Raw genomic sequence first — 72,089 nt, forward strand, 5'->3', positions numbered from 1 at the left:
TGCTTAAAAGCAAAATTGACCATTATTCGTAAAAAATGAAGAATCATTTGAAACCCTATCTGAAATATAATATATTGCATTTTTATCAGTGAATAAAGGAGGAAGCTGTTATGTATTTAAACACAAATCTGCCAGGCGGAGAGGGGAATTTTTCAACTCAGATCCGAGTTGAAATATAAATATATAGTTGAAATATAAATATATAAATAGAAACGAGCGGAGTATTAATCTACACGAACACATTTCTCGGGCTACCAAAATGAGGCTCAGATCCAGCCCGAACTAAGTATTACAAATCCAAAACCAAAGACAAGAATTTAGGTTTCAGCAGGGTATCGCATGGTCCAAGGATGTGTGTATATTTTGGGTTTTGGATTTGTGTTTGTGTTTTTTATATTTGGATTTGTGTATATGGTGAAAAAAAGTGATAATCCAGTAATTTGATTAAATACCTTGGTTATAGTGAAAGCAAGGTGAGTAGAAAAAAAACTAAATGTTATGAATCTAAATATTAACACTATGCTCAGCAGTGTAGGCTTAAGGCTGAATTTTGACTGTTGGACTACTCCTGAAATTTTGGCCAAAAATGAAATTTTCCTTGAATATTATATTTAGTTCACGATAAAAGGCACTAGTTATAGCAATTTAATTTCAAATGAACCCTTAAACGACTCTCTGTGATGTTTCAGCGCCCACTAGTTTGCAACGAAAAAACAGAGAATAGAAAAGGAAATATGTAACTGGTTCCCATGTGAAAAAGTTTTTCCTTGTTACTCAATATGGTGGACTGTAATTATCCTAAATGAGGGTATTGGCTATGGAGATTCCAATGTTGTAGTTTTATTTTAATCCGAGGCCTATAGGCGCCATTTAGACCAAATCTTGGGGTGGGCATAAACTCCATCCCCCCCGACTCACTTCGTGTCGCGTAATCATCTAGGAAATGGGCATTTGACAGGACTCGAGAATTTTATTATGTATCTTACCTACTTTCAAAGTTTACAATAATTAATAGCAAATAGTGGAATTACCCCAAGGGTCGTCAAGTAATTACGCTCTTTGGTTAATAGGTGTGCAGTAATTTCAAATCAATTGGACAGAATGGATTATGTTGGACATAATGGATTATTATGGCCGGCAAAGGGCCCTTTGTGGTGGAAACTTGGGCCCCCTGGAAAATCTGGGGTGTGCATTTGCCCACCCCTGACCCCCCCCCCCAAATGGCGCCTCTGCCGAGGCCGTTTTTGTAAAATAAAGGCTAGTAACCGAAACTTCCATAAATGTGTTTTCGCAATTAACTCTTGCCATTATCATTAATCGAAATAATAATTACAATTCCTGAATAAGCATCAAATGACAATTCTTCCTCACTTTATGTTTTTTTTTCTTATTTTAAGTGTTTTTAAATTTTCGGTTACTATGGGATAGACTTTGTTTGTTGCAAGGTTGCTACGGGGGCAAAAATGGTGGACATTTGCCTTTCTCAACAAGTTCCCAAGATTCTATCAATGTAGCAAGGTAGTCGTTGATGGAGAGGTAGTGTAATGTTTTCTTGTTCGAATGGCTAACCTCTCTCCCCTAATATGAAGCTAACATGACTCTACTACCACTAAAACTTTACTTATTCAGTCTGTTCCCTTTCAAAATAATTTTGGAAAAATATTTTCATTTACGGCAAAATGTATTATTTGATTTAAGCATGTTATACAAAAGGCAGTAATACAAAAGACGGTATAAAACAAAATATATATTTAACAGGGGGTTAGTGGCGTAGACAGGGCCGTATCCAGGATTTTTTTAGGGGAAGGGGATTACAAAACTTCAAAAAAGGTGTAAAAAACTGTTTATATTCATTTTTGTAACGTTTTAACAAGTCGGATAAAAATTTCGGGGGGGGGGGTAAATCCCCCTGGATAGGGTCTTGGCCGTAAATATATTTTGGGCTTTTGACTGTTGCTCAGAAGCATCTACTCTGGAAAAAGATTTTGATTGCAAAAGCTTTAATATCTTTCTGCTCCTGTAAGTGACAAAAAACGGATCTGACTAATTTTGGCAGAAAGAGAGCAAAAGACTTGCTTTTCCAACGGAAATAGTTTTTATTTTTTTTTAAACTTCATATAACCCTTTTTGAAATACTACTGTAACTTCGTCGTCTTATTCCATTTCCTGATTATAAATAATGTATGAATCTTTCAGTCTAAAATGTATTACAGTGATTTAATTACTTGATTATCATGGCTTTTCACTTTCTTCTAGATAGTTTAGTCAATTAAGCAGTGCAACGGAATGGATAATCACTCTTATACCTGTTTTAAAATGTTCTTCCTTGACCTTAATGCTCCCTCTGATAACCTTGTTCAACTTAAGTAATACGTCTCAGAAGCAAATCGATAACCTTGTATAATCAATGTCAGATATTCTGCCTGCTTTAATTAAAATAAAGTAAAATAAAATTATCATTATTTTAATGTTTTACGTGAGAACAAAAAAAGAAACATTCATATGAGAATGTATATTAGAAAGACAGAAGGGGCCTCTAGCTTACCTCTGCTGAACAGTAGTTGAACATTATCGACACTTTGGGATAATGCACATTAAATTTTAATGAAAATTGAATTTCTTCCGTCCTGAACGCAAAACTGGTTTCTTACGATTAAAAAATGTCTTTCTAAAATAGTTTTAGATTTAAGGGTATGGCATAGGGAACTCACAGGTATGGCTTAAGCGCGTCTATCCCTAAATATTGCCTTCTCCTTTTTTTTCGTTGTTTACGTATTTTTTTCATTTTTCTTTTTGTTACTATAATTTTATTTTTGTTTTGGTTGTAAGGGAATTAAATTAATTAATTTGGCTAACATAGTTCATAGAAAGTAGCACAATGAAAAAAACAACAACAAAGTAATAGACTAGTTCAATATTGAAAAAGCACTCGGTCAAATAAGCCAATTTGGGGAGGAGCATTCTCGATATTTCGGGAACTTAGTGGAAAGCGGCCAGAAAGCTTTGAATAGACAAAGGTGGAAGAGGAGCGTGTGCGGCTGTGTTGACCTCGAGCAACTTGATGCAGTAATGAACTGTTGTCAGTAGAAATGTTATTAGAAGTGTTCAAGCCATTTGGTATGGTGTAATTTAAGTAAACCTGGCTTCCCACGAAATCTCAATCGTTGCCTCAAACATAATGTCAATAATTATCATATTATTTGCATATTCTATGCTAAATTAAAGCAGCCTCTCCCCTCTCCCATCCAAGATGTCTTTTGATTTTTCTTGCTTGCCTTTCGTACCAAGTGTGATAAAAAAAAGTAGCTCCTTCAACTTTTTTTCATAAGATATTTATCAAGTCAAGGAGCTAGATGTGACCTATGCGCTACAGTTAGACCAACCCCGAAGCACCCAGATTTCTTTATTCCCTATAATAGTTAAAAGTGTTTTCAACATCAGCAACTATACCATTTCAGTCCTACCGTAAAACTGAGGTGTACAAACCTAAGCCGTTTCTCTTAATATTCATAAACCTATACAAATGAGACCCATGAGCCACGACAAGGCCACACCTAATGTCGACAAATACGATTCTCCTTAATAATATTTACAAGGCAATTTTGACATTAGCAACTATGTGATTTAGGTAGTAACCAAATACTGAGGTGGTCTAGCCTAAACCATAACTGCTAAAAAAATGTCCAACCTATTCAGCTAGTTTGGAACAAAGCAATTCACGTGTTAGGCTCTTATGAACCAGGTCGTAGACTTTCCTTCAAACAGAAACCAAAGACAGAGTTTCTACTCGTAAAAAATGTTGAAACTCGTAAAACTAAATAACTATATTTTGCTTCATTCTGTCCAATTTAATCAGAATGAAGAAAAATAGTTTCCAAGACTAAAATGACTTTGAGCCACTGTCAGACCGAGGATTTTGGTGAATTTTTGTCCTAGAATTTATGCAACATTTATGTTTCAAGATGACCTTATCTTACTCGACAGATTTGCTGAGCAAATATAAAGTGCACAAAATTCCACAACAACTCCGCCTGAGTCGATGGGGTGGTCACCCTCTGGCGGGGTGGTGGTGATAAATCCATAAAAATATCAGTAAATGCTACACAAATTAAACAGCATTCAAGGCAAGGGACAAGGTTCCTCCAAATTCACATTGCTTTGAGCCCGTCCTTAATTCTTTAATTGCGGTGTTCCTTAGAAAGAAGAAACATTTTATACATAATGTCTGACAATTTAGATGAGATTGTTCATTAGCAATGTTTAAACTCAATCCTTTTTTACGGTTCAGAAAGCTGGCACTTGAATCAACAATTAAAGAAAATATTACTGGGATTCGGGAACTTTTCCCTGTGTCACATCTCAAGCCTTCACTGGACAAAGCGAGTCACGAACACGATCAAGGGAGAGCTTACGTCGGAATCATTAATCGTAGACGTGATAAAATACCGCAAGTGGAGGTACCTAGATGACACCATCTGAATGCCTGAGACTCGGCTTCCTGAAGCGGTTCTCCAAGGGCAGCTAGTCGGCTTCAGACAATGAGGCCTACCAAGAAATACCCTCATGTAGCTACACCACCGACCTCCAAAATTTTCAAGCATCTTTGAAACTTGGATGGGAAGACCTGTGGGCAAGGGCACACCTGAGGCTGGACTGGCACGTCTTCTTGGACGCTCCAAGCGCCTCTGGAGGATCAAGAGGAACTAAAGTCTGACAATAAAATGTTTGTGTTCCCTCCAAACTTTAGCGTAATAAGAGCAAATAAATAACTCTAAGTTTTTGTTATTATTATCATTTACATCGAGTTGTCATTATTTTCGTATCTAAAATTTAACTGAGCAAAGATTGCGTTTGGCAAAATATTTAAAATAGTAGAGATAAATATTTCAATATAAATAGAAAAGATAAATATTTCCGTCTTGAGTTATGACAACTAGGAGTATCTTAATTCTACTTTCCATTTAGAAGTTTGAGAAATCATTCTTAACTAATGCCTCCTTTCTAACCTCTAAAAAGCAGTTAAACTACACTTCCATCAATATAACTTCAGTTGTTGGTTATTATTTTAATTTTCAAGCAAAAAATTACTCTTTACTCATACCTGCTTCAACGTCTTAACAATAAAAAATAACTAAATACGTCTCTCTACTTCTAAACTTCGATTATTTTTATTTTGTTTCTAATATTTTTTCTGCATTCAAATGTAAAAAAAAATACCATTTACCCACACATCCTTTCCAACTTTTCACAAGTATCAACAATTAAATAAATCTTTCTATTTGTACCCGTTGACAAATTAATTTGCAAAAATTAGTCAATTTAATTAAAAATTGATTAATTTTGCGTCTACCAATTTTTATTAATTTATTGATTTTCATCCCCATACTAAGGAGCAAAAATTAATGATTTTCCAAATTTTAATAAACATTAGCAGTCAAACGTCTCTTTCCATTTGAACTATACAAATACTATTCTTTTTATCCTTAGTATTGATATTCTATTTTTATTGATGCCGCCAAAAATTTTACTATTTATTCATACCACCTTCCAAAGTTTTATTGTTACGAAAAATCAAATCTTTCCATATCTACCCCCCCCCCTATTGCTCTTATTTTATGCTCTTTGTTGCAATTTCCACATTTAAAAGCAAAACGTATTACTATTTACTCATACCTCCTTTCCCATATTAACTGGTAAAAGAAACCAAATACCCCCTTTCCTCCCAAACCAAACCCAAACCAATTATTATTATTTATTATTTTCATCCCCATACTAAGAAACAAAAAATAATTATTTATACCGTATTTCATCCTAAGCTTTTCATAATAAGTGGCATTTAAAAACCTGACAGAAAGTAGTTTTAAAAATCATCTAAAAGTAGCTCTGTTACTTTTGCTTATTGTTACTTAAAATTATATATTTAATATGTTATTATTTATTTATACATCCTTCCTATCCTTGTCTAAGCAGGCGAATTACATACCCCTTTCTACATCTATTCTTTGGTTACTTTTACTTATTGTTATTTAGAATTATATATTCAACATATTATTATTTGTTTATACCTCCTTCCCATCCTTATTTAAGCAGGCGAATTATATACCTCTTTCTGTTTCTATTTTTTAGTTACTTTTGCTTATTGTTACTTAGAATTATATATTCAACATATTATTATTTATTTATACCTCCTTCCCATCCTTATTTAAGCAGACGAATTTTATACCCCTTTCTGCTTCTATTTTTTACTTACTTTAGTTACTTTTGCTCATTGTTACTTAGAATTATATATTATTATTTATTTATACCTTCTTCCCATCCTTATCTAAGAAAGCGAATTACACACCTCTTTCTGTTTCTATTCTTCAGTTACTTTTGCTTATTGTTACTTAGAATTATATATTCAGTATATTATTATTTATTTATACCTCCTTCCCATCCTTACTTAAGCAGGCGAATTACATACTCCTTTCTGCTTCTACTCTTTAATTACTTTTGCTTATTGTTACTTAGAATTATACATTGAATATATTGTTATTTATTTATACCTCCTTCCCATCCTTATTTAGTCAAGCGAATTACATATTTATTTATACCTCCTTCCCATCCTTATTTAAGCAGGCAAATTACCTACCCCTTTCTGCTTCTATTCTTTAATTACTTTTGCTTATTGTTACTTAGAATTATATATTGAATATATTATTATTTATTTATACCTCCTTGCCATTCTTATTTAAACAGGCGAATTACATACCCCTTTCTGCTTCTATTTTTTAGTTACTTTTGCTTATTGTTACTTAGAATTATATATTCAATATATCATTATTTATTTACACCTCCATCCCATTATTATTTAAGCAGGCGAATTACATACCTCTTTCTGCTTCTGTTCTTTAGTTACTAGGCTGAGGAAATGGCCTAGAAGCGCAAGAACTCCCAAATTTTCTGTGCAGAATTTTGGCATCCACGTTGTTCTGTTTATATGTGGTTCCTCCAGTTTTGCATCAGTTCGGTTTGTGGTTCCTCACGGTGAAGTTAGTTGCGGCCGGTTTTTACTCTTCTTTTTCTTCCCTAAAAGAATAAGAAAATTGTAGGAGCAGAGGAAATCAAGTAAGAAATATATTTGTACTGTTAATGACAAATTTAGGAGCAATCATTTAAGCTGATTCTTGCCTAATTTTTGTAGAAATTGAAAGGGAGTGACTCTGGGAGTTGGAACGTGGTTTGGATACTGTGTTTATGCATACTGTGGTTATTCTTAGGAATATATATGCAGACGAGGATAGATAAGCCCGTATGATTTCTTCTAAGAAATTTAGGTATTTTCTTAAAGTTAGTTGTGGCAGTTTCTTATACCCCTAAAACTGGCTTTATTCACCTAGTGGTTATCAGCATAACGGCAATTAAAAAATGAGGAAGTGATTTACAAAATAAAAAAAAATCCATAAGGAAATAAGTTGCAAAGACAACTACAAACAAATTTTATCATATAATCCTTTTGGCATGGAATGGCATATATGTTCCAAATAAGTTATTTGAGAGGTTAACAGAAAACAAAATATGCCGATTAAAACACTATTTTGGAATTAATATTTGTCAAAATCACTGACCCCCATCCCTCCCCTTTGCTTTATGTCTTATTAGGACCCTTATTACATCCCAAGCCTTATTGCATTATCATGTTCCAGCTTCTCCTCCTTATGGGGCATCTTGTAGCCCTAGGCTATATACGAAGCTTCCCAGGATTTTTTTAATCCGATTTTATTTTGCATTATCGACCCAATGGTGTCAATTTGGGAGAGTAGTATTATCCCTCCCCTAGATACCCCCATAGAATTTGAAAAATACCTTTTCTGGCATTTTCATTGAAAAACTCTTTTCTGATATTTTAACTGAAAAAAATGACTACCCCTAGAGTATAAGAAATACACCCTCCCATGGATTTTGAGAATACACCCCCTCCCTATGCAATATTTCCTTGCACTGGTACCGCTGTATAACCCAACTGTTGATGAGAAACAATTACTACAAAAAAATTGGCAAAAGTTCTGTATACTGCCTAAAGTCGTATCTGGCCTCATTGGGAGGAGGGAGGTGCAGTTGTCGTGATCATTATATTTGGAATCAGTGTTGATTGGGTAATCGAATGGTACTATTCTTTTGTTATTAGCCCAAGTGTGCTACCAAAAAGAGAATATTTTATATACTACGTGGAAGAGTGTGGAAGCCCAAGTTGGCTACGATAAAAAGTCGAACAAGCAGAAAACATAATAATCAGGTTATCTAATAAAATATAATAAGCAGAAAGTATAATAATCAGGTTATATAATAATCATTATAATAAGCAGAAAACATAATAATCAGGTTATATAATAATCAATATAACAAGCAGAAAATAAAATAATCAATACATATTTCTAGTGCAAGAGGGGTAAATACAGGTAGTGTTGTGTCTAATAATATCTACCACGATTATTTTTAATCTTATCGTTGTAGTTGATTATATTTAGCAATTAGGATATGCGTGAGTTTATTTTTTATTAGCTTGATTATGACACTCCTGATAATCCATGGGATGCTGTTTCTTACGTTTGTTTTCTTTTCTTTTCCCTTCTTCTTCTTTTCTCTTCTTACCTTATAATTATATTCTTGATGATTGAATGAATACTGTCACCCGTTACGGGCAGTGCTCTCTTAGGGTGTAGTTAGTTTATAGTGTGTGATTTGTTTTTTTTTTTTTTGTTAATAAACGAATTGAATTAAACGAATTGAGATACATTGTCATTTCAAATGTCAAATAGATAGTTTTAATCTTGTCTTGTTTGGAATTCACAATTAAATGGACAAGATCAATTTTTAACTTATTATGTTCGCACCAATGTTCTTTAAAATTAAGGGTCAGTATCATAAAAAAATGGCCGCTGAATTCTAAATAGTCTTTTTAAAAGCTTCTTTCTCTTGAAAATATGTTTTTTCACTTAATTTTTTCCTTTGTCTATTTTCTATAGACTTGTCTAATTTGGCTTTTACGAACCTCGTGCTAAATCCTGGGTATGTTTGAGTATTCAAAATGTTAACTTAATTAATAGTAACATGATGCCAGAATTAACTTTCAATGTGTACAAAGGAGAAATAAAGAGAAAATAGATAGATGTACGTACTCGAAAGTCTAAAAGATACCCCGCCCCGCAAAAAGTGACTTTATTTCCAATAAGAGACTATTTCCAATTATTTCTTATAACTCCATATAACTCACTCATACTTTGCCTTTCTTCTTCCTTTTACAAAGAGCCGTAACCAAGGGAGATACACGGTTTGAAGCCCCCCCTCCTAAAAATTTTCGTTCGACTGTTACAAAAGTAACCCCCCCCCCCAACGCACAATTTCTTTTTTCGTAACCAGTGTGTCAAGCTTTTGATTATTCATTCCTCAATCCCATTGGAATAGTGGAACTTTGTTTTATCTCCAGTGCTCCTTTTGTTCGATTATTCTAGGGTAGTTCACAGTGACACAAGTTGGGTGAACCCCCTCAAAATACTGAGTTGAAATGATTTTCCTACATGTTCGTATATTTTAAATATAATTGGCCACTTTGCTCAAGTTTTTGGCCTCCTCTGAAACCTTGCCCCACCCCTGAAATGATTTGTTGTGTACGTGTCTGGAGGCTAATACTTTAACTAGATTTAGAATCATCTACACCTTATACAACATAACAATAATTGATTTAACTTGACTTTTAATTCAAACAACTTTTACTAAACTTAATTTTGATTTTTATTTATTTAATTTAAAATAGGAGCGATTAATTGAATTTAGTAAAACAAGTTTTGTTGAATATGATTGGTCTTCAATCAGCTGATATCCTAGTTGTCCTATACCTAACAACTACAAAACCTAGTGACCATAAGCACCAACTTTACAGGGGGGGGGGGGGGACACTACAGCTACTTCCTAGGACAGGGTTTTGTATGGCTACTATGCTCTGCCTCCCCCTCCCTACCGGCAAAAAAACTTGAATTTGTTGTTCATCGTCTGTAATTATTAATTATAGCGCATTGATGGAGTTAAAAATGGTGACTTCGGAAAAAATTTAGATCCGGAACCTATGATTGGGATAATTCCGAGCTGATCAAAGCATAAAAATATTTAAAATTATTAAATATAATTATTTTTACAATCAGGTTACTTATATTACATAGTCTTTTTAGATAAAATCCCAGAAGCCAAACTAAATCACGACCGACTTTTTTTTTTAGCGGCTACCACCCTCAGCCCTCCCTTGTCAGTAAAATAACCCTGAAAAGAGTTTTCATGTTAGATAATATCCATATTCAGCCCTATCCGATCTGATGGTTAAAAATGATTATTTCAGAAAAATGAGAACCCCGGCAGAAATAGAGTCCTCACATCAGATTTAGTTCCTAGCTATTGCTGAATGATGATGTCGTGCTAGAAGTTGGGCTAAAGTACAACTTTACTTCCTAAATTTCGAAATCCCATCATACTATTATTCGTCCTAATGATCTTATGATTGTTAAAATGTTACGAATTGAGGGCCAAATTGACAATAAAATCGAATCAATTCAAATTCGCTAAAGGGATTATATTCATCAAGGGACCAAAGTGCGCAAACCCAACTTGCAAAATGCAACGTTGTCAGTAAATGTAAGTAAATAAAACCAATAAATTCAAAATTATGCAGTTGGGATGAACAGTCGTTTTCGAAGTCTTGCACTGTGACCACTGTGAGCCAAAGTCTGTGAGCCAAAGTGCACCACTGTGAGTCAAAGTGCCACTGTGACCACTGTGAGCCAAAGTGCACCACTGTGAGCCAAAGTGCCACTGTGACCACTGTGAGCCAAAGTGCCACTGTGACCACTGTGAGCCAAAGTCTTGCACTGCGACTGCACTAATGTAGCATCGATTTTGCAAGCAATATGCCAACATGCTCTTGAAATCTCGATGTATATTTTCTACGTATGAAGTCGTAGTGAAAAATAGTCATATTGGGGACTAGAGTGGCTCTGGGATTCAAGGATCATGGATACCACTCCGCGAGACTAAAGGGAGTGAAGGTGAGCTTGCCCCAATAGAGCATGGCTTGAGGTGTGCAAGGGTGCAATTGCATTGGCCTTGTTTGAGGGAGAATTTGAAACAGTCGTTTTCGCTTTAGAATAAGTGTACAAGCGTTAATGCCTTTAGTTACCAGCACTGGAAATACCATTGATTAACGAAATAGTCTTTTAATGAGTGGCATCGGCTGTGGTTATTTTACAATATGTGACATTTTAAGGAAAACTCCCATTTACATTCCACCCCCTTGAAAAAAGCAAGCTTAGTCGATTAGTTGATTCTTATTTCAGTTACCTCTTTCGGCTCCTGAGACATTCAAAAGTCTTTCATTTTTCCCCAAATTGCGTTATATCCTCTTTTCTCACTTGCAGAAACGGACAGAAATCGGAGCTTTTATTACCATAGTTCTTCTTTCCGTCTCTTGGGTGCCTAAAGAAAAAAAAACCTTTTACAAAAACTTTTAGAGCCCTGGGGGACATCCCACTGTCCCTAAAAGATGCAAAAAAAAATGGCTATTGTGACAAGGGCACCAATAATTGATCAAATGCATAAGTTAATTTAAAAAAGAAGAAAACAGTGGAATGAGGGCGCCAGAAAATTCTTGGGGGGACTCCCCCTGGATCCGCTCTTGTATTAATTAGCTTAATCTTATTTTAGTTACCTTATTTGGCTCTGAATGTATATACGGAAGTTTTATTTTTTTGTAAAAAATTTTTCAACCTTTTTTTTGTCTCTAACAGAAATTAAAAGAAATGGGAGCTTATATGATCATAATTATCCTGGGCGCCAAGTCAAAATTTAAATTAAAAAAAACATACCTTTTGACAAACAACCCCTTCTATCACGATAATTTATAACCCACAATTTATTACCATAGTTCTTCTTTCCGTCTCTTGGGTGCCTAAAGAAAAAAAAACCTTTTACAAAAACTTTTAGAGCCCTGGGGGACATCCTACTGTCCCTAAAAGACGAAAAAGTGCGACATTTTTAGCACCGTTAAAATATAACATTTTTCCGATCAAAAAGACTGCCGATTCTTTCAAAGCTGTCTTCTCCAAAGTAAACAAAATTAAAAAAAAATATAGCCTCCCCCCTCCCGTGCTGCAATATGAGTTCAGGACAGGCAAATAACCAAAGCGGAGACCACCTCTTAGACTTATTTAACGATGTATTTCCATTTCCATGAAATAGACTTCGAAAAAAATAATCCAATTTCCCTACTCCGGCAAAACTGTCACACAAACACATATCATTAAGAGCAGTAACATACTTTAATTACTTAGCAAGTCACAAGCCAAAAGTTAATTAGCTAATCAAAAGTTAAATAAAATTAATAAAAAGTTAAATATAATTAGGGCATAGACCACTTGGACTGTATTCATGGAGAAAACCTCTCAACAGTATCAATAATTTTTGGATCGAGCATTGATGTGCCCCCTTTCACAAATCGTGAAAAACATGCAGTGCGTGCCACGTATGACAGAAATGTGCCACGCGTGACGGAAATCCTCCACATGTCTTGGAGCTAGCAACACCCTGAAATGTACGCCAGATAGCAAATAGTGAATACTATCCTTTGAGGACTATTTAAGTTAGTTGTTAGACTGGAAAGACAGGACTTGAAATATGTGTAAAAATAAGAGCCAATAAATTAAAATTTCTTCTGGAAGCATATAGTTGCACCGCATTATTGAAATTTAATGAACGCATGTACAATGTATTCGTTTTTTTTTTTTATATATTTGTCTAATTTTTTTTTGTGGTTTTACCGTTTTTTCTTCTTTTTTTACAATGAAACTTTTAAAACGATCAACAACTTTAACAATGAAAATCTCCCGTTGCCAGGAGCGTTATTCTTGTTGCACAATTTCTTAAAGTCAGCAAAAGACGCCCCCAGTCCCCTTCTTAAATGAGTTCCAGTCAGTAATGTTACTTCTTGTCAAGACAGGTTTTATTTATCGATGTAGATGTTATTTTTTGCCTGTGTACGAGTATCTGTAAGTTTTAGTTTTATTCGTTGTCTGTGGCTTTAAATGACATTTGCAAGCTTGTGAGTACATACATGTCAGGAAGAGGAATTTTCTAGCACTTGGAGAAAGAAGGACATATTTAGGAAGAATGAGGGTGGTATTTGCTGATGCCTCATGTATAGAGGAACTGGCAAGGATCTATGTCACCTTGTGACTGTTTGTCCCTAACTACAGGATATGAAAAAAAAAATGATTTTCTAATGATCCGGTGCCAATGAGTAGTTAGTTTCGAACAGAGATGGTTTTAGGGGGAGCAGAGGGGGGACTTGCCCCAGGTGCAGAAATATTAGGGGGCGCAAAAATTTCTGATCGTTAACCTTACCGTTGAAATCATTTTGTAATTTTTGAAATTTCATTTTTATTAAAATAAAGTACAGGGTGCAGTTAATATATGAAAATGATTAACTAATTATTACTAGTTAATAAAAATTTATTGAAAATTAAAAACAATAAAATAATAATAATTGAAATAATTCATAATAACTAAATAATTTAAATAATAAATTGAAAACAATTAAAAAATAACTTGTTAATTGATTAATAAGCTGAAAACAATTTTGTTAATAAAGGAAAATTTTGTTAAAAATTGGCATGAAAATTCTGTGGGGGACAGGGAAAGAGGCAGGAGAAGGGGGCTAATCAAGATATAGCCCCAGGCACAAGAGAGGACAAACCGCCACTGAGTTTCAATAATGGGATCAAATGATTGTGGGGGGACAATAAAAACCATAGCAAAACATATTAAATTGTAAATTATCCATGGCGAAATATTTGCAAGGGAGGGGCGGAAGTTGAGTGCTTAATATATTGTGGAATGTTAGTGGTTATTATTTTTTTGTATACGTTATTGAAATGTTCATTTATGCATTAAGTATACTATTTTGTTTGTTGCCAAGGGCCTGTGGCTTTTTTGCAATAAATCTATTTATTCCTCTGTATATATTGGTTTTTCTTATTTTTTTCGAATGTGTGGGTTTAAATGGCTTTACTAAGTTTATGACAACAAATGCTCTTTTTTACACGTGTTGCAAAACATACGATTGGTCAGCTATAAATTGCCGTAATAAATCATAATTTCTCTTAGACCAATGGTGTCAAATGGGGAGAGGGAGACTTATGCTCTCTAGATTTTTTTTCTCACCTATCCCCTTGTTTTGAAAAATACCTTTTCAGGATGTTTCATTGAAAATTTCCTTATTTGGCATTAACTCGGAAAAAAATTGAAAAAATTCACCTTCCTCATAGATTCTGAAAAAAAATTCACCGCGCCCCTGATTTTCGAGAATTAAGAGTACTGATTGAAACCAATTAGTCGCAATATCGATACGGATTGTTCTGTGATATAACATATTACCGACACAGATAAGAATAGAAACGGGAATGTGTATCTTTTGTTACTATTTCTTTTTTGCTTTTCTGTCAAGTATAGATGGCATTATTTGTATTTTTGTGTCTGTCATAAGAAGAAATCTCCAAAATTCAATGACTTAATGATAGTATATTGTTAGTGTCCACGATATTAATAGTTTCAGGATAAATGGTTATACAGACTCTCAAACACAGAGCAGACAGGGAAAGGATGGAGGAGATCCAACAAACTCAAGCCATAGTAACCTCAAGTACTGAGAAAACGACAAATGAATCTAATTCAAACAGTGCAGCTCCAGACTCTGTAACAGAATATGCTGGAAGCGGACACGTTGTGCAGCAAATGGTAAATTCTATCTTTCGTTTCTCAAAAACACAAAATGTCAGTATTGTAATAGTTATGTTGAATTCACTGTAAGTCAAAATCTAAAATAAGCTTAATAGCTGAGCTTGAAATTCTAAATGAAGTAATTCACGGGATTTCATGATCAAGCTTTTGGTTTTGGTGTAAACTCAAGCAGGGGCCTAATGACGAGGCAAGGTCATAGTCACACTTGCTGATAAAAGCAAAAATAGGCCTAACTACATCGCCAATTACGTTTCCCGTTCGTAATTTTTCGGTTTTAACATCTTTCAGCTGTCAAGCATAAAAATTGCGATTGGCCAATCAGAGTTGAGGTTTAAGGCATACTCTTTTGAAAATAAAAAAGATGGAAGGTTGGAGCAGAAAGTTGGAAGGTTGGTGAGAAAAATTGACATTTGTAGCTGATTCAGCAGTGGCAACTATTGTCTCGATTAGTGCTAGCAGTAAAAATTTTCTGCGAAAACAAATTTATGGGAATTTCAGAAAATAGCCTGAAACCCATCGAAAATGGTGTCGGGTCGAAGCGAAATTTACACCATTAGAATCAGCATCGCCGATAACCTTACACAAGAAGATTGTAGTCCCCCACCTTGAACAACAAGGAAAATCACGTTTTCGCATGGGTAGCGCTGATGTGTCCTCTTTTTTCTTCACATAATTCAGGTCTATAACTCAGCAATAAGGTTCTTTCATATTACGCCGCAAAATCTTTCATACTAGCGTAACATTAGACTTTAACTTACGTTATGCAATCTTACGGACCAAATCCTGGGCCTAAAGCAGACAGCGCTAAGTAGTACTAAGTAGAGTTTATGTTACGTCATGGACAGGTTCAATACAGCAGTCAAAAACTGGAATTCCTGGATAAGCGATAAATAAATTTTGAAAACAAATTTAAACTTTTCTTAGAGAGTCTTTCACACTTTCGCCTCTCTATTTCACTTTTAATTTTGAATATTTTGCTTGTGATGATCTTAGACAATGATTATGATAGTTTTATGGATTTTATGTCAGCCTAGTCCCCAGAGTGTCCAGATACAGGTTTATCTACTAGTGTCATATGCGCTGTCATCGCATTATATCATCTATGGTTATTTTCTCCATGACTATCAATTAACTTTCTTTAGGACGATACTTCTAAGAAAATATCATATATTTGACTGATCATATATTCAATGTCGAAAACAGAAAAAGTCAAAGGATTCTTTCCAAGAAAGTTATAAAAACATACCAGTTATCTTATTAGAGTCAGTAACAAAATGAATTGGAAAATGTTGAACGATGTGTTTTACAAAATCCAATAAAGATCATAACATTATGTATTGTTTGAAGGCATTTGTGACTATTTTTGCTTCTAATTGTTAAATAGAAGATAAGATAAGATATAGAAGGATATAGAAAGATAAGATAAGATATAGATAAGATAAATAGAAAATAAGACAAGATACAGATTAATAGAAGATAAGACGGCGTTTACAAACTAGAGCGAAGATCTTACTTTGGGGTTCATTAAAGCAGACATATCTCATGTCATCAGCAAACCTATGTTTGAATAATGTGTCGATCAATCAAATTACTGGTTTTTGCGGTAGCCGCCTTGGGTTTCTACCATTAAAACCAGAAACTAAAGTCTTTTGAAACAATTAAGATTTTATAGCGGACATGAATGTACCAAGCCTACTCGTTTTTATCACTTTCGTGTTTGCTTGGGGAGATATCTTTTGCTATTTTTTGTGCGTAAAATCTCGTCTAGACTACATAGATTATTTTTTTTTCGATAGTTTCACTCAATGTTTTTCGTGAGAGACTGAGAGTCAATTCGGGCTTCTCATTTTACATGAACAAATTAAAGAACAAGAAATGAGGGCATTTTCCCTTGCAAGACAGGAAAAATGTTGTCAGTTGCAACCTAGTTCGTATCCTGGGAGGAGGGGGGAGCGGTTAAGGGATTCAACCATCCCACAAAATGTTTATCTGAGTCGTAAAAAGGTAACAAAAATACATTTAAGCCAATTTTTGATGCGTTTTTTAAGTTTTTCTAGGTTTAGACCTTTTTGAAAATATGTCCAGGGTTGCAATTTTGACAATGTACTTATCAGCTGACCAATATGGCTCATTTTTCAGTTTTCGCTCTCATTTTCACTTGATTTGGGAAAATTGGCTCCAACTTTGCCTCACCCGGAATTTTGATGAAATTAAGCCACTAATCTGGAGCAAAACCTTGGGGGCTATTGTGACAAGGGCACCAATAATTGATCAAATTCATAAGTTAATTTAAAAAAGAAGAAAACAGTGGAATGAGGGCGCCAGAAAAATCTTGGGGGGACTCCCCCTGGATCTGCTCTTGTATTAATTAGCTTAATCTTATTTTAGTTACCTTATTTGGCTCTGAATGTATAAACAGGAGTTTTTTTTCAAAAATTTTTCAACCATCTTTTGTCTCTAACAGAAATTAAAAGAAACGGGAGCTTAGCCTATATGATCATAATTATCCTGGGCGCCAAGTCAAAATTTAAATAAAAAAAAATACCTTTTGACAAACGACCCCTTCTATCATGATAATTTATAACCCAAAATTTTTGTGGGTTATTTTCTCTTGCTAAGGGTAGGGGCTAGGACCTATACCCTTAAACACGTTTTGCCATAACAACGCATTTCCGTTTTTTGCGTTTTTTAGATTAAATCCGTAAATACTTATTTACATTCTCAAAGTTACAAAATTACAAAGTTCAGCAGTAAAACTCAACGAAACTCAATATATAGAAGTAATTAGTATATGTTTTACTGCTGATGATGGACACTGTATATGTGTTCGAAATATCCTGTAAAAAAAATTTATATACTTTTTCACTGTCAATTAAAAGGTTTCATCACTATTTTGAACTGTTACATTGTATACTGTTATTTATTGAACTGTTAGCATGTACATAATGTTTTGATTGTAAAATTTGCCCCCTCTCAGAATGAAAATATTGTGTTACAAGATCCTTCCCTGGCCAGTTCTCTCTGTACAACTCAAAGAGGGATCATATTTGCCTTGGGATCATGAAAGTTTTGGAAAGAGGAAAAATTATAGAAAAGAAATTTGGGCTACTTGTTGGAAGAAATATCTTTCTATTTTTTTTCTCTGTCTCTATAATTTTTTAAATTGATTTTATATATTATCAAAAAAGCGCATCTAAAATTTCTTTATTTGCATTTTTGTTACGTTTTTACAAGTCGGAAAAACATCACCTAAAATCACCTAGCCTGTACACATAGATTGAGACATACTTGATGTAATATGTAAAAAAAAAAAAAAAAAAAAAAAAAAAAAAAAAAAAAAAAAAAAAAAAAAAAAAAAAAAAAAAAAAAAAAAATTTCAATCAAGCAGCTCATTATTCGGACAAATCAGTCCTACAGTGTCCGCTCAAGTATGTGTTTATTGTATGTAAACTTCAATTGAAAGTCAAACCAGATATAATGTTTCTTACAAATAAAAAACTTTAGTTACAATTTCGCAAAATTAATTATAACCATATCTATTTCTATCTGGTTAACGTCACAATTGCGAAAGCTGGGATTTCTTTGGCACTCGATACATTGTCTTTTTGCTAATCAAATTTTTGGCACCAAGATAAGAATTTAATAGCTCGGGTTAGCAACATAGGAACCGCAAATAATGTAAATTCTTTAAGAAACAGAAAAATAATCTTAATGAAGCTTTAGAGATACAAAAGCCAAAATTTACAATGTCATTGGAAGTAATTACAAAATCTTAGGATGATTCCACGAATTCAGAGAATGGTATTTATGGGTAATTCTATTGTAATAAACTTGATTGTGACGAGAAAAACAAATGCTTAAAGTTTTAAATTATTTTTTTAGTAGTTTCCTTCCTTAATTGTTTCCAAAGATATTTCACATAAATAATGAATAAAAAAATTACATAAATAATTTACTCGACTACACTGCCTTTACATTTATAATTGAAACAAAAATATATTAAAAACGGATATAAATAAGAAACTGAAACAGTGAACAGTTAAAAAAAAATTTCTAATACAAAAATAATGAGAATTTCAAGATCAATACTTAAAAAATAATAAGAAGGATTTCAGACGTTTATAGCTCGAAAAATAAGATAAGATTTATTCATGATGAAAGACGTATAGTAGTACATTATACTATTCCCCCTGCTCTTTGACAGGTGAAGGGCCATATAGAGCAGGGAAGTATAATGGGTTTTGTGTAGTTGTTAATTAAACGAAATACACCCAAGAAGTGAAGTTCGGTTAATGCTAGTGAAATATAACCTGCATATAACCTTTAGTTTATATAATAATATAGGTACCCCCGACTTTGTTCATTCATTGACGCATTATAAAACCATTGTTTTTCGCTAGTATCTTACAGCTTAGCGTGCGACAAAACAAAGAGAAGTGACAGAATAGATGGAAATATATAATTCGGGCTATATATTGGCACACTAAGGGGGGCTGGAGTGGGGATAAAGTAAGAAAACAATTCTTACTATATATTATGCAGGGTAATTTTATCTAACAAATAAGGCATGCAGACCCGTCACACTTACCCTCCCCCCTAATGTTCAAGTATGTAGCCCAAACTTGTTTCTAAAGTATTATATTTTTGTCACACTTAGGTATATTTCATTAGGATTGAGCTTCCGAGAAACATATTAGAAGCATATTAGGTCGGGGGTATATCATACAGATACTATAATATAGTTTGGGCTATATATTTGCACATTAGGGGTGAGATGGGGGTAACGTATCTAGACAGCACCCCTAACCTATCTCCGCCCTCTAACGTGCAAATATATAGCCTAATACAAGTCCAATGCATTCCGTTGCCCATCGTTTGTTTTGCCGCTATGAAACCGGTTTTCTGAGATCTAACCCAAACGTAATACTTGATTGTGTTTCGTTCACTTAACAAGAATCGATTTTTTTTTTTTCTAGGGAAGGAGGAGTATAACTTTGAAAAACGCAAAAAATAGGTAAATTGAAAGGGAAAATACATTAAAATGTAAGAAAAATTACAGTTTTCAAGGCCAAGGGGTAGATAAAGGCACAGCCCTCCTCATCATATATACCTTTTTTAACGGGCATTCTGTTCCTGGAGGTAGCCAAGAGACATGCGTATGATCTTATATGGGAGGGGGATCGAATAAATCTTATGGAGAATCAAAGAAGTTATAGAATAATTCGCATATTGTCTATATTTTGGGAAGGGAGGTCTCGGTACTCGGTCTTTTTGCCATTGTATAAACAAAACAATATCCTCTTCATATCTGCTCTAAAAAGCAAATTACTTTTGAGAAAGTTTAATTTTCAAGCCTAAGATTTAGCTAGAATTTCTCAAAGAAAGACTGGGTGAATTTCGTTGGTAATTAGGGCAGGGCTATATCCAGGATATTTGTTTGGGTGGGGGCGAGTAAAACACAAAAAAAAACTTTTACAACGCATCAAAATTTGTTTATATGCAATTTTGTTAGGTTTTTACAAGTTGAACAAGTTTTTACAATGATACTATACAAGATAAAATTGGAGGGTAGAGTGCCAACTTTAACTCCCGAAGCCGTAAGGGAAACTCCATACGACGTGGACGATTGGCGTCAAAATGAAAATAGTGGCGTCAATTACTTGTAGAAAATCTTGTAACTCAAAAATTTGTCTATTTCTTTGTTGGCTCCAAATTTCAAACTGAAGAACCGATTAAGCGGAACTAAACTTTTTCTCTTTGTGTGATATTTTGTGATATATAACGTAATTTGGGAGGAGGTTCAAACCCCCTAATCCCCCTCGAAACGGCCTGGAATTAATTAAGTACACATATTGAGATTTTTTCAAAAGAAAAATCCAACTATTTAATGAGAATAGGGTTAGAAAAAAAGGATCTGTCTGAAAATTTCTTTTTTTTTCTTCTTTAGTTTGCTCTTTTTTGGGTGGGGCAACTATAACATACAAAAAAAAAAACTTTTACAACGCATAAAAAATTTGTTTGTGTGCAATTTTGTTAGGTTTTTACGAGTTGATCAGAAATTTCGGGAGGGATTAAAACCCCCAACCCCCCCCCCCCCCCCAAAGGGCCTGGAATTAATTAAGTACACATATAGAGATTATTTAAGAAGAAAAATCTAATTATTTAATGAGAATAGGGTTAGAAAAAAAGAAGGTTTTCGGTCTGATTTTTTTTTTTTTTTTTTTTTTTTTTTTTTTTTTTTTTTTTTTTTTTTTTTTTTTTTTTTTTTTTAGTTTCCTCTTTTTCAAGCAATGATAGGGCATCCTTGATAGCAATGATACTATACAAGATAAAATTGGAGGGTAGTGTGCCAACTTTAACTCCCGAAGCCGTAAGGGAAACTATACGACGTGGACGATTGGCGTCAAAATGAAAATAGCGGCGTCAATTCACGAAAACTTAGGCTGGGATGTATTTTCCAAAATCTAGAGGGAAGCAAATTTGTTGATTTTTCCAATTGTTCTGAGGAAATACCAAAAAAAAAAGAAATTTTTGAACGAAAATAAATAATAGCCCCCGATGCAGCTAGATGAAAATAAATTTAAAAACCTGACAAAAACCCCAAAGTAATTATTCTAAATCTGGAATCATTTGCAAAATCGAATAACCCTATCTATGGGATGGATGGATGAATAAAAGAGTAGTTTGTTTCTTTGCACGAAGAAAGAGTCCTTCCTTACGGAAGGATAGACTTCTAAGATCAAGGTGTAACTATATTTTCCCAGCAAAAATGAATTAGCAGGAGGCGCCAATTCATGAAACCTCAAGAGGGAGGAATCCATTTTTCAAAAGGGCATTTTTTTTAACGAAAACCAAAAGAGGTAGGCTATTCATTCCGTAAAATACAACAAAGTTATTTTTCAAACAAAGAAGGTGTGAGGGGCAAAATCATGGAGGCAAATGCCACCCTCCTTCCCCCCTCTTTCTTGATGCCACAGAAAATTAGTTCTTTAATTTATTTTGTCTAGAAACTAAACTTGGGGGAAAAGGATGCTGTTTCCATTTATCCTAGTCTTGTACTTAAGAGCAGAATATTTAAAAAAAAAATACTTAGTTGTTCTGAATTTCCTTTTTACTTCCTTGTTTATCTCATTTTTTTTGGAAATATTGAGCAGACAGTCTTCAGTCCAGAACTGTTTGCCTTGGAATAGATTACTAAAAACGAAACTATTCTTCCACATTTTAAGTCGAGAGACTATTTCTTCTTTGTTTTACTTTAATGTCTACGTTTATTTGTGCTACTTTAGATTTTTTTTTTGCAATATATTGAGTTGAGGTCCAAAAACCAAACTATGTTACCGTATTTCAAGTAGAGAAACACGCTCCAAGTTTCCACTCGATGTCTCCATGACAATTTACTGGCAAATATGTCAGTCAAAGAACTTAAGAGGTCAATCAGTTTACATATACTAAATTCTACTATTGTTTTTTTAGCATACCATAAAACTTTGACAAAAAATGAGGATTAATACTTAAATTGGTTACACCAACGTGTTATAGAGTACCAAGAATATATGAACAAACAGTATTCAGGTCTCAAGGGGTTTGAACACAGGGGTACCAATAAAGGGGATGGAAGGAAATGACCCCTTCGATTTTGACATTTATTTTTGGTAATTTTATTAAAAACGTCGCAAATCCTTGCCCCTACACTCAATATTTTCGAGAACCCCTGTCCTTCTTTGAGTGATGATATCGAGAAATAATCAAAGAATGAGATAGTATGAGATATATAGTGAGGATAAGTTTATGCTCCTTTTCTCCAGTGTATGGAACTTGATTAGGGCCAGCCCCGAAGCTCTTCTAAAAAAAAAAAAAACGTCTAGTGTTTAGAAAACACCTCAGCGCAGCGTATTTTGCTGCAGAGTTGGGACCCCACTCTAGTATCTATTACTTTAAAAAAAATATATACATAAATATTACAATCGGGCTTTTTATTTGGTAATTTCAATAATCCATTTTGCTTTTATTACAGTGAATGCTGAAAAGTCGCGAGTTTTTTCATTAAATAATAAGACTTTGTAACTGCTATGACTTTTAACTTTTTTTTCAACAACAAAAATCTAATTTTACCTCCCCCCCCCCCGGGTAAGCTAGACTTCAGGCGATGCCAGCTCAGGTTGACGGGTACGCCCTTCAAAATACTTTATACAAAATATAATTATATTATAGTCAGGAACGTACCAATTAAATTTTTTGAGGAATGCAGGACTAACTTTCAAAAATATGGACTTGATACGTAATACGTCAAAACGGCGAAGCATGTAAACCAAAGAGTAAAAAAGAGATTACTTGTAGAAAATCTTGTAACTCAAAAATTTGTCTATTTCTTTGTTGGCTCCAAATTTCAAACTGAAGAACCGATTAAGCGGAACTAAACTTTTTCTCTTTGTGTGATATTATGTGACCAAGTTATGAGACAACACAGTGGAAAGCCATAAAAACCATAATATATCTGAGGACCCGACCCTCAGCTTCAAGGTTATCAAGGTTACGTAATCAAGGTTAAGTCCTTGACTACCATTGTTGATAAGTATAACAGATGAAAATACAAATTTTAACACAATAATTCCAAATTTCCTGTATGTTACAGCCGTCAGCAAGCCATACATATACCGATGCGAGTTATTCCCCGGATGAACCGAGAGATTTGAGCAGAAAGCGACGTCACGAAAGTGATGAAAATGAGGATGATATACAGATTAAAATTGGAAATATGTCAAATGAAAAAGATGATGAGTCACTATCAGATATGGGAGACATGTCAGACGCAGGTATGAAAATGCCATACTAATATGAATTGTGTGGATTGAACAGGAAATCAAAATAGTACGATATGTTGAACTTACAGAGAAAAAGAAAACGAAGTGAAAAGCCAAAATGTTCAAAAAAGAACCACAAAGAAATGTCGATTCTGATGCAATCTAGCAATCCTACTACCTATACTACAGTCAAATTTACCTTTAGTTTGAACCGGAATTCAACCACTTATAATACTATTAAAATGTGTTTTAAATATGTCTTAAAATATGGGTTCAAAAATATACGTATTAAGTCTTATTTGCAAAGATGAATGAGACTTTTCAGTGTTTTCTATTGGTTAAAAGTTGTGAAATGTTCTGGTACAATTCGACGATTATTTTCCGTTTTATATCAGAACAGATGAACAACCCTTGAAAATTAATAACATTACATTGAATTTTACACGCGCGTTTAAAACTTCATTTAATTCTTCAATTTCTTTGAAATACTGTGTGTTTCGTTTAAGTCCATTTTCATGTATACTAACTGCAATAAATCCTAGTTTAACCTCTTACCATTTGTAACCTGTTAACCTTTACCCCATACCCCTTCAGTAAGACCATGCTGAGGTCTTTTTCTACTTTACTCATGAGCTCCAGACTCTATTTTAAATGCTCAGACAAAAGGGCTAAAATAACTTCGAGTTCGAAAAGCACTCCAAATTTTGAAAGATCAAAACAGATTTTGTAAGATGATGAAAATTAAACAATTTATTGAAAACATTAGTCAAATATACCAGTGGCGTTAATGGGGGAGGTGCAGGGGGTATGTCCAGTAGATTTTTGCCCTCCCCCTTTCTGGAATCCATAAATACCTTTTCTGGTGATATTTTCAATAATAAATGACAAGCATTGAAAAAATGACAAATCTATCCCCTATTAAATTTAAAACTAAGTTCCCGAATTTTCGTAAATTGGCGACACTCAAAGAGGCTGTCGGATAACAGTATTGTTTGTGGGTACCAAAGAAAGAGATATTAAACCGCTTTGCTCAAACACAAAAGTGTAAGTCCTTTTACCATCTTCTCCCCCCCCCCAAAAAAAAAAAAAAATTCCGGAAGTTTCAACTTGATCGCAAAACCGTAAAACATATCAGTGTTTGCTCGGTTGTGAAACTGGCTGACCCTGATTGCAAAAATTCTCCGGAGAAATACTGGATTCCGCTGCCAATCACATAACCCCACATGATTGGCTAGGTGTTACGAGCACTTACCGATTACATAAAGCAGGCTAATAAGATATACAGTTTTGTGCCTGCGCACCTGGTATTCTATGCTGTATTCTGTGTCGGAGTTTGAAGATCCGTAGGGGATACTTATAAGACTGATGCATTAAGGTAAAAACTAATGACGGCGCTCAGCCTCTTAGGGTCAAAGTAAATTTACTTCCCAGAAAATCGTTCCACGTAAACTTTCGATCAAACCTGAAAGAAAGGAAACATATTAATGTTCTACAAAAAAATTATAGTTGGTCCTGATAGGAGGTATGTTGAAAGAAATGGTATGAAAGAAAGGAAACATATTAATGTTCTACAAAAAAAATAATAGTTGGTCCTGATAGGCGGTATGTTTGTCCCCTTTGTAAAGATGAGGATGAAGACTTGGATCATTTTCTCCGGAAATTCCCAGTGTTGCTTCCTGGTGATGCTTCCTGGTATTCTGCAAAACAGTAACCCAACCACAATATTTCGAGTGGGAGTGTATATAGATAAATCCTTAGTAAGAAGAAAAAGTTTATATGATTAACTTCTTTTTTTGTTAGATTAGGTATTTTCGCGTTGTATTCTGTTTTTGCGCGTGTTTGTAACTTGTACTGTTGTTTAACTTCCTTGGTTGTTTGTTATTTATTTATATTTTGTGTGTATATGGCCCATGGGCTCTTGAAATACACTTATCTATCTATCTATCAATCTATCTATTATAAAGTTAGTTGATCTCTGTTGTATAAGTTTGCATTTACATCTGTTCTAAATTCAAAATACTTGTAACATGTTTGACACTCCGAAAACAGATTCGATTTCATTAATATAGGATTTCTTTATATTTTTTCTTGGATGAAATGATAATTCAACACTTGAAATCGGTATTTAAGTCTTTGTCAAAAGGAAATTTTGATTTACATCTTTAGAAACCTTCCTTTCTGGAAATCATTCTTAAATTATGAAGAAGAGTAAAAGTGCATCACGGATCATCAGTGGGAGATTGTGACCTAATATTGTCTTGTGTCCATTAAGAAGCGACTGACAAAATCCCGTTACCGGAAAAAATTAAACAACAAAAAAAAATCTAGGTTCTCAGGCTCTAGAACAAACGCACATCAGCATTCTTGCAAAATCTAAAAACTTCAGGAAGTACGCATGTCTTCTTACATAATGGAGGAAACTCTTCATCTCCACATTGCTCACCTGAAGAATTACTCCCATAATTTTTTTTTGAGAAACTGTTTGAATATTCAAAATATTTACGTGAAACTGCGCTATTTTATAGATTGTCCCCCCAAGTCCTAAGGTTTTGGTTTTGTCATTGGCACCAACTGGGAGGGGGGAATGTCCGAGATTGTCTTTCCCCTCGGATTATCAAACATACCCTTCTTGATATTTTTATTACAATATCGGAAAATTGCCCACCAAATCTTCAAAATGTCATTTTTCTTCATTTATTCAAAATGAAAAAAAAAATCATTGCCTCCCCACATTTTCGTGAATTAGAGCCGCCGGACTGTGTTCATTTACGTCAAAATTTCTTCTCTACCCTTACAAATCTAACACTAAGGAAACATGTTTACCTGAAATATGCTTTTATAGCTTACACCCCTCCCCTGCCAATCCTAAGGTTTTGGCTGTGTTCTTTTATCTTGTGATTTCTATTCTAACCCTGCAAATCCATCAATAAATGAACACCTCACTTGACAATTATAACACTTAATCCAACGAAGATTTATGACAGCAATAAAAAATTCCTCTCAAAAAACTTGTCGACAAAGCGATTAGATCAACAGGACCAGAAGAAGATAATTAAAAATGCATGATGCTGGTTACACATGCCAAAATCCTGATCTTGGTCAACAAATTATGGCTAACATTATATTGATATTTTTGAATGTCCTTGCCAGTATGTGTCATATGAGTGATGCCTAAACTAAAATTGAATTTTACAATATAAAATGATGTGAAAAGAAAAAAAGAGATAGTTTTCTAAATTAACGCTGAAATATATATAAAGTTTAACTATAGCATAAAGCTGAGTACTTATGCACCAGCTAGTAAACGGAACTAACCCCCACAAAGGCTCCATGGCCTTTAATAGAGGAATAATTGCCCACTATTTGAACACTAACTCGTAAACAATATATATATATATATATATATATATATATATATATATATATATATATATATATATATATATATATATATAGAGAGAGAGAGAGAGAGAGAGAGAGAGAGAGGGAAAGAGAGAGAGAGAGAGGAGATGGAAAGAGGGGGGAAGGGAAATTGTGGAAGATTTGAGTTATTTTTAAGGATTTACTCTAGTCAGAGAGAGGGGGGAGATAGAAAGGGATATTTTGGCAGATTTGAGTTATTTTAAGGATTTAAGCTCCAATGGAGCTTAAACAGTGTAAATAATAGAGAAAAAACCTGCAAAATAGCAAATAAAAAAGCATGCTGAAACAAAAACTTATTCTAAATGTCTTTTGAAGGTACCAGACAAGTGGCATTCTCGAGCCGAATCACGACGGATATATACGCGACACTTCACTAAAGGATTTAAATCAGATTTTATTGCTGGATTAAGCTGAATTTGAATATACTGAAATATCGTACACTAAAGTATATAAGAACGGATTAAAAAACCATAAGGGGACAAGAACGTATCACGGATGGTTTTGGGGAGGGGAAGGTTATTCTTGCTTATAAAACACATGATTCACGAAATTGCTTATACTTAGCCTTACAGCTACTTTTTGGCATTGACCTTCGTAGAGACTTTTCGAACAGGGTTTTTTGAGCAGACTTTCAAATTTGACAGAATTCTTGTGACGGACATTTAGCTTCAAAATCACAACCAGCTGTTCAGCTCGAATAAAAGGCAGTGTTTCTCCCAATGAAATCAATCTATAAAAAATAAAGGTTGTTATGATTTTAAGCAGGGCTTTCTTTGCCCAGTTCTCTGAAGTTCTTTTTATTGGTCTGTTCTGTGCTCATCATAGGCAGCGCAATAGCGCTGCCCAAGTAAAGAGCGATGTGGGTACAATGTATTATTTTATTTTTTTTTTAGACCAGGGCACTTCGTATCGAAGGAGTTGACGTAGAAACTTCTAAAAGGGCTCATTAAATTGGAAATTGAAAGGACTAGTATCCTTTATTAATAGTCGAAAGTGATTGAAGGGCAACTAACACCCTCCCACGCCCACCATTCCCCCAAACACATTCAATCAAAATTTGGAAATAGTCATTTTGTTCAAAAAAGTTGAAATATTCGGAAATTACATCTTTGACGATGACCCCCCCCCTCCACAGCCCTCAGGGCAAGGGTTGTAGGTTATGCCCCGTGGGCATTCGATGTACCAGAAAATACATTTGCTGTACTGGAAACATAATACGCTTGAAATATTTTCACCTTTCTTACTTTCATAAATGAAAAATTATCAAAACCTTAACAAAGAAATGTCAGCATATGTCAATTTAACTGACAATCCACGGTCCTTTTTTTTTTTTTTTTTTTTTTTTTTTTTTTTTAGTAAGGCGCTTATTGTATTGTGATCTTGAGAAGGCATAGGGGTTATCAGCGCTACACGTGTTAATTTTCGCACGTTTTGAGTTTGACTCGACTATTTATTGTAATTTCTGTTCATTTTGAGTTTCATTTACTTATTGATAGTGATTTGCGGTAATTTTCCGCTTGAAAGATTATTTGACTTTATTTTTGCTCATTCTTGACTTATGGAGCTCTTTGATTTTCTTTGAAAAACTTAACTTGTAGATTTTTTTAAAATAATTTATAATAAAAGAAATAACAGTGTTTAGAAACGTAGGCGACATATTTGGGCATCCTCTCCTTCAATCCCTTAATTTTTACAAGTTTTTATATGGGCCTATAATCATCCCAAACTGTAAACACTTCCCAATGACAAAATATAATATTAGAAACTTGAGACACAAGCTTAAATTATGATTCCAAGTTCTGAATATTATTCCCCCCCCCCAATGGATCATTCCAATAAAATCAGTGTGCATTAATTTATAGTTAGTACACATAGTACAAGATACCATCGTACACGTAAATGAACCGGTTTTGACTTTACAGTAAATGTTCTAGTGAGACTTTCTAAGGAATCTGTCAACGACATGTACTATGTCTTTTACAATATCTTTAAATAATCTTAGTTTCCCACAATAGAGACCAAAACAGTGCTCAGAGATGAAAAAGTCGGGTGAAGGAAACTAGACCAGCTAAATTTTATCCTACCTCAACCCCCTGAAATTAACGCCAATAGTCTTAGCAGGTTCCTTGCCACCATTGCCCAAGGTCTTCCGATATTTTCTTGTCACTAATAAACTTTGATATCCCCCATCTTAACCTTTTATTTATATAAAAATGAACCGGTTCTGACTACACAGTCAATGCTCTAGTGAGACTTTAATATAGCATATTTAATATAATATAATATTTAAAGGAGAAGGATAAGAAAATGCAACATAGCATATTTAATATGATATGATATTTTAATATAGCATCTTCGACGTAGTTCAACGTCTGATAAACAACCCAAAGGACGGTAAAGACAAATTCCGCAGACGATTTAAGTGTCTTTGATTGATGTTATATTTGGCTGTCTCACATCGATGAAGGAGATAGGCCCAAACTTAAGGAGATCACAAAATGTTTAAAGGATAAGTAGAAGAAAATGAAACATAGACAATACAAGGAATGAAATTTTATTATATAGCATATTAACAGAGCTCAGTTACAGGGTGACCTTGTTTGACTTTAAAACATGTTTTGCTGCATTACTACTCTTCTTGAATTATATTTTCGTTTTTATCCTTCCCTGTAGAGTTGAAATTGTGCCACAGAACAAACGAAAAAATTATCTCGAAATTAGAAAAGTCAATGGATTGGGTTTCCACTTTTTTTTGAACTTATAAATCTACAGCCTAAAAATCAGCTTTTTCTATTCAACAAATGTATTTTCTGGTGAATCTATTCAATTTTGTATACGTTTAGGTCTGAAATGAAATATAGAATTAAGCATAACAAAAAAACAGAAATAGAATAGGTAATTTTAGCATACTGTCATAGACGTGTTCCATTAAAGCCATATAACTTGTCGGCAGAAGGTCATTGGATGCAACCCCTCGCCCCTCGCAAGGGCTTAGAATTCCTGAAATATAAAAGGAGGAGTCTTCATTAAAATGGTGCTTTCTTAACTCCTTGTAATTGTAACCTATAGATAATTAAAATGTTCTCTTTTTGTTTAATCTTAAACCCAGTGAATATTCTACCATTCTTCAACCATGAAAACAAACAGGCATCTATCTGTAAGTTGATGAAATAAAAACGACAATAACTACTTCAAAAACAGATGAGCTCCCATCATATATAAAAACATTACTTCTGATTTGAAAGATGAACCGAAGAATATTTGAAAAATACCCAGATTTCCCGATAATACCAGGCTTTATTTCAGGGTCACAAGGTGATAAGATGGGGAAAATGCGGATGCCCACTTGTGCAAGATGTAGGAACCACGGTCAAGTAGTAAAGTTACGGGGTCATAAAAGATACTGCAGTTTCCGCCACTGTCTATGTGATAGATGCGCATTAACTTCCGAGAAGCAGCGCGTAATGGCCGCACAAGTTGCACTGAGGAGAGCACAGAAGCAGGACGAAGAAAACGGGATTGTGCGACCTGTTCCAATTACTCCCAAGCGACCTGAGATTATCTACCCTCCTCCACGAATTCCATCACCACCGTCGGCGCCATTACCTTTACAACTGCCGATTCCCCCACAGCCATTAAATTATATAGATAGTTATTTGAAATTTAGTCTACTAAGCATGAAAGATGAACTTAAATTGGGAGAGCACAACTTACCTCTTCTCTATTTGGCATACAGCTTTGTTGGCTGGGATCATAGGCATCTTATAAAAGAACTCCATGTTGGTAAGTTAGGTTCTTCTTCTTAGAAAAATATTGCATAACCCTGGAAAATATAACATAAAAGGGAATGATATTAGAAATATTAATATAAGTATAGTGATAAGGGTTCCAAAATATCATATTTGTTCAGTAACTAGAAATATAGTTTCCTTATATCTTTCAGAGGTGGATCGTCCCTCCTTCCTTAAAACATCTCCTAAGACTTTGCACATCTCTTTTTCATCCTGATTTAGATTAGCATGTCCATCCTGGCGTTATAAACTCGCCAAAGCACAAATAGAGAAAATAGAGGCAATACGAAAAGGGGTTTTAAGAATTATATACCGTTAAGGTAATTTCCACCATCCCTTTCTTCAGTATAAGCTCAAACAAACGAACTCTGGCCGGGAGAAGGGATGTTTTGTGGGGAAGGTTTGGGCAAATGGTTCTTTTTGACCCTCAGCTTTGTGGTATTTTCTACTAGCTCATACCCCCCCCCCCCCCACAAAAAAAAATGTACAAAGAAAAGCCCTACTCTTTGTCATGTAGTGACTACCCATGTCAGGTATAGGAAACCTTGCATACCCTGGTTTGTCGAGTCGTATGGCGGAAATAACCTAATGTCTCTGTTGTTGTTTTTTTTTTTCTCCTCTTAATTTCGCTTAGAGTTATAGGCAATAAACTGTTGTTATTATTTATTATTTTTGCCCGAACAATAGACTGACGTGAGTGCGCATTATGACAGTATTTCATTTAGTTATTGACCGTATTATTTTTAATCTTTATATTTGTTCTATATGAACGCAAATTCTATCATTTGAACTTGTGAATAATTGTTTTGAGTTAAATTATGTACTCTGTGAACGTAGCCAACGACTTGGCTATTAACATGTCAGATATATCAAAATGAAGTAGACAGATTACATTTTTATAATCCCATGGTAAAAAGTGCACTTTAACTATATTGGTTTACATCTTTGACAGATTTTCGTAAACCAATCACAACATTCCTTATTTCTTGAAAGAAAAATAACACCGCTTTTTAACACACCATGTGTGAAACTTTAAGCCAGTAAAAAGAGAGAAGAACAAAATTCCATCTGATTGGTTGATCTGTGTAAAAATGTAAGCCAATAAAAAGAACCCACAGTGTTTCAGTTTTAATATTTTATAAATAGTCTCTGTTTCTTGGTGGCCAGACAAGATATATACATGTGAAATTAGATTATTAGGCAACTAGCTGGTTAAAGTCAATGAACAATTACTCAAGTAAATAAACTGGGAGAGAGCAGCCTACCTATTTGGCTCTCAGCCAAACCTGACTGGGTCCAAAGGCATCGCATAAGAGAGCTTTATGCTAGTTAGTTCGATTTTTCTACTCAGAAAAATAATAGGGCTTCCTTGTACTTGCGAATCTGTCTTTGCCAAGTCTAAAAATTCCCAGAAGATAGTGGGAATTTCCAAATTACACTATCAAAGAAGAAGCAGATGAAAACTAATGATGATTTGAAATATTTAGCCAACGCACACATCTTATGTTAAAACACTGAAGACGTTGCCGCAGTGATTGGTATTATTGTTACCGAAAAAATTACTTTGGAAGTACGATTATGATTAAGAACGATTATAATTTTGATTATCTGATCGGCCCTTTATTGTAAACCTTAATCGTATTTTTAACATTCATACTTTGAATAACTTATGCTTGCTTAAGTTTTGGCGTCATTCTTTACTTTCAGTTGAAAAGATTAAATGTAATTTCTGTTTATTTACAATATCACATTCAGGATCATTCTAAAAATGATGACACCATAAAACCATTATTTTAGTAAATTAGAAAATGACAGAAAATAGCATTTTATCATTTGATTTTTGAGATTGTCTCCGTTAAATTTAACATACAGAAAAAATAGCAGATAAAATGTATAATTATACCAGGAAGCTCAAAAATCAGTCGTTAAAAAGGAAGTAAAAACAAATACGATTAAACTTTTCAGCCAACTCATGGAATTGTAAGAGGAAAATACTGAAGACTTTGTTGGGCCAAGAGGAATTATTTTGGCGGTAAGGGATGGTAGGGGTGTTTGTGGTGAGGATTACAGCTTCAATTTATTGTAGGTATGTTTGTCTTGAACGACGGAATTTACAAAAGCTCAGAAAAAAAATTCCAGAAGCTGATATCGTCAGGGGGTTTGGGCTTCAGCAAGTTATAAAAGGACTTGTGGGTTCGACTCCCACCAACAGGGATTATTTTAGGATTATATTTTATGTTTGCAGGAGTGTTAACTTCACAAATTTTACAGGCTGTCTCAAAAGTCACCATAATGAAGTGAAAAACTGTGGCTTTTTTTACAATTTAGCTATGCTACGAAGTGTTTTGATACCCCTTAGTATCTTTTTCATGGAGGAACGGTTCACGTGGTTGGATATACCCTCATCACGGACAGGCCTGTACCTCTAACAGTCCTATATCCCTGTATCCCTAAATCCCTAAAAAACTTTTACTCGAAAGTTTGCAAAAGGGTCAGAGGCCCATGATTGGAATACGATGGTATAAGAAAATGGCTGAACACCTTTCTGAATTTCTTGGAATGTGGCCAGGGCAGAAGCTTCAAAAAAAATGAAACGAAGGGGAATTGTTTGGTACTTGGGGGCAGGTGTTATAACGCCATGATTAGTGTCTAGACTTCCTCAAAATATGTTTTTTCGTCAATTTTTAAGGGAAAATAAAATCCCCTAAAATCCCCCTGCTGGAAAATTCCAGACATTTTTTGAACGTGCATTCTCCAACAGTTCTTACTCATATTTTGTCAAAAATCAAAATAGTTGGGACAAAAAAAAATCCATGGTCATTTTAGAAAAAAAGAAATTTTACACCTTTGTTGCTGTTGTTAAAAGAGTAACGACCGTTGCTCTTTACTGTTTTGACAAGCTATCAGAAGAACTTTTGCTTAAAACAAGACTTAATGTTTAGAGCTTCACGATGGGCGAGCTTTGCAGTTCTAATGGATCCCAGACACACAAGGTCGTAGGCCAATGTTGCCAGTAAACACTTTTCTGTTCCTTAATGTTGTGACAGAGAAGACACCAGAAAACATAAACCTGAAAATAAAATATGTACAGTTTCGCAAAATTGTCGAGTATGACAAGGCCCTTGGTGATATTGAGATTCCAAAAAAAATGTATATTGGTCTACATGCTTCAGTCTTGGGTTTTCTGAAGGTTTCCTAAGTCAGTAAAGAGATACGCTTAAAACAGACAGCACCAAATAGTTTCAGAAGGTGCAACTGTCTTTGGGAATAAGCAGATTGTTCATGTTTGAATTTTTACGGACGAAAGCGTTGTCAAATTTCATTAATTAGTTTCACTAACTTATTTTCACGGTTCAATGTGGCAACACTAGCCAAATGTATATCTCCCTTAAAACTTCAAAATTGTAAAAAAAAAGTCAGAAAATATTGATCTTCGTCAATGAATAGTCCTAAGATGGATCTAGGACGGGGACAAAAATATTTTATTTTAGTTTCATTGGCACTTCAAGATGTTTTTCAATTATTTGGTCTCAATTTTATTTCTTTGTTTTTCAGCAAGGAACTCCCTTGTAAAGTTGGGGTTGCTGTAACGATTCCTTCGTATGTATCCCAAGTTTCATGTCTTCGTAAGTTAACCAGTGTGAGGATGACAAATGTGATATAAAGGAACCTGTTTTGTTTTTCCTTTTCTTTGTTTTGCTTCTAGATAATATTCAAAAAATTGGCCTGAATTTAATTTGCTCAATTTTGCGCGTTTTTTTTTTTATTTAGTGATTTGATTTAATAGGTTCAAGGTTTCTGAACTCGGCTTAGAATTAGACTCTTTAGGCTCTAAACTTTAGCTTTTAGGAATATAGTGTTTCTGGGAGCTAATCTAATCAGAATTTCCTTTTCGGAGAAAGTTGACTTTTTATTAGTTTCATATGTGATTAAATCTGTAATATTATAGTGACCAAAGCAAAAGGTCATTACTAACATTAAATTTGTTTTCAGGGACAGCATAAATAAAATGCTTACCCTTTTCACGGGAACAGAGTTTAATTCAAGGATTTAAGTGAAAAAGAACCCTGTGAATATAGCAGAGGGTAGCTGAACAGCACTGTTTACTTTAGTATATAGAAGTGCACAAAATCATCCATTTAAGAGCTATCAAATTAGAATTATAAAATTATAGTTTCCCAACATTTTCGAAATCATCATTTGCCAGTTAATGAGAAACAGAGGGAATACTTGTCAATTATCTGGTGGTGACTTTTCTTTCCTCTTATCGACTTAAAATTTTTAGATAGGAGCATATGAGACCCAATAAGGTTATAAAAGGTAGAGTTATTGTTTCCAAGACATTTCTGTTCCAAGCATTGCTTGCCTCCCCTTCCTCCTTTGAAGTAGATAAGTCTTACTAAATGCGAACTGTTAGCTATCGGGAATAAACGCCGAGACATAGAGAATTTGATCTGTGCGAAATGTTGTAACTCGAAAACTCTCGCCTTTTTTTACAGGCTTGACATGGCAACAACTGGTATAAGGGGCGGGGCTTATTGGCTTTCCTTTTTGACAAACGCTCATAGAATGATGTAATTGGCTTAAGAGAGTGTATCATGAAAATACGCTATACCAAGAGAATACAAGCAAACTTTTTAAAACGGACGTATAAAACAGCAATCTCTTTATTTTTGTTTGAAATTAAGACTCATTAGTGACAACTTTCTTACTTTTAAAACCAAGGCTTAGAAAAAAGTTAGGTACTTATGTATTATACGAGAAACACTCGAGAAGTGAAGTTAGGTAAATGCTAATGAAACAAAATAAAATATAATGAAAATATTATACTTTTTTAACAAAATTGTGAAAATTATAACAAATAATCATGGAAGGGGGCTGCCCACAGCGCATTATATTAAGTACGTAACGTAAACTAATGTAACCTGACTTAACCAACATACCAACTAAATATTTAATTAAAATTCAGCTGCAATGTATTTTCCCAGCGAACCGAAGCTAATCGTCTGGCATTAACACCATGAAAAACGGGTAACGTCTCGTGTTCCTGTGACGTATTTTCTCCAGTCAGTCATGTTATTCCTTATTTCTGGAGAGAACTTTAAAGGGAGAGACCCCACTTTTGAAAATCTGCTTAGTTTTAAAGCCTCGCGTGTGAAATTTCAAGCCAGTAAAATGATAAATTCCACCTGATTGGTTCTTCTGTGGAGAATATTACACCAGTAAAAAGAGTGGAACAGTTTTGTGTCACAAGACCTCTCGCAAGCAGTGCCTTTGTTTCCCTGTGTACGGAATGATATTATCTCACTTTTGATTTGTGAAAAACATGAACAATTGTATTAAATGAAATTGATTATAATTTAACATTCCATGTTGTCATTTTTGACCTTTTTAATGGCCGTGATAATTTATTGACAATCATCGCTTAACTGCGTACAACGCAGGTGAAAAAACGGCAAAAAAATACGTAAAACGTAAATTATTTAAATATTATCTTTTCTGATCTGGTTCAGGGCTTTCCAAGACAGAAAATATTTCAATTCTATCAACCAAAGCAGAAGCCTCTTTTCAGTATTTTAATACAAAATCCTTAACATACAGCTTCATCGTTCTTCAAAGCCGAAAAGGAGCATTACAAAAATAAAAGATTTGGCTATCAGTATTTTATGATACTTTCTATCTACTCCTTTCTATGTCTTAGTCAGAAACTTTGTAATACTTTTTAAGAAATGTCTATACATGATAAACCGTCTCATAAATGTTCCTTAGTAAAAAGGTATAAAAGAAAAGAAAAGAAAAACGAAGTCAGACTTGTCTTTTGGAATTTGAATGGCGACGATTAACATAAAAAAAAAACACAGAAAAAATCCAAGCTTTTGCTCATAATCTATCTCAAATAAACCATTCAGTCACTACTATGGATGTATCTTGGCTCATTTTAACCTTCTAGATGTGGAAAAAGTGAAGACATAAAAAAATATGTTGACTTGGTTTAGGGTCAGATTTTTAGTTACAGTGCATTCCCCAATCCGTCACTCGGGAGGCACTAAGCTGCCTTGATGGGCCGATACTGATTAGGTGAATCATTAGCCGGTGAGTCAGTTCACGGATATATAGAGGAGGAGCAAAGCTTAATTCCAAAATTTAGCGAGGGGGTAAATTTGTCATTTTTTCATTCTTTTCAATGAAAATACAAGAAAAACTATGAAATTACCCCCAAAAAGGTATTTTTCAAAACTTGGGGGAACAAATACATCCTGCCCCCCAAATTGATGCCACTGTTCATTAGTTATTATGACAGATTTTATTTGTTCGTGATTTTATACTATTTTTACGTGAGATCAATTCCTCCAACAACATGTTGTTGCTGTGACGCCTATAGATTGTATGTTTGAGTGAAGGCAATGTATTTTCAATCAAACATTGATCCCCTCGACCTAAATTACCTTGCTGAACCTCCCTTTGAGAGCAGCTTAACAAACAGTTTCGGCAATTATCTCAAAAGTATGGAAGTGTTAGATACGACGCAAGAAAGGGACGAATTCTAAACAATAAGAAAAAAAATAAATAAAAATACTTGAGATTTCCGCTTTGAGCTTTGAGATTAGGAAGTTCAACCCTTAAAATATTCCATATCTCAGAAATAATTTATCTATAAATAAAGGCTGTATCCAGGAGGATTAGGAGATTTGACCCCCTCCTCCCCGAAATGTTTGTCCGATTCGTAAGAATATAACAACAATGTATACAAACAAATATTTGATGCGTTTTTTATTATTTTTTAAGGTTTTTTTGTACCCCTCACATCCCGAAAAATCCTTTTTACCCCCCCCCCCTCTAAAAAAATCCTGAATGCAACCCTGTTATAAATGCATTTCAGTAGCTTTTGTTTATTATTTATTGATTACTTTAGCTGCATGGGCTACGAACAGTAATTTATTGATGTCATAAACATCACATAATCGGAACTGATAAACTACCACGAAACGCAGGGGATTTATTATTCTTTCCAGATTAGTTTAGGGTTTTCGAAAATCAAAATTCGAGTTCAGAAATCTTGGATGAAAGTGCTCTTAATTATTATCAGTCATAAATCGTGGCTTTGTATCACGGCGAAAGCGGAGGCATTGATTGATACTGGTTATTGTGTTATGTGTGTATATGTGCGCATTTTTGGCAAAATAAACAAAATTAATAAAGAGTTTTTTCTACTAATGCAGGAAATACTAGGTTTAGATAGTAAAGGTGATATTTAAATTGCTGCAATTGTTAAACAAGATTGTATGGCACGTGAACAACAACAGATTGTTTTAAGCTTGTTTTGCTGTCTCTTTGTACGCATAATAGCCTTAGGCCGATGTCTCACCCCCAAATTTCAGGACTGTTACAATTTTTAGCTCGTTTTTTCCTTTGTTTAATTTACCACTCATTTTCTGGAACTTACTCTTGCAAAATAAATTAAAGTATACGTGCCTATCTTATACTGCCTTTGAAGGAGATTCCTTTTTGTTTCCATGTTTGGATACATAGAACAAATATCTGAAAAGTTTGGATGAAAGGAGAGAGACTTTAGGTTGATGCAGTGGTATCCAACCTTTTTGTACTGGCACCCCCTTTAAAAAAGACGGGTGCGCCCCCTTTAAAGAGCAAAACGTTGCGTCCCATTAATTTATCTAAAAATCAAATTTCATAAATATTCAACTGATATTATAATTTATTTAATGGGCTAAAAAAATAATATACAATGTTATGTAAGAATATAATATATTTCTTATTGGAAATATAATAACAAAATAAAAAAAAGAATATATAATTAATACTGCTACAACATAAAAATTTAATGCGACGGTTGAGCTTGTTTTTCAACACAAATTTTCTGAAGCCGTGGTATCATTGAAGAAATCGCGGTTCTCATTTCCTTTTCAATCATTAAGCGAGATCGATACTTTGTTTTTAAGACAGCTACTCTAGAAAAACCAGTTTCGCATAGGTAAGATGTTACAAAATGGCAATAAAATTTCTAAAGCTTTGTTTATCAAAGTAGGTAAAATCGTCCTTTACTCGTAGCCAAAACGTGTGGATTACGAATACTGCTGATTCATTTTTTGACACCTATTCGACTTTTTTGGTTTGTATTCGAAAATGATATTTTGAAAACAGCTGCTTGCCCCCTTGCAACAGTCTCGCGCCCCCTGGGTGGGCCAAAGGTTGGAAACCACTGGGCTCATGTTCTTCATAACTAATAAGATTTTTTATAATCTGCGGGTATTTTCGCATATTTCTCTTGTTTTTGCGTTTTTAAAATCCCCCTTCCCGCCACTGCCAGAAATGTTTCACCCTTTCTGTACCAGATTCATATACGTGAATGTTTAGAATAAAAAAAAAAAAAAAAATAGCTAAGAATATTGCGAGATAATACATTGAAGAATAAGCATGTAAAAAAAAATGAAAAGACTAAGATTCCAATCATATTTTAATCTACAAGCTTAAATTTTTAACTCCGATTTTCGCATCCAGCTTGGCATGCTTGGAAATGAAACAAGAATTTTGCATTCCCAAGCCGTCTGCGATAACAATTAAAAAAAATCAACCTTGACCGCATTCGAAAATTCGCAGTGACTTCATCAAAAATTCGCAAAGATAGTAGTGTTTTGCGAAATAGGGCAGCAATCCCTTTACGACTGGGAATTTTCGTTTGGTGAGAACTAAGCGTTAACAAATCTATAACATCAAAGGAAGAAAGCCTGAACAGCTGAAATTCCATTTCACGCTGTCCGAACGGTTGAATTTCAAAGTTGATCCATAATTCTCCTTAGTGGCATTTTATGAATTTGCCTGGCTTATTTTCGCAATTCTATGGCTACAGTGTTATTTTTTTCTGACAATTAGATAGCAAAGAAGGAAGCACAGGACATTTTTCGATTTTGCCATCAACTAGGCTCACATTTTTACTCGACGATAAAGTTTCAAAGGCAGTGTATTCGGAAAAATATGAATGTGGACTATATTACAAAGTGTAAAGAACAGTATTTAATAAAAAAAATTTATGCTAAAAATAAAGAGCAAATTTGACAGTTAAAACGAGCAACAGTTTTAAAGGTAATATAGTTTTTCTAAATTATTGGGAGACAACTGCCTCCCCTTGCCCCTCCCCCCAACAACGACACTGACTATGAATTATCCTTGAGATCCGTCAAAATAACCCAATTGAAGACAATTTTAACCTAAATTTACCCCCCCCCCCAGAAAACCTAGTGTCCTCTTAAGGACTGAAAATCTATTGACCTTTGGTTCAAGCTTAAAGGTTCTGGATGGCTTATAAATAATTAATGACAATTAGTTACGTCATTCGATACCATGGTCAGTAGCCTGGAAAAAAACGTTAAGTTTTTTCTTCTTTTTTATTTACATATGACCCATGATGCAACAGCATTAATCTTTTGTTCCTCCTGTTTCAAAGCTTAGACCATTTATAAATTATGATGTCAGCAAATAGCATCTGATCCCGCATCTGTGAAAAATAATTTGATTAAAAAATATGAGCTCTAATCGAGTATCAAATAACACTTTACCCTCTAGATCCCTTTTATACATCTTTTTGTAAGTGACAAGCTCCTTATTGGATTTAGTACGTCACATCTACTTCTGTTCCTTTTTTTGGCCATTGAAAACCAAAAAACCATATCTGCAAAAACAAAAGAAGAAAGAAATTACCTATAATTGAAAGTTGCATTAGGAGCTGCAAATGAGTTGCAAATGCATTGATTAGCAAATGCATTGAGTAGATGCAGAAAGGGTGGTTACTTTACAGTGGTTTATGTTGGTCAAACAGGAATGCAGCCTACGTGGGATAACAGGGCTACAACCTAGGCCATATTTCTCCGAGATTTTAAGGTCTTTGTTTAATTTCTTACGTTTTTCAGCAAATATTCCTTCTTCATTTGGTTTTCGCCCCTTCCCCTCAAAAAATGTATATGAGTTAATTCAACTGTAAGTTTATAGAAAACTTATTTGGTTTTCTTGGACGTAGGAACCAACTTAACGCGTAAATCCACACAAAGTAAATCAACCATAAGTTATTTAGGAGAAAACCAGCCCACAAAGATTTAACAATAAAAATAGTTCAAAGCATTGATTTTGATTTATGCAAAATCTCTATGCCTTTCAATAAGCCCTGCTTCAGTTTGCAGAAAAAAAAAAATCGCAAGCGTTGAAATTTCCCAGCGCTGCAAAAAAAAGTGTTCCGGAATCAGGAATGCGATTGCTAATATAATATAATCTATAAAATGCCATTCTTTTACTTTTTCGTAGTAATAATAGAAGTTCAACAGCAGTAGGTAGATTAAAACTAAGTTTCTGTAAGATAAGGTAAAGGTATATGCGATTTTTCAGCGTTATACCTCCGATTTCTCAAGCATTTTTTATATGTTTTTCAGCAAAATAAATGCATTGTGTGAATTACACTACTCTAATAAGCCGTAGTATGCAGGAAGTTAGGGTAAAATTAATTTTTCAAAACGAATACAAAGACTTCCGTGAATTGTGTATAATTTAATCTGCATTATTTTAAATTATATTCGTATATTTAGTCGTTGCATGTGGGTCATGCAAAATTTTTGGTTTTGTCGATTTTTAAAACAAAAGTTCCAAAACATGATATTTTTCGAAATCTAGGGGGTGCTAATATCTCCCTCAATCGGCGTCACTGTGCTTTTGCCTAAAACGAAACTAGAATAATCTTAAGCAAAATTCAGAAGAAAATAAGCCAGGAATAGCTTTTATCGATCTTTATCGTGAATTAAATAGTAAAAAAGAGTTTGATAACTAAAAGTAAGGAGCAGCGCTAAAACTTAACACGAACAGAAATTGTTCCGTATATGAGGGGGGCTACCACTTCCTCTACCCTCGCCCTTACGCTAAAGTCTCAAAGTTCTTAAAGACATACTTTTCATCCAAATTTGACGGCCCTTGTGTTTGGGCAGTCGTTCTTAAAAAAAACTGTAATCAGAAGTCCAACTTTAACGTAAAGAGGGTTGAAGAAAATAAAGCCCCCCCCCTCATGTACAAAATAATTTCTGTTCGTTTTAAGTTTTAATGTTGCTGCTTACTTTCAGAAAAAAATAACTTGTATTTTTCAAATCATGACAGTAAATTCCCTTGCCTCTCCCTGTGTAAAATTTATCATGGAAAATTCCACCTGGAAACTTTCCTCTCCACAGAAAATTCTCCCCGTGCAAAATATCCCCCGCATAATATATTCTGTAAAATATTTCGTATATTTCCAAAAAAAAAGTATTATATTTAAACAATTGGGAAATTGCGTAGTTTACAACCCTATCCCGAGGGACAATGAAGGGGCTCATGTCATCCCCAAAGGCATAGGCTAGTTATTAGACTTTTCAACTATGCCGAATCAAGTAGGTATTTTCAAGTAAATCTTTCAACTATGCCGGATGAAGTAAAATTTTGATCGGATGTCTCAAGGGAAGTATGGGCTTGGGTGGGGGAGGGGGGTGGCTAGTTTCCCTCCAATCTTTTTGTTCATTTTTTTCAGTCTTTCTGTTCACGATCATTTTGGGCACTAGAACTTTTTACTTTCGTGTGAACGAGTCATCTCCCGATAATTTAGGACCATTGGCTCTATACGATCCCCTCGAGGAAAAAACAACAAATAATAATTACGTATCCGTGATCCTTCTTCCGGTAAAGTCTCGACTTTTGCAGGTACGAGCTTAAAACCTCTACTTAAGAGTTCGCTGATGTGCTGAATATGGTAGCGTGATTTTAAAAATATTCCCTAAATTTTTTAGGGTCGTTTCTTTCTTCTTCGAGAATCAGACAAATATTCTCAGACTCGTAGCGTCCGATGAGTAACCTTAAACTTAATTAACCTTATATATTTAGAATCAGCATAAAAAGTCAGTTCTTTTGATGTATCTATTATAATAAAAATTCTATTTTATAGATCTCGGTAATTGGACCTAGTCACTCCTTACTAGCAGTTCGTTACAACGAACAGTTTGATCCGGCAACACTTATTAAGATACAGTGCTAGTAGACAATGATTGGGAGCAAATTAGGGTACTTATCGGTTATATAATAGACACTATAAAATTTCGACACAAGAAACTGGTCAAGTAACTTCTTTAACATAATTCTAAGTTGTAATTTTACAAGTTTCCTAATAAAGTATTATATTTTCGTCATATTTTGTTTTATTTCATTAGCTTTATCAAAAGTTTGGGCTATATATTTGCATATTAGGGGGGGGATTGGTAAAGCATAGCATATATTAAATACAGCAATGGTTAGTTCACGCATTTAACACGTACTATTCTTTACCCCCCCCCCCCCCTACTGTGCAAATATATAGCCCAAATTCGCTTCTAAACTATTATATATTCATCGTCAATTTGCGTGTAAATACGCGGTTTGCTGACAGTAGAATACATTTATTACTGCAGTTCGTTTCGTTTCATTAATTTTACAAATTTTCCTAATAAAGTATTATATTTTCATCATATTTCGTTTTATTTCATTAGCTTTATCAAAATTTTAGGCTCTATATTTGCTTATTAGGGGGGGGGTGCATTATGTCAAATACCTAACTTAATCTAACCACCTCTACAAACAAATATTTAATTAAAATTTACCTGCATCGCAGTTTGTTTCACGAAAGAACCTAACTTCACTTATTGTGTTCTGAATAATGCACAAGTACCGATTCTACATTTATTGTTGGCCGGGTCCCACCACCATGCCTACGTCTGCACAAGTAAAAAGTGGATACTAGGTCAGATATGTATGGAGAGGGAGGGGCCTTCATACTCATTAAAGGCATCCACGTCCGAAGGCTCGGAGGGATACCTTCGGGTCCTTATTAAGGTATATTCTTATGAAGGTTATCCTATTTCTGCTGATCCTTTCAATTGGTACCTTATATCCAGAGTGCAAGGTTAATGTCAGTTGGGTGTGATTAATATAATCAAGCACACACTGGCAAAAAAGGTATAGCGGTTCAGTCACCTACACAGAGGCAGGAAGGGTGTCACCCTTCCTCCAAACTTCTGACCCCGTTCACACTTATATTCCCCCACGAAATGCCACATAAAATACAAAATAGGCTCCTGTCTATAATCCGTCTCTTTCCAACTTTCCGATCCCTCTTTTGCCAATATATGTGTGAGCAATTACATCAAATTCAAACTTCCTTTTCTATATTATCTCCTAAGTCACGAACCCCTTCTTTTGAAAGAGCGTTCACGCAACATAGCCAAGATTATAGAACAGTCTAATGAACACAAAAACAACCAGACTACATAGATTAAAAACCTATTCGCCACTCTTTTCCGTCTATGTCTCAAGTTAGATACAAAGTAAAACCCTTTCAACTTTGGTGTTTTTTTGCACATGATTCGTTCCATAGTTCAGACAAACTTTCATTTGAAAATACCAGTCGTATATTCAATGGAATGCAATGGATATTATGCAAATGAGAAACTCTTCATGAGAAAGATTTTTTTAGTTAAAATTTTAATGCAAAATCTAAAACTATGGTAAAGTTTAACCATATTGTTATGTAAGTAAATCAGTACGGATTAAGTTGCGAGAGGTCTATTTAAATTTTGGAAAATCTGTTTTTAATTTATAGTTTAAAAGCAAAATTTTAAGGAAAATAAAAATCAATTCTGAAATTGAAGTTCTACTCTATATAGGCGCATTCAAGGAGACCCCAAACTTGACAAGTAGCATAAGGTCCACCAACAATAAGATTTTGCTAATACCGAAATTTAACTAGGGCTAGCAATAGGGCTAGCTAGGGCTATTTGCTAGCAAAAGCCCGGTATTAGTAAAATTCACTTCTGAATGTGCCTTAAAGCGCATACTCATGGGTGTCTTCGGAGAATACTAGGGCTCAAAAACTTGAGGTTAACCTATTTCTAGCGTGATATGAAAATTTGATATTGGTTTTTGCCTTAAACTCGTTGCACAGAATTTTTCCATTGATTTGCCAAGTATCGATAGAGCTTTCAATGACTGCATGCATGAATAAACGAATGAAAATTAATTTTTTGGTTATATTAATAAATAACCAAGCTGTACTAAATTGGGCGATGAAATAGCCCCTGAAGACTGAAATACCTGGGCACATACCTGCACCATGCTAGTGTTTTTCCAGAACGACTGGAAAAGTATGTCTTCCGATGTAAAAAGAATATGTTACATTGAAACATCCGAATGTTTGAGCAGTCTTTGGTAGACTGAGCCTCTTTAATGACGTTTCGAACTTCAGATCTTCTTCTTGATCGTCATTTGCAGCAAAGAGTTTTTAACCTCACCTGGCATATGAAATTCATATATTACGAAGGAATGGGTATAACCGTAAGCTCCCCAGATTCACAGTGGCTGAGCTTGCCGAGTCGTGCCAATGATCACCACCCTTAGCCCAAGTATTTGCAACACTGGGATTCGAGCCCTCCTTCCGAAGGACATAGGATTACAGACCCAGCGTGCCATCCACTCAACTAAGGTGGTCCTAGAACTATAGGTGTTCATGAATAGCTCTTGGAGCTGGGGACTTCCTCTTGTAAAAAAAAAATTGATACTAAAAGAGTACTTTTAGACCGAAAAATGAATAAGATTGTACATTTTTACTATTGTCAATTTCAGGAGTTTCTAAAGGGGAAGAGATAATGGATGATACTTATATCTGGTATTCCCCAGCTTATTCGCAGGAATTTATCGAAACAGGACTACCCACAGAAATATTTTACGGAATTGTAAAAACTGAAAACGGGTTTTGGTCACGAAAGTACCGTATTCATTTTGATTTTACAAACGTTTTTTTTTTTTTAGTCTTCCATGGAGGTAGCTGACCTTTGCCTTCCTCTGTAAACACTCTTGCGTTAAACCAATGAATAAGAGAGATGTAAGCTTTCACAAAAGGATAGGCAAGACAAGTTCAAGATATTTTCACCAATTCATAGAAAGGACTAAAAAACAATTTTTGTACCAAGCCTTTCTTTGTGCCAAACCATAAAATAAGTGGGACGGAAAGCTTCAAAGGAAATTGGATTTCATCAAAACGTGATGAAATAATTTTTGCCAATTTGCAGAAACTACTTTCACAAGTGTTATACCCAAGAAAAAAAGAAGCAGTTCTCAATTATGACCTGCATTGCACCTTCCATATTTCTTGATACTTGTTTAACCCAAGACATGAACGTATACAGCATAGCTTAGATACCAATACAGTTATGAATACTCGATTTATTTTTGGGACACAGTGCGCGGTAGCGATGCTAGCGGCTGGAGACAGGAAACTGGTAGCACAGCTTAAATAACAAATATTGGTATCTAAGCTGTGTATGCAACAAAACAAAATTGCGTTCCCGCCTATGGTGTTGTAGTAAGATATACGTGTCGGAGCGCGGGTTTGGAGGAGGAGCCAAGTTCAGAGCTCTGTACCAAAGGCTTCTCATGGGCAAAATAGGAGTTTTCATAACTGTATATTGGTATCAAAGCTGGGGTATACAGCAATCTGGAACAACTCAACTTTTCCATACCTGCTCTCTACGCCAATCCCCCAGCTGCTGTTAATGACGTCAAGTGGTCAGTGAAGTTGCTATACTTGCTAATGTTGTCCGTACTATAGATGAAGAAAAGAATGTTCAACCTATAGGACAACAATTTGTGGAACAAATGAAGACGAATGAAGGACATGTTGTCAACTGTCATTGCAAGTTCAGGGAAAACAAGAGTTTCAGACTTAAGAAAAACTAATAAAACAGGCAGACCAAGTTCAGAGCTCTATACCAAAAACTTCTCATGGGCAAGATAGAAGTTTTCATAACTGTATATTGGTATCAAAGCTGTGGTATACAGCAATCTGGAACAACTCAAGTTTTCCACACCTGCTCTCTATGCCAATCCCCCAGCCGCCGTTAATGACGTCAAGCGGTCAGTGAAGTTGCTATACTTGCTAATGTTGTTCGTATTATAGACGAAGAAAAGAATGTTCAACCTATAGGACAACAATTTGTGGAATAAATGAAGACGAATGAAGGACATGTTGTCAACTGTCATTGCAAGTTCAGGGAAAACAAGAGTTTCAGAGTTCAGAAACACTAATAAAATAGGCAGACCTTAAACTTATCATGGAAAAACCTATAAGTCACTGGATTGCAAGGGATTAGTGACCGAAGGCCATCTCTGGATACACATTAAAGCAAAGTAAGCACGCAGGATCGTCTTTTTTGGGAGGAGGGGGTACGAATTCAAAGAAAATAAAGTACTGGGAACAGTCTGATATTAGTTATGGAAAATTGTAAAATTCTTCTGAATTAGGGTGCTCGTTCCTCACGCGTGCCTAGTCTAGTTCAAACTTTGTTGTTGCTAACTGGATTTAATTATGGCTTGAAAATATATAGACAGAACAACCATTAAGAATGCTATCGGGGAAGATGACTGTTGCATTATTATTATTATCCCTTATTTTCTATAATGATAGTTTTTCGAAATACTTCGCATTAATCAGACTCATGACGGAGAAGTCTGAATATGGTTGCAGTTCAATATATAAATTTGAGGATGTAGACATATTGAAATAATAAATTATAATATTCGCAAATTACGTTACATATCAACTTGTGTCGCAGTAAATTTCGAGCTCCAAGTTGCATAAGCCTGTCATACAGTGGATCAATCTTATGCAATTAGAGTAACTTATTACCGTGGAAGTACTGATAGTTTGCAGAAATAATTATATACAGAGCATATTGGAGGTTACAAGTTGGGATTCGATATACTGGAAACACGTATAGGCTTGCTCGACGGGAGCTAATCGGTGGTTCCAATTGGAGAGGGACAGAGGAAGGGATGTTCCCCTTAAAATTTTGCCCCTCTCCTATATATTTTGAGAAATATATAGAACAGCCATTTAGCCTCAAAGTCGGCTAAAAGACTGTTGAGTGAAAATGCAGGGATAGGCAATCGATTTAAAATCATCTAATATATTTATACTGAAGCACTTGTTCCTAAAGAAACGTTTAGTCCGTACGAAATAAAGGTTAATATACATTAATACCTTTTTTAACTAACACAATTCATTTGCGGCTCGATAAAATCGAACAGTTCGTGGTAACGAACTGTAGTAAGGAGCGACCCGGCTCAATAGTAACCGAAACTCTAAAAAACGGAATTTTGATACTAATAATTACATCAAAAGAATCACATTTTAATGCTGATCTTAAAAATATAAGTGTCATCAAGTTTAGTTATACTCACCAAAAGTTACGAGCCTGAGAAAATTTGTCTTATTTTAGAAAATGGGGGAAAAAAACCCTAAGTCATTGACTCTTAACGAAAATCACACCAAAAGATTCAGCGTATCAGAGAACCCTACTGTTAAAGTTTCAAGCTCTTATCCCCAAAAAAGTGGAATTTGTATTTTTTGCCAGAAGCCAATGCGTGTTTATTTGTTTTTTTGTTGTTTTTTTTCCCAGGGGTGATCGTATCGACTAAGTGGTCCTAGAATGTTGCGAGAGAGCTCATTATAACGGAAATGAAAAGTTCTAGTGCCCTTTTTAAGTGACCAAAAAATTGGAGGGCACCTAGGCCCCCTCCTACGCACATTTTTCCCCAAAGTCTGTTTAGCTTAGTCGAAAACCTAATCACTATGTCTTTGGGGACGACTCAATCCCCCACAGTCCCCAGGGGAGGGGCTGCAAGTTACAAACTTTGACCATTCTTTACATATAGTAACGGTTATTATGAAGTGTCCAGATGTTTTAAGGGGGACTTTTTCGCGTTGGGGTGGGAGTAGGTCGGGGGAGGGGATTACATTGGAAGATTTTCCAAGGAGGAATTTATCATGAGAGAAGAGAATTTCCATGAAGGTGGCGCAGGATTTTCTAGCATTAAAAAACAAAACAAAAAACAATGAGAAACTAAATAAATTTTTTTCTCCTGGAAGTAATGTGTAGCATTAAAACTTAAAACGAACATAAAATATTAGGTTTATAAGGGGATCGTCTTCTCAACAATACCTTGCTCTTTACACTAAAGTATTTTTAGTAATTTCAACTATTTATTGTACGGCCTTTGTGATTCAGGGGTCATTCTTAAAGATTTGGGATAAAATTCAAGCTTTAGTGTAAAGAGCGAGGTATTGAAGAGGGGGCGAACCCCCTCATATACGTAATAAAAATACACAAATATAGAATTTCGTTACGTAAGTTTATTCGTAAGGTACGTATGTTTATTACTAACAAAAACGTTCGCACAAAAAATCAAAAATCTAGTTTTTTTAAGTACCCAAAAATTGGAGGGCAACTAGGCCTCCTCCCCATCCCTTTATTTATCAAAATCATTCGGTCAAAACTATGAGAAAGCCATTTAGCAAAAAAAATTAATATGCAAATTTCGTTTTAATTATTCTTGTGTTAAGCCAAAATCAAAACATGTATTAATTCAAAAACGTTCAGAAATTAAATATAAAAAAACAAGGTTTTTTAACTGCAAGTAAGGAGCGACATTAAAACTTAAAACGAACAGAATTTACTCCGTATATGAAAGGGGTTGTCCCCTCCGCAACGCCTCGCTCTTTACGCTAATGTTTTTTTTATTGTTTTAAAAAGTAGAGTTGTGACAGAGTCAAAGATTGGTAGCTTTGCAATAAATTGGTAGCTTCTCAATATTGAGAAAAAGATTTCTCAATAACGCAAGTAAAATATTTTATTGTAGAATATTAGGCTTAACTAATCGACACAATTATATTAATGTAAATAAATTAAAGCCTATTTTATTCAAAAGCTTCATGCATGAATTTTACACTTTATGGTAGTTAAAATGAATTGACAACATTAAAAATAAATCGATGAAATCTTTAATATGACAGTGAACTTAGCAAGAAAAAAAAAAAGTTTTTTTGTAAAAATGATAATAAACTCATTAACACAATATTTCGGCCTCGCACCCGGTAGCCTTTCACAGAGAAAAAAAAAGGAAAAACTAACATGAATATTTTGCTGGTTTTGACATTTTCTGTAGGCTACGTTTTAATCAAAAATGTAAAGGCAGTATTGTCTAAGAAATTATTTGTGTTTTTGGCAAAGAAGAAGCGAACTATGAAGATGAAAACTGATAATTAATAATTAATTAGAAAATTAATAATTATCTAATTAATTATCTGATATATAATTTGATAATTATATATTAATAATTGTCTGATAATTAATAATAATCAATTAAAGATAATTGATAATTAAAAGTTTACATAAGCTTAACAACCAGGAACATATCTTGAGGTTGTTGGCGTGCCACGGGCCACCCCGGATTCGATCATCCATGAATTTATGCTAAAGAAGAGGAGCCAACTAGTCTCTATTTATTCCCGCGCATTCCCCTAGATCAAGTCCTGCTCCTCGCCGCCAGCAAGAGACAAACTGAAATGATGTCCCAGGAATTCCAGAAGTGGAACAAAAGCACATAGCAACCAACTCAGACAAAACCTTGGGGCAGTCCTATCAATGAATGGACAATCTACAAAAAAAAGGGAAGATCAATCAAAATTATTTAAATCTCTTGCCAAACTACGATCTTTTTTCTTTTTTTTTTGCCTTAAGAATTCGTGGTCTGATATATTTTGCATACTTGCACCTTCATAATTTTTTAGCCTGAAGTACATATTAACTTATTGATCCACAGAAAAAGACCAGGAGGTAGATGTGCTTCTACGTATTTTAAAAAAATTGCAATACTTTGACACTATTATTTTTCAAAAAATGTCGGTTCGACATTTTTATCGTTTGTGCAACAGTAATGGCTCTAGAAGATCTTTATCCTTATCCTATCTCGAAAAATATATTTAAAGCTTTACGTTTTATAACATTTTAGGCCAGAAAAGAAAATATTTGGCATATAAAAAAACTTCAGTGGTTGATAGAAAAGTATCTGGTAATATTTATGTGTAACAGGCTCAGGTAATTCCAAAGACAGTATGTTACACTACAATGATATCGCAGGAGAGCGAAAAAACTCAAACGAACTTATATATATATATATATATATATATATATATATATATATATATATATATATATATATATATATATATATATATATATATATATATATTTTAGGCGTACAAGATACGACAAAAATGTTTTAATAAAGATTCAAATTTTTATTCAAGGGAAAAAACAGGATATAACATGTTTGGGATTGAAAAAAAAAAAAAATACAACTTCTAAATATATTAGCAGCCAAATAAGAAAACTGAACAAAAGAAACTGTCTATTTAAAGAAAGACGAAAAGTGAATCTAATTTTTTCCCAAAAATATCACATGATACCTTTCAAATTCATCATTGTTACAATTTTCAGAAATTTTTTTGAGACATGTACTTAGAATTAGATCAGAGGTGTTGTTTTGGAGGGGGAGAGAGCGGTGGGCACTTGCCATGGGTGCAGAAATGTTAGTGGTGCAAAATTTCAAATAAATAATATAACAGTTGTAATTATTTTGTTATTTTAAAAACTCTATTTTTAGTAAAATAAAGTAGAGGGAGCAGTTAATACATGAAAATAATTAATAAATTATTAAATAATAATAAAAAAATTTAAAAATCTGAAAAATTAATTATTAATCAGTTAATAAATTAAAAAAAAGGTTAATACATGAAAATTTAGTTGAAATTTGGCCTGTAAATTTTGTGAGAGACAGGGGGAGGCGCTAATCAAGGTTTTGCCCCGGGGACAAGAGAGGCGAGAACCCCCCCTGCCGCACTGTATTAGATGTATGCTTTCCTTCTCAACACAGGGCACAAGGATCGATCTCCGCTACAGCAAAGCTGGGCGACATGCTTGGTATTCGTCCCTGTAAAAAAGTGTTCCAGAATTTTGATTGCCGTAAACTTTAAAACAGAAAACTATGACACCTTTACCACCGTAACTGCAGGCTCAGTATTATAGTGGATTAGGCATAGATAAAGTACCTTTGAAAATACAGGCTCCAAATTAAGGTGACATAAATTCCTTTACTTTCTTGCAGTTTTACTTATTAGCTCTAATTGTAAGACCAACTAACTTCAAGTACCGCGTCTTTCCGGTAAGACCTATAAGTATAGATCAAAACAAAGTGAAAAGGATTCGGTAATGCTATAAAAAAATCTATTATTTTATAACTCTTCAGAAACCGCTCTAGCATCAAAGCAAAAGTGCAAAATAGAATTTGTTTCATGAGCGTGCTATTGTGATACCCCAATGACTAATTCTGTACCAAATAGTTGAAGCACTGACCAAAAAAAGGGTGAACAGGCGTAGCGTTTTTCGAGCTAATAACGGCTGCATTTCTGAATGACAGGGTATTTTACCCCAGTATTCACGCTAGGATTGGGTTCTAGGCTAACTCACAAATTAAATGTTCTCAGGGTAGATTTAGTTGAGAGATTTTCTCAGAATAAGAAACTCAGCTTCTCAGTACGAAATATTTTTGATATAAGGTTTCGCGGAGTTACTTCTTGCTACTACTACTAACAACTAACTGTAGCACTAAGCTGCCTGAGGCCAACATAGCTACACACACCCTTCCTCCGTCCCAGTCAACTCTTTACACTCTCTCAAGTTCCACCTCTCGATTGGCTGATCCTATAATTTGTCTAAATAATCCAAGGACTGACCAAAGTAAAGTTCAAAGATACCACTGCTTGATTTAATTTCAAGATTTTTATTGATGTATTTTCCTAAATACTGGTATTTGCCTGCACACATTGGCAAAACTTATACCCGTAGGCTATTCCCTCTAACCTTGAACCAATAAAGCCAAGCAGATAGGTGTGCCAACAAAAATGATTGCTCATTTTCTACTTTTACCATCCTGCTTTGGCAAGTAGTGGCCCTTCGTTCTCCTAAAATTGCATTCATCCTAGAATTTAATATAACTATTAAAAAGAAGTGGATATTGCTAAATTATTTTTAAGAAATATGTACTTTACTGTTTTCTGCCAGTATAGATTCTAGGTCAACAATGTCCCCTTTTTGTGTAAAAGAGTGTAATATTCTCCAGGAAATAAACCACTTCACTCTAAACCAATTTCAATAGTTCATTTCAAGTGTCATTTTATCGTCCCCCTTCTCTGAAAATTCTGGCAGAAAATTAAAATTTGCAGAATGGTCTATTGATATCCACGTACTTCAAAAATTATAAGCTCTTTTCATTAAGTCGATTATCCTCATTTGCAAGCGATATAATATTAGTGATTTTCAAGAAAGAATGTGCGATCCTTGATAAAAGCTGAATCTTAAAAAAAACATCCTTCGGTATGTTGGGATGTCGCATGAGCCCCCTTAGGTAATACATTAAAAGATAGTTTAAGGGTGGCGTACATTTTGAAATAAAACTGGCTTTCTGCTTCTCACCCTATCATGTCGATTTTCATCCAGTCGATTATAACCATTTACTAGGGATAGAAAGTTTAAGACTAAAACTGATTTTTGAGACTAAATACAACTTTTAAAGTTTTTTTAAACTGAAACTGAGCACTAAGGGCTTCGCCAGGGAAAAGAAAAGGTTTCCAAGGGCAATACATATCTAAAGAATACAAACTTATGACAAACTCATGAAAAAGAACAGACTTGATACTAGGCTATTTTTGCCGACCTTACCGAGCCAACTGAGCAGCGGAATATTAGGCCAGGCTCTATTTCAGAAGGTCAAAGATCCAAGACCGTCACTGGCGAAGGCAGAAGGTACCAGCGAGCGGAGGTAGTTGCCAAAAAGTGGGGAGACGGAAGTAAATTTCTATCGACTATGAAGAAAATTAATCATGTTTATTCTTTAAATTTAAAATTTTTTTTTACATTTTTGCAACTTAATTGGAGCATCAGACAGGAACGGAAGAATCTTCCCTATTTGGGGATAGGACCAAATTTGAAAAATGCAGAAAAACAAATTTTATTTTTTTTTATTTTTTAAATTTATTTCATTTATTTTCTTCACAGACAAAACCGAAACACATCTTTTTAAAAAATGCTGCCGCACCAAGAAAAACTTTACAGTTTTGTAGACGCAGGGCAGAAACAAGTAAAAATATTCCATCACAACATAACCATAATTAACTCAAACTTCAAATCAATCTCTCTCATTTAAACAAAAAACACAACATTCACCCCCCCTAAAAACCCAACAACAAAAACATCCCCAAAAATTGCCCTATACCACACTTACACGAAAATGAAAATAAATATTACGGGACAAATTATTGAATCATGAGATTTCTAGAAGGATAGAGGAAGGCTTGAAAGCCCACCCTTGTATACTACCTTCAAAGTTCATTTAGCTAACTTTAACTAACAAACAGATGCTCCTCAGAAATTACAAAGCTATTATGCGTTGTAACTTAATGAAGTTTTGTTGTTAATTATAACTGATACTTCAGTCAAGGGATTTAATAAATTTTGTTTTCAAAATATTAGTAATTTCAAGTATTCTCAAGCGCTAAGCTAAATCCAATTAAACTGTTTTCCAAGTCAAATGATAAGCGCAAGTGTCCCCCTGCGTCGACTAGATCAAGTTTTCTACTCTAACTTCAACAGAGAGAAGTTACAATGTTTTTCTAGGGATCTAATTTAATACCTTTCTCTAGCAAAACTTCCGTCCCCAAATGAACAACTTTTGTAGACGTAAACAAGTTAAGCCCCACATATAAACGAACTTCATTTTGCAAGTTTTACAAAATAAGAACAAGTCTTCTCAAAAACAACCTGAATAACACCCTTCGGTCGTAAACATGACAAAAAGCGCAATCGATTCTTGTTTTTGTAACATTTAATCTTTAAATATGTTTGATTTTACAGTCATGAAAGCTCTTAGGGTTTAGTCCATAAAAAAATAATATAAATTGACAGAGGGGGAAATCAAGAAGAATCCACATGTCTGTAGGGACACTTAATTTTTATATATTGGAAGTTTTCTAATCTTTTAGGTTTACTTAGTTTGACAAAGTTTAAAACGGGATGTAGGTACGTTCATCCAAAGGCGGATCTAGGGGAAAATCTTATGGAATATCCGAGAGAGCCAATATTAGACTCTAATGAGAAATTTACTTAAAAAAGAGTAAAAAAGGAGAAAACAGAATAAGGGTGCCAGAAAAGTCTTTTTGGGACCAGGCCCTCTTGGATCCACTTCTGTATTTACTTGTAAATTGTCAGTAGACCATTTGGGACTACACACATAAGAAAACCGTAAGATACATTCTCGTGACGATCGAAACATGTTGACTGTATAGTAAGAAATACACATTTGATAGGGTGGCTTTTGGTACCCGATGTTTAACATCACACGCCTGTTTTCAGAGTCCAAAAGTTCGAACTATGTAAAATAGATTATAATAAAGACTTTTTTAATCATTCTCGGCAACTGAGCTTTACTCGGTGAAAAGAAAAAAAGTTTTTTTAATCCATTTCGCAGAACAACTTCAGTGTACTTTTATTTTGTTCGGCATATCTTGTCGTAGATTTATGCCAACAAATTATTCTATGCTATTATCAATCAAAATAAATTACAGTGAGTTTCTTTTTGCATAAGGAGGTCTTCCAAACCGTTCGTGGGTAACGAACTGTAAGTAAGGAGCGACCCGGATAAATAGAAACAGAAACTCTAAAAAACGGAATTTTGACGCCAATAGACACATCAAAAGAATCGGATTTTCATGATGATTTCAAATATTTCGAAATCATCTTATTTTTCTTATTTTCAAAAAAGGGGGAGGGAAACCCTAAAATTCATAGAATTTTAATGATAATCACACCATTAGATTCAAAATGTGGATTTTGTAGTTTTTGCTAGAAGGAATATCACGGATGCGTTTTTATTTGTTTTCTTATTGTTTCCCCCCCCCCAGGGGTGATAGGATCGACCCAGAGGTTCTAGAATATAGCGAGAGGGCTCATTAGAACGATAATTAGGAGTTCTAGTACCCTTTTTAAGTGACCGAAAAAATTAGAGGGTAACTAAGCCCCCTCTCTCGGTCATTTTTTCCCAAAGTCATCCGATCAAAATTTTGAGATAGCCGTTTTATTCAGCATAATCGAAAATTTTATTAATTATTTCTTTGAGGATGACTTACCTACACTCCCGGGGAGAAGGGCTACAAGCCATGAACACTACTCATTGTTTAAATATATTTATGCCTATTGGGAAGTATACAGACGTTTTCTGGGGAGATTTTTTATGGTGCGGGGGGGGATTATAATCCTACGTAGGAGGATTTCTTATGGAGAAATTTTCCTCGGGAAAATGAATTTTTCATGAAGGGGACGCGGGATTCCCAGCATTATTTTAAAAACTATCAGAAATTAAATAATTTTTTTTGACTGAAAGTGAGGAGCAACATTAAAAATTAAAAAGATCAGAAATTATTACTTATATGAGGAGGTTCTCCCCTTCGTCAGTACATTGCTCTTTACGCTAAAGTTTTTTTTAGTACTTTCAAAAGAGCTATTTATTTTAATTAAACAGTATTTATGATTCAGGGGTTATTCTTAAGGAATTGGAACACAATTGGAACTTTGAATCCCGATCCGGACACTTTTTGAGGAACTTTTTTAAGACGCAGACGTTATCAATTATATTCGAGATGCAGGTGTCTCATACATAAGAGGGAGCGTTTACTTTTGGTTGTTATGCTTGGTTGTTACATAATTGGGAGTGTTCGAAAAACCTGCGAGGACCATAGAAATGCCTTCAGGATCCGTTTGCCAAGATGCAAACGTTACCTAATGGTTTCTTTCATTCTTTCAAAAACCTTCAGGGCCAACTAAATCAGGATTTATTTGGGTCTTACCTAATTGTTTCTTTGATTCTTTAAAAAGCCTTCAGGGTTTCGTTACTCTAGGACTTCTAAGATTGTTACCTAATAGATAGTCCTTAGAAAAAAAACGTTCAGGCCTCCGCCGAATCAGAATTTCCTTTTTAAAACCTGCAAGGGTTCTCAATCAAATAAGGGCATGGTCCTTACATCACCCAATATTTTCATGCTTCTCCGACATTTCATGTCAGTAAACAGAGGATTTTCACACTATGTGGAGAACAGTAAGATAGACTATTAATTTTCATATGGACAAAGGCATGTCGGTATCCCACTATTTTCAGGAAAACAGAAGCGTCAGCCGCTGTTCTTCTAACGGGAACTGAGTAATTTTCTATTATCTCCCGAGGGCAATAAAAACGGGTATTAGAACGGTAATTTCACCAGTCTTGAATATGTCGCGTCATTCTAAGAAATGGATTCCCATAGAAATTTGAAAAAGGATTGGACCTCTGCTTATATGCTGGTAAGTCTCTCTGTCTAAATCCTCCCCCCCCCCACTAATAAGGTATGCACACCCAAATTTAACCTACTGTAATTCTCTGTATTAGATAAAAATCTAAAAACCCCTCCCTCCTGCTATTACAACATTATCAAAATGACAGAATAGCCTAATTTTCTCGCAAAATATACACTTTTACCCCCCGTCTGCAACTTCGATTTACTTTTCTGTTAATTGAAGCAGGTTGTTAAAAAAGAAATAAAAGAAATTATATGTTAAACCATTAATGGTGTGAAGGCTTACTTTTTACCAATGAGCTGCTCTTCTGATAATTGTGTGAAAGAGTTCTTACCAGCCTGCAAATTTGAGCAGTGTGTTATTACACGTGAATCGCAAATTGGAGTACCATGGTTAGACATAATCATTGATTTTAGTGTGAAAGGCTCCTAAAAATGTATTTTATCTATGCTCTAAATGAGGGCACGGGTAACACTCTGTCTTTATTGTAATAAAAAATAGCAAACAAGTTTATTTCTGATAATCATATCGAAATATTTGAGAGCCTCTTCCTCCATTTATAGTGTCAGTTGTAACCCCAAAGTTTTTTGATTGTATGGCTTTTTCCAAGGTTGAGATGGCTAGGCCACGTTCTACGGATGAAGGATGACAGATTACCGAAGATTGTCCTTTTTGGCCAACCGTCTGGGGCTACACGGAAAGCAGGTCGTCCTTGTCTGGGTTGGGAGGATGTCATAAATAAGGATTTAAAGGAAATGGGAACTTCCTGGGAGGGTGTAAAGAGGGAGGCTTTAAATAGATTAGGTTGGAGGAGGAGCGTGCGTAGCTGTGTTGGCCTCAGGCGGCTTGGTGCTGCAGTGAGTTATTAGTAGTAGTAGTAGTATATTTTAATATATGTATTTCTCATCAAATTCAAGTTTATCTACTTTTAACTATCTTGAAAAAGGGGATGAGGTTAGGAAAATGGGAATGGGGCTACAGACTTGTCATAGGAAGGTGTTTTGAAGCAAGTACCAGGCTTATTTTATCGCTCTTTAAGGATATAGATATAATTCAATGTACTCGGATCCAAACCAAAGTGTGTATCCTCAATTGTGATCTGGATTTTGAATTCTTGGCCAGGAATTAAAGCACTAAATTTTCAGACGGGTGAATAATGGCAAATGTTTTAGAGCCTTGTCTTTGAAAAAGTTTCTTGTGAAAACAACATCTACGCTTAAATACACGTATATTAAATTGAGTTGGAGAGGGAGGGTTTCTGACAGTGATAAAGAAGGGGAGAAAGCAGGTAGGCACCAGGCCATTTTTCAGATTGCTCTTCTATTATATTTTAACACCCTTGCATAAAATTTTTATAGCTCAAATGTTTTCCTTTACTGTATTGTAGAGAGAATAAAAACATAAGCAACCATTGTGATATTCACTATTTCAAATTTTTCAGCCCTACTAAGGCTAATAAAGTTTAAATTCCTCAAAGAGGAAAGGCATTTACACATCAATTGCAATCGATAGTCCCATGTTATTACGGCATTTTTTCTGAAACCCATACCCAACCGTCAAGATTGGTAGGGGTGCAGTAGGGTTATTTCTGGTTCTTTCTAACCATAAAAGTCTTTTTATAAAAAAATTATATTCCGTAAGACATATTTTTTCACTTCATGAAAAGTAAGATTTAATTTTTTTAAATGAGCATTTGAACAAATTTCTCCTCTTCCAAGAACAGCAAGGGCGTGTGATGAGGAGACAAGAACCAGTGCCCTATAGAGCGAAGATCCACCAGCAAAACAGGGAGAATGATGCCTACTCAAGACCTAGTGTCATAGTCTGTGCCAGCCTATCGAGACCAACGGTTCCCATACAAGGCTATGATGCTACTCTTTTGGCTCCCTAACCCAATGCCAGTAAAGCTTTCGAACCTTCTACGTTACCTATGCAAGGCCTAGATGCGCCACGTTCGGCCCTCCACACGCAAGCTGGTGATCTTAATGTAAGTGTAAATTCTTTGATATTTCTCGAAAAACTTGCCATTTTTTCTAGCTAGGGTATATTTTTGCTCAGACTATCAAAGGGAGAAATAACTTGGATGTTGGGAACCTTGTTTGCCACTGCTGAGAGGAGCTTTAATAGTATTGTCCTATCCTAAAAATAATCCATTCTTGTCATCCTAATAAAGGCTTTAAGGGCTTTCCGCTATAATTTAACGCTAAAAACTGAATTTTTCTGTAAACTATTAAGAACACTGATAATATGACCAATCTTTAAAAAGTAACAAATTCCTTCTAGTTTACTTAGAAGGCCTCCTGTCAATAGTTTTGAGGGCAGACCGCAGGGAAATGCTAAAACTAAGAGATTAAATTCAGGTTAGAAAAGAAGGAATAACTAGTATTTGGTTGATTCTAGAAATAATATATTCTAGTGTTGAAAACCTAGACTCTTGAAAGGAGGGGGATTTGAGGATCCTTAGATTAAAATTCTTATGAGCCTAATAAAGGCTTCGAGTAGCCTCACATTTTCACAGCTTAAAATCATAAGACACTTTAACAGAATAAAAAACGTTGATTCTTTTTCAAGGCCCCCGAAAATGTTCTCTCTGAATGGATCATGGATTGCCGAGACTTCTTTGCAGCCCCAACGATGGACACAGCCTCTCACTTCGTAAGTTTTTCAGAGTCTTTAGAACATTATAATAACTGAAGCGTAAAGGGACAACTTGCCCACATCTATGTGACTGTTTCTGATCATTAAATTTATAGCTCATAGTGTGGGGTCTATGGGTGCAAAAGGTCCACTTATATGAAAATTTCTGATCTTCAATTTTCAACTGGTAGTGTGGGGGGAGGGGCTATAAACCCGATGGGTCAACTTATGTATAACTTATATTCGTTAAATTCTTTAATAGTAGTGTGGTCTCAATGCAACAGATGGGTCACACTTAAGTATTCTATTCTCTTTTTAAACTAATTTAAATTCTTTCACAGGATGAAAAAATATGTGTTTCAATGTGCTAATAAGCCCTTATTAATTTTTAAGGCTCACAAACCAATATTACCAACGAAAATCTGTGTAAATTCATGTACGGCACCAGGGAATAGTGAACTTGAGGGGGATTATAGTATGAAGGGATGAGCCCTATTAGTATACTTTCCCCAACTTTGATCTAAATAGTTTCGATATAGATAGAATAGTAGAATAGTATTCTATCTAGAATAGTATTCTAGATAGATTTGATCTAGAGGGATCTCGGTCTCGACGCTGAGTTTGAAGACAATCTGTTATATCAAGTGCCACCCATCGAGGTTGTTAGGGTGCTGGAAGAACAGCTGTTCTTCCCCCCGAGGTGATATGGGGGAACCAGAACAAAGTGGTGGCGGAGCACCCTCTGTTTTACCTGAAATGTATCTAGCTGATGCTGGTTTGCGCAATATTCATGTTTTTAGAGCTGAGTTTGGAAACCCCTTCAACACTCTTACGAGCGGTAGTATCCATACGGATCTAGTAGACATAGCACGCTCCTACGTCAGCAAGATTAATGCACTTCTGGAAAATCACATTTGTGATTAGGGGAGTAGGGACTGTTGTTTAGTCTGTAGAATAAGGGTTGAAAATTTTAATAAAAATGAGAGGGGGTCAATGGTTTTATTTATTGAAAATTTAGATTTAAATGCCAAAAACATTAGAAAAGAATCTGTTTTAAGAGGCGGGAGGAATGAATTGAATATATTGTAGATTCGAGAGCCAGGGGAGGGGTACAACGCTTTCGGTTCGATACGGGCTTAGTGTGCTTTAAATATTCAGTCCTTGTCGTGGGGCATAAACCCTACGGAGATGATGCTAGTAATACACATTTGAACTCTTTGGCGGTTAATGGGGGTGTGGAGGGGTAGAGTTTCCTAAGGTTGATTTTAACTGTTTAAATGGGCAATATCCTGTAACACTCATGGGGAAATGCATTTTTGAGAGCACAAATGAACATTTAAAGATTGGGGTTTCAGTGTTACAGTATAGTATAGAGTATGAAGAGGGGTGAACTTAAAAATAAAGAGAGGTTTTATATTCAGTAAGGGCTCTGTCCATTGAATCAGTGAGACACTGGGTATGGCTTCTCTACAAGCCTAACAGTGAGCCTGATGTAATTGGATATTTCTTTCAAACTATCAATATTAGTCGGGCTTAAAGTGAGGGTTCAAAATATAATAAAGGTATGACCGTTCTAGTATTGTCAAATGTGTCTGTCTAGATTCCGTAACGAATTAAAAATTTAAAAGCCACTTGAGACACTGCAAGCTTCATGGGTGTCAGTCCGTGGAGACGGTTTCAGGCTACAATGCAATCTCGCAGTTTCATCATCATCATCATTTTATTTATAATCCATCACAAGAAACTGGGCATAAAGCCCAGAAAAAGACAGAGTAAAAATCAAGAAAAAACAAAAAAGAAAGAAATAAAGACACACTTTGATAGCTACAAACAAGGGACAAACAGAAATGACCAAAGATGGAAAGACTTCTGGCATTCGGTAGAGAAACCACAGATACGCTTTCCAATAAGCCCAACAGAGCGATGAAGTGGCGTTAGACATTTTGGTCAAACTCGAGTACGTGTAACATCCATCAAACTAGAATCGTCCTGAAGAACATGAAGCCATTGCGATCTCTTATGCCAACAGGCACAGATACTCGAGTAATACCATGCAGTTGGTACAGGTATTTAAGATATTTGGTTGGGACGCTTGTGTAGGAGCAGCTATGGTTGCACATATTAAAACTGCTAATAAGTCAATTTCACGGCTGCACAATGTAAACTATCCAATCACTCTATCACCAAAAGATGAGTTGGCAATTAAAAATAAAGATCTTTGCTCGGTATGTAAGAAAAAATTTGTTGACGGTAGTGGGGATGTGTCAGTCCGTAACCATGATCACTTAAATAGTTCAATTTTGTCGGGAGGGAGTAACTTTTGGGGGGTGGCACATAAATCATGTGATGTCAATGTTAGACCGCAATACCTTCTACCGGTTTACATGCACAATTCCAACTATGATTTGAAATTCATGTTGCTAGCGTTGGTACGTTTGCAGAAAGGTTAAGTTGTAAATGCCGCATGGGTAGATCGGTCTTTTTCTTATATCATACCCAAATCTTCTGAGAAGTTGCCGCTCTTAGAATTCAAATGGAGAACACATGAATATAATAATATGTACTTGACTAAAATCCGTTTTTTAGTTTCCTATAGTTTCTTCCCCAAATACCCTAGTCAACTCATTCAAGTACAGAAAGTCAACTCAAGTACTACAAAAGCGATAAACTCCTTAAACAGCTCTGTCCAGAGGACGAAATATATAATATATTAACGTGTAAGGGCATATACACGTATGAGTACTAAGACTTCCCCCCGCGGCTACGTGAGGAAAAATTACAACCCATCGAAGCGTTTTATGATTCATTTCACGATCGTCAATGCACCACTACCTGTTATAAATTTTCTACAAAAGTTTGTGTTAAGGGAGGGTGTAAAAATAACGAGGATTGATGTAAGTGTATCTGGTAAATGATGTATTGACGATGTTTGATATTGTCTGTAAGAACACGAGTAAAACTTGCGTGGAATTTGGGTTGGATTTGGGATATCATTTTTTAGCTCCTCATATGGTGATGGATTTAACCCTTAAAATCAGCAAATAATTCGATCTCTTCACCGATGTGGATCAGCATTTATTCGTAGAGAAATCCTTGCGAGAAGGTAGGTTTTCTACGAAGTCGCATCCTGGAAACCAATCCGACTGGACATCGGTGAATCCTGGAATGCAGTTTTCTGGGCACCCTTTATCTATTACCAATATATCATCTCTCTTTTCTGTGTGGGAGTTACAAAGGTTTGAAAATCCTCTGCTCCGAATTTCCCTGACATTTACACTGTTACGGAAAATGGACCATAAGCATGGTTTTTTGAAATTGGTGGTGAAATACCAGTTGAACTTCATGACTTGGTAAAATATTTTGTTTTCCAGTGCATAAACAGACCGGTGCCTAGGAATTCAAGTTCCTATAATTTATCTTTGGTAGAGAGTGGGGGTGTGCATTGGATATCTTCAAAATAAAAGCTAATTGCCGATCTTCACCCGAAGCAGAATATTGTTGTACATCACATTATTTTAAAGTGGATTCTGGCTTTTAATGGTTTTAAAATGGTTTTAAGGCCACAAAAATTCATAGAGCCCTCCAATTTGATCAATAGCCATATATTGATACGTTTATTGATACCTTTGTCGGTAATGTATCTGCGACAAAAATCAAGGTTGAAAAAGAAATCTTTAAGTTTATTTTAAATGTAACCGTCGATAAGATGTGCGAGAGTGTGTAAAATAGGAGACGTTGTGACGTTGCAACCAACACAAAAGAATGTGCCTGAATAATTGCATATCTGAATTTCATATCGTTCACGATCATAGACTCCAATATTGTCCTCTTACATAGAAAAAAACGTCGCATTAAATAAAGACATTACCGCTGGCATTGCAATTTTAGAAATTCCAAAAAAACCCATGCTGGAATTTTATTACAATGTGTCTAAGCTCCAACGGCCTGGGGAGGGAAGAGTTCAAGTTTATTATGGAGACACAGATTCATTATTGTTAAAATTTAAAACTGATAATCTATTCGATGATTTGGAAAATGGTCAGCACTTTAGCTCTCGAAAAGACAAATTTCGATATGAGAGTTTATAAATAATGCGTATAAAATGATTTAGTTCCAAGAGCGAGTGTCCTGGCTATTCGCTCTTTAAATTTTAAAAACTACACAGTTCACGTCGAGAAAAATGCCTTGTCGGCCATATCGGAAGTATAGAGTACAGACGGCATCTCGGTCTGGAAAAAGCTCAATAGTTGACGGGAAGGGGCCCCCTTTTTTCTCAGAATATATTCCAACAGTCCCCATTTCTCAGTCTCCAGCTCAGCAGCGTGTATTTTTATATGTAATGTTTATAACATGTTTACAATATTTATATTTGTTTGTTTGTATATATATATATATATATATATATATATATATATATATATATATATATATATATATATATATATATATATATATATATATATATATATATATATATATATATATATATATATATATATATATATATATATATATTTGTGCAAAGCGAAATCAATGTTTTACAAGGCCCTTAATATTGTACCACTTTAGGTTTCTAAGACCATTGCGCCAGTTCACCCTGCCATGGCTGTTGCGCCCCTTCCGACCCGACACTGCCTCACCACCCGGGGGTATGTCCAACTGCTTTTTTTATGTCGTTTTTTAATGTTCAGGCAAATACACTCAACTGTCTATTTTATGTAAATATGTTTCAGCGTCTATATTATGTTTTTCCTATATTATGTTAAGTGCTTATGTAAATAAGTAGTGCATTTATTTACATTAAAGAAACTATGTAATTTAATTTTGAGTGTCTATTCAAGAGATTCAAGTTATGTTAGGTTAGTTGTATTTTGACAGCGAGAAGAGTTACTTGTATCAATTTAAAACTACATTAACATCATTTTTTTTGCGCACCGTCAATGTCTGGAAAAACAAAAATTTTAATCAAAATAATTCAGAATTGTAATAGAATGTTTTTTAAAAAACCCGAAAAAATATCTTTTATTGCTTTAGTGTGTGGCAAGAGTCCTATGATACACTAAAGGGTACAACACCAGACACAAAAAATTCATAGGGCACATGATATGTTTAATATTAATGAACCAAAATCATGTTTGGTTATTGATGATTTAACTGAATCCATTGAAGAATGATTTTAGGATATGTTACAATTATTTACGGTTCAATCACATCATGAAAAAATTTATGTAACCGTTGTTCTCCATAATCTCTTTCATTAGAGAAAGTGTAAGAGATTGTGTTATATTGCTACATTGTACTTGCTATAACATCCATAGGGTTGTTAATAAATCAAGTTCTCTGATAACATTAAACAAGTAAATTTATCCCGACGAATATTAATTTTCGCTCTCTGCATACAATCAAGCTACTAATAAACCCTGTTGATACATTCTATTGGATCTTAATCTAAACACACCCAAAGAGTTATGTGTAGTCACAGATATTTTTGAGAATGCAATTACTGTATATCTACCCGTCGATAGTACAAAAGATCATTAGTCGTCATCAAGACACTGAAGAAACTACATGAAAACAGACATTTATTTTCCATCCTAAGTAATTAAAACAGCGACTTAGGAAGGCTATACTCAAACATGGTATTGGCAACGAATTCATCACTCTCCTACCTGAACTTTGTTTAAATTTAACTGAAGGCAATATTGAATTGCCAGAAGCAGTAAAGCAACAGAAAAAGCAACATAGTTCACGATATGTTCGACTTGAGCGATTTCAAAAGAAAACAACTTGTACAAGCGGGTGATAGTTTCTTTTCATTGTTACTCCCGATAATCACAAGACTTGTAAACACTATTTTCTAGATGGCTAAATCATACAAATTAACGCCAACTGATATCGCTCATTCACCAAAAGAACATTTTTAAGATATGATCTTAATAAATTTATAAACAATAAAACATTTACTGATGATGAAAAATTAATTTTGCTTCAAAATGCCTTTCGATGTGTCGACAAGCATAAACCCTACCGTGAAAGACCACTAAAAGTCAATTTTATTGGTCAACCTTCAAGTGTTGAAAGTACTGAAACTTTGAAAGCGCCAAAAACGGAAGAAGAAGATTTATCTAAAGGCTTAGCAAGTATTGTAGACTTAATGTCTCATTCCTATCGTGAGCAAAGTAAATGACTCTTGATTTATCTCGCTGTAAATGAACTTGTACAAATGATGGTAGTAAGAATGAAATTTTCATTCATCCCCCCCCCCACATCCCCCCAGGGTTACAATTTAATTGATTTGGTATCAGATTTGATTAAAAATCGTAAAAGACTTCAATAATCTGATAATCATTCGTAAAAATTTTTAAAATCATCAAATTTCCCTAAAGTCTTATTGGGAGTAAGCATATTTTAAGTCGATTAAGGGGATATGGATAAATACAAAAGATAAATCGTTATCAGATAGCACAACGAGTGAGGGTGATGATTTAAAAGGTATCAAACGAAAGTTTCTTTCCATCACATTTAGTACGCAAAAAGATATCGCACTACGTTTAGGTGAAAAATGCATCAAGTTTTGAACCGGGCTTATAAAAATATTGGTGAAGCCGGAAGTTTAAGTTCCCCCACCAAACCTGCTTGAGTCACTGGAGCTGAGATGAAGTAGGCGACAGAGTATTTACAGAATTAGCCCAGTTACACTCTTCATCGAAAGCATAGAGTTCGTGATAATCGTTATAGAAAAACTAAAGCCTTTTCTCATTGCATATTTCATATGCAGATCTTTTGACACAAAATAATCCGTAAAAGTTTATTTACTTCAAATCAGTGTTTTTAGTCGCTAGGCATATGCTTTTCCACTGCGTTTAAATAGAGGTGATGAAGTTGACAGAGCTCTTCATTCTATCTTTGAACAAGATTCTTATAGGAAAGTTCAAACAGAACAGGGTAGCGAATCGTTTAACCCGCATTAAAAAAAAGGTTTTATTGAAATATAATACAATACTCTACTATAGTTATAGCTATATATAGGTGGAATTGGCTGAATGTTGGTAAGAAAAAACCGACTTTTAGTCTTGAGATACAGTACATTGAAAAATACTGTTGCTTTTATTAAAGATTTAGATAAAATCATGTTGAATTATAATCAACGTTTTCATCAATCCTTGTACAATCATAATCCTCTTGAAGTTCATCAAAGTAACAATACACTTTACTTTTTTCTTAAACAATATTCCACTGAAAAGGTTATGAAGAAAAAAATTAATTTTGGTGATAGAGTTCGAATAAATCGAACTACTAACAATTTTGAAAAGAAGAATTACTTGTGGTCTACTGAACTTTGTAAAGCGTCAAAAGTCTTAGATACTAACCCTGTAACACATCGTTTACGTGATTTGAAAGATGATGAGATTCTTAGGGTTTTTTATGAGTATGAATTAAAAAAAAATATAATAATGGAATGTATCAAATTGAAGAGATATTAAAGAGTTAAAATCGCAGGGGTGAGAGACCGCTGCTTGTTCGTTGGCTAGGATACAGATCTGATGTGACTCTTGGGTAGAAGCTGAAGATTTTCGCTATGCCTAATAATTTTTTGGTGAGATTCATGTCCAAAGTCTGATATCCTTTATGATGAAATGAATAAAACAAATGATTTTTGGACCAAACATCCCCGCCATCAAATCCGAAAGAAGAAATAAAATAGTTCTTGCTGATTGTATTCTTAAAAATACATATGATGTCCTGATACTGAAGCGTACATATGATGTAAAAGCAAGATCTCATAATTGACCACTCGTTAGTGAGGAATGGGTAGAATCAGTTAATTTGGGTGAATATCCATTCATTACATTACAATACAAGGGATATGCTAGTATGACTGATTTGTGTCGCGCAATCGATAGAAAAATCTCTGCTCGTAACAATGGTGTATTCCACTTTAACTCTTTAATGGAGAAGGGCAAGATTTACATAGGTACTCCCATTGACAACGACAAGGTTATTCTGTACGATAGTTTGAGATATGTTGTTGGTTTTTAACGGAATATAATCAATGGTCGAAGCGCTGAAGGCATCAGTGTTATGGATCGTGTTATTTTCATCGACTATCCACCCGGTTTCTGGTCTGACAATTGTTTTTTCTCTACACTTAATTTGTTGAAACATCGAGAGTTGGCAATAGCAATGTCCCCCTTCTATGTGATCTTGAATGAGAAACCACTCACGAGCATATTCACCACTACAAGCTAGAGCACCTTTTATATATTCTAGTCAACACTTCATATTAGGAGATCTGTCACTTAACATTAAGTGATGTTAAGGCGATCCTCTAGCAATAAAAAAGTTTTGGCTGTGATTATATGTCATTTTCGGCTCATTCAGCAAGATGGCTAATAAAAAAAATACTTTTGTTTGTCCTAATATAAATTTCTATGGTGCTACTCTTGGATCACGATTATTGGGTCATGGAATGGACTATTACAGGGGTTGTTCGTCAATGTCCGGTTACGGTCCCGGTAATTGATTTGCTAAGTTGTTTCGCTCTGCATTCCCCTGGCTAAGAAATATACTGCAACTGTTGCAGCGGATTTTGCGTCCTTTGCACTATACGATTGAGGCTCTGGGAAGGATTTTAGTGTTTCATAAAATCACTGGTCCGGCACACGATCCCCCGGTGAGTGATTGAAGTCACGACAAAGCGGTAAAGGTTTCATCAGTCTCTAATCAGGTAGAAGGCGCAAAACACCGCTCTTGTCAAAGAAGAAGAAAAGAAACCAAAGGTAATATTGTTAGATTGAAAAAGGATTTATTTTTGTAGAAATGTCATAGTTACCACATAAAGAATCTCAACATTCAGTCAACTCATCTCTAAATCATTTCAATACGAAAAATATCGATGTGCATATAAAACATGGTTACTATGAACAGTTTTATCCGCAACAACCTCTTTCTAAAAACTTATATTTTCAAATTTATTCCACTTAATATTATTTCATAGATTTTACTTCCACATTTATAGATTTACATATCATTGTAAAAAATTATAATAATGAAAAACCAAGTGAAGCCGAGGGGCTATTTTATGAAAGTTGTGTACTACACAATTTGTTTAGACTAATCAGTGCCTACTTAAATTGAACGCTGGTGAGCACAAGCAACAATCATTCAAATTACGCAAGTTACATACAATTCATGTTGATGACTCCAATACGAATTTAACGCGGTTCAATCTTTTGGCAATGAAAAAGAGCTCTAAAACTTTAAGTTTCCTTTACAATGAGCCTACAAAAAATATACAATTCATGTTGATGACTTCAATGTCCTATTTGAAATTGAGATGTATGGCCATTGAATATGAATATAACTAACATCATACTTAGAGGTGCTACAACTAAAGATTTGAACTTAGTTGGGGAAATAAATCACGAATTTTTTAAGAAAATATTTGAAAACATTTTTTTCTGAAATTTTTTTCCTTTGAAGAGATAACTTTAGAAAATCATCATCTAGAATCAAATATTTTCCAAATTTAGTATATTCCGTAGTCATTATGATTTTTGGAGATCGAAACAATTTTCATTAACCATCAAAAGAATATGGTTGCCCAGCAGGCATCTCAAATCACTATGGTATGTAAATTCATTAGAATGATGCCAAAAAATGGCACCCAGAAATGGTGGGTCAGTCAAATAACATGTCGTTCTTTTACCACAGGAAATCATGTCTTACGTTCGATTTATACATCAGACATAAATTTCATAAAATCAATGGAATACTTCTTAGAAGCTAAAAATGTGTTGTTAGAAAAGAAAATATGTCAGCATCTATAACTGTAGTTAACAATAAGGTCATCTGTGACTTTGGTTATGTAGATGGCAGCATTGAGGGAATCGTCGTTAAGCCTTCTTCACGGTCTTCCGCCACTAAGAAAAAGAAGAATAGGGGGTACCTGGGCGCTAGTATCCAAAGGGCCTATACTACTTATCACCCAGTAGCGCCCAGTTTAAATACACAGTTTAAAATGTTTCCAGAAATTAAAGAGGATTAGATATCAATAACCCCCCCCCCTGAAAAAGCAACTCGTTAAATATCTATTTTATCTAAGATATCGATCTTTAACTGTGAAATGTTATATTGAAAACAAAATTACAGGAGCTATTGCAAAGAGGCCGAACTCCCAAACAAAACGAAAAGTAAACCATTGGAATTAGTATTCTCAAAAACCCTATGCAAGAAAATAAAGCCCCAACCATGAAAATAAAGGAAAATCACGTTTTGTGCATGGGTAGCAGGGATGTATCGTTTTTTCTTTCTTCGGCGATATCGGGTTATTGGATCACCATAGAAAGCAGTTTAAGGGCTCGTTTAAAAGCTAACTTTTATACCTAATAATTTGTTTTATTTGACTTGATATTACCATCATAAAGTGGCATCCTTAAAGTACAATTTTGGCATCATTTCTCGATAGAAAGGCGGGTGGGGGCACTAGAAAATCATAGAGAGCTGCATGAGGGTTTATTTAAAAGGTAATTTTGTCCTAACCACCTTTTATAGATTTGACTTGATAATGCCATCATGAACTCACATATGACACTTTTTCAAGCGCTAGTTTCTTCAGAATTCCATAAATTTGGGGAAACATGACGAATCAGGTTGTTTGTACCAACATTTTAGAATTATGTTGCAAAAACTACGAAGCAATAGCTTGTGTTCGTTTTAAGTTTCATCTCCACACTTTATTTTCATCAGAAACACATTCTTTGTATGCTCTATGTGCATGTTCAGGGACAATTCCGCCACCGTCCAGCATTCTTATCTCTGAAACGTCAAAGCTCAATATTTAGTTTTTCAATAATTTTAATTAATTAAATATCTCGGAATTTTTATTCGATTGGTTCTTGCCTGCTTTTGAGCCAAAATGGTCATTTTGTGCCACAATCCGGTAGAAAATATGACTTTGATGGGGTACTACATTTTGGCTGTGAAAAAGAGCACTAAACCTTTAAGTTTCCTTTACAATGAGCCTAAAAAAACTGCAACATTTGGATAAAGAAACTTCTCACGTGGAACCTGTTCTAGGACAACTGGTTCGGTACAATCACCTCTGAAAAAAATAGAAAAGCAAATAATGAAAAAAAAAATGGTACTTGTCCATTATTCAGAACACAGTCAAGAATTCTAATCTGCAAGATCTGACAAAACCGGTTTAGCTATCTGTATTCGGAGACAATTAGCTTAGGTTCAATGAAAAACTACGTTGTAGATATATTTTAATTAAATATATAATGTATAGAGTTGGTATTTTGGTTAGGTTTTCAATGTAATGCATACTGGGTGGCTTGCTTTCCATAATTTTCTGCTGCAATTCCCATAATTTTGTAAATAAAGTATATTTTTATCATATTTTGGTTTATTTCACTAGAATTGACCTAGTGAAAATGAGGCAATTTTTTCAGAAAGGGGGGGGCAACTTTAAATATAATAAAATTTATATACTTGGAATCATCATGAAAATTTATTCTTTTAATTTACATGTTCTATCAAAACTTGTTATTTTAGTTTGGTTAGTATCAGTACGAGTCGCTCCGATTTAAAGTTTGTTTTCTCAAACTATTTGATTGACACAAAAGCCATTTCAAATTTTATGTAATCTGAGCTTATTACTTTGGTCTTATTATCCCAAAAACAGAAATAAAAAAGTTTTCAAGTTAGTTTTCCGTTACGCTCGAAATTCAAAGTTCAAATAAAACTTTCTCACGAGAAAGCGAAGAGAGAACATTGTTGTAAACAGGTCGATAAATTTCTATTCGCAAAAGTTTTGCTAAACTTGGTAACAGGCTTCATTGGAAAGCGCATTCCTAAGGAAATGAAAGGAAAAACAGATTGAAAAATATCGTGCTAAGAGTTTGGGCACTAAATGAGAAGAAAGTAAGCACAACAGAAGTAGAAATAAAACTCAATGTAAAAAAAGAAAAGAAACAATTTTAATGACTTTCAAGGCTGGATATTAATAAACCTTTAACCTATGTATACTAAGCTTGCTTAGTATACATAGGTTAATTGGTACAGTCAACTTTCGATAACTCGAACCTTGATATCTCAAAATCCTCGATATCTAGAATTATTTCCAATCCTTTTTGAAAAATCTATTTCAGTTAAAGAAAAAAACTATACATGACTCGGAAGGATTTTGCGGTTATATTTTACCTCTGCAAATCGAAGTGATCCTAAAATTACAACTATAACTCGGAATTCAATAGATAAGTCTATATTTAATTTTCACTTTACCTATA

General features: G+C 34.6%; 1 protein-coding gene and 1 long non-coding RNA gene across 2 annotated transcripts; both read left to right on the forward strand.

Annotated features, from left to right (window-relative positions):
* Positions 1-6,973: 6,973 nt before the first annotated feature.
* LOC136043792 (uncharacterized) lies at positions 6,974-38,033 on the forward strand. Its single transcript, XM_065728711.1, has 5 exons — positions 6,974-7,107; positions 14,627-14,814; positions 23,450-23,630; positions 30,348-30,824; positions 34,388-38,033. The coding sequence occupies exons 2-5, from the start codon at positions 14,638-14,640 to the stop codon at positions 34,420-34,422; spliced, it is 870 nt and encodes a 289-aa protein (XP_065584783.1). The 5' UTR covers positions 6,974-7,107; positions 14,627-14,637; the 3' UTR covers positions 34,423-38,033.
* Positions 38,034-58,783: 20,750 nt separating this feature from the next.
* LOC136043794 (uncharacterized) lies at positions 58,784-64,661 on the forward strand. Its single transcript, XR_010621723.1, has 3 exons — positions 58,784-59,146; positions 59,731-59,814; positions 64,366-64,661. It is a non-coding gene; the product is annotated as an uncharacterized LOC136043794 (long non-coding RNA).
* Positions 64,662-72,089: the final 7,428 nt, after the last annotated feature.

This window comes from Artemia franciscana, chromosome 2, assembly GCF_032884065.1.
Source record: "Artemia franciscana chromosome 2, ASM3288406v1, whole genome shotgun sequence".
Taxonomy (NCBI): domain Eukaryota; kingdom Metazoa; phylum Arthropoda; class Branchiopoda; order Anostraca; family Artemiidae; genus Artemia; species Artemia franciscana.

What these genes read in the sequence shown, in the direction of transcription:
- LOC136043792 (XM_065728711.1), top strand. Translation starts at nt 14,638, where the DNA reads ATGGTTATACAGACTCTCAAACACAGAGCAGACAGGGAAAGGATGGAG. An exon ending in GGGAGACATGTCAGACGCAG is followed by an intron (nt 23,631 to 30,347) that starts GTATGAAAATGC and finishes GCTTTATTTCAG; the next exon opens with GGTCACAAGGTGATAAGATG. An exon ending in TATAAAAGAACTCCATGTTG is followed by an intron (nt 30,825 to 34,387) that starts GTAAGTTAGGTT and finishes TTTGTTTTTCAG; the next exon opens with CAAGGAACTCCCTTGTAAAG.